This window comes from Natator depressus, chromosome 1, assembly GCF_965152275.1.
Source record: "Natator depressus isolate rNatDep1 chromosome 1, rNatDep2.hap1, whole genome shotgun sequence".
Lineage (NCBI taxonomy): Eukaryota > Metazoa > Chordata > Testudines > Cheloniidae > Natator > Natator depressus.
Window position 1 is genome coordinate 20,113,666 of NC_134234.1, and position 72,089 is coordinate 20,185,754.

A 72,089-nucleotide genomic window follows, 5' to 3' on the forward strand; every position below is an offset into this window, starting at 1 on the left:
TGTCAAGGTCCTTTGTGAGTGAAATGTATTCTTTTAGGATCTTAAGTAAAAAGTTCCTTTTTATAGATAGTTACAGTGGACTTCTGCATTCTATGTGCCCTTCCTCTTCTCATGCTTTCTACAAGGCTAAGTCCATGGTCCAACTTTTCCACTATACTTTTCTCTATACCTAAATGTACACAATGGGTTTGATACACAAAGGTATCTGAGCATACCTCTTTTTCATTTAGTGAGAATAAATGCTCACGACACTACACCTTTTTACTGTGGGGGACACGTTCCCCCTGGGGTGCCACCTAGAACTGGGGTACCACTGAGCCCTCTGACCCACTAGCCTGGGCTCCCTCGCTCCCTGTGCTGCTGCGGCAAGCTGAAGACGCGCTCCTGGTCCTACACTTCCACCAGCTTTCACACAGGTGGGGACACATCCAGCTGCAGTTACATGCAGGCTCTGTGACCAGCCACTGCATGAATCAACAATAGAAAGGCTACAGCCAAGGTAACTCTCAGCTCCCCAGGCACGCATCGCCTCTGGAGCATAAACCCAAAATTATACTGTCTTGTGCTGCATAGGGAACTGTACAGTGTAAAGCTCAGAGAGTTCACCTCCCTCCCTCCCCCGCCCCCCTCCCCAGTGTGGAGAGGAATATGCAACAGCCTTTGCCCCTTCGGCTACGATTTCCCATGCATTTCACTCGAACTCACTGGTTTAGATAAAAACATAAAATAAGTTTATTAATTACAAAGAGATAGAGTGTAAGTGATTATACATGACAGCAAACAGTTCAAAGCAGATTACCTAGTAAACAAACAAAAATGCAGACTAAGCTTAACACACTAGAAAGATACTATTTGAATTAATCTCTCACCCTGACTGATGATACAAGCAGGCTGCAGATTCTTAAGGCACAAGCTACATTTGCTTTGCAGCTTGGAATCCCCAGGTTTTAATACACAGGCTAGAAATCCCTTTAGCCTGGGTCCAGCACTTCTCCCAGTTCAGTCTTTGTTCCTCAGGTGTTTCCAGGAGTCCTCTTGTCTGGGGAGTGAAGAACAACAGATGATGTCACTCCCTGCCTTATATAGCTTTAGCATATGCCCCAAACCTCAGTTTGTGGAAAAACACTGACATCCCAAGATGGAGTCCAGAGTCATGTGGCCTGGTCACAAGCCCTTGCATAACTCATGTCATAGCAGCCATTACTTACAGGCTGTCTGGAACATTTTTAGGAAGGCTCACCAGGTGAAGGATAAGCTTCTCCTAAGACCTATTATTTTCCTTAATGGCTCATTACCCTGAATAGGCCCTATCCCACCCACTATCTAGACCAGGGATCGGCAACCTTTGGCAACCGGCCCATCAGGGAAATCCGCTGGCGGGCCAGGACGGTTTGTTTACCTTCAGCATTGGCAGGTGCGGCCGATCACAGCTCCCACTGGCCGCAGCTCGCCATTCCAGGAATATGAATAATCATATTCAGCAACTTTTCCAATGACACCTTACATGACCTGTCTTGCATAAAATGCATCATAATTATGCTCTAATCATATCATAATAATATCGCTATGAAGAACGTCTGAGTGTGCCTGTTTTTCATTTAGTGAGAATAAATACTCATGACATTACACCTTTTTACCGTGGGGGACACCACATTTTGGATTTGTTTGTGGTGTCTCCTTTTGCCACTAAAGAAACTTATGATAAGAAGGAATAAATGGTGTTTTATCTGGGTTTCTGGCAAATATTTCATAAAAGAAGAATTCACACCGAGTTAGGTGATGCAGTAGGTCAACGCACTAATCTTTCACCATATGCAGCCTATGTTCAAGTCCTAATTTAGGTGTCATTAAAATGGAGATTAGTGGCCTCATGAGAGAGTACACTCCATTTCTTCAAAGGGAGTCACGTTCAGCTGAGCACTGCAGAATTTGGCCCCATAAAATTTGGTGGTATTTGCAGTCCACTCCCAAGGCAAGCCCCATACTGGACTAGCAAGTATTGCTAAATCAGGATTTAGATGCATTGAGAAAGTCTGTGGAATGCATATCCAATGGGGCAGCCCAGAGAGAAGGGGGCAGAATCTGACCCACTCTGGGCCTGAGTCAAGACAATACCATTAGCAACTTATTCTAAAGCTGTAAACTTAACACACGACATTTGAAACAGAAATCTCCATGATAAATATTCTCCCCTTGATACGACTGTCAAGTCCTATTAACACTACACATAGACATACACACACCTGAATTATTCAGACTTCAAATAAACGGCTGATCATTGGCTCTCCAATCACATTCTTCCAACACACAATTTTAATGGCAAGCACTCAAGATTTCTGAAGGAGAGGACACATATTCAAAACTCAGGGTGTTTTATGGTATTTTCCTTCCTGAAAATAAAGAAGCTGCTGTAGCAATGAAATTACACAGCAAATCTTCACGGGTTTGCGCTCCTCCTGTAACCCCATTAAGGGAAATGGAAATCTGAAACGTTATTCCTAAAGTCATCAGTCATTCAATAATGTAAATAAACCCTACCTAGCATAGTTAAAAAACTATTGTGTGCTTAGACAAAGCATAGTTACGTTCAGGGAAAGAAAATTAACATGACTGCTCTATGCAGTAGAAATGTGCTAGTGAACTGGAACAGGTACAGAGAAGGGCTACTAGGATGAGCTGAGGAATGGAAAACCTGTCTTATGAAAGGAGACTCAAGGAGCTTGGCTTGTTTAGCCTAACCAAAAGAAGGCTGAGGGGAGATATGATTGCTCTCTATAAATATATCAGAGGGATAAATACCGGAGAGGGAAAGGAATTATTTAAGCTCATACCAATGTGGCCACAAGAACAAATGGATATATTGGCCATTGGGAAATTTAGACTTGAAATTAGACGAAGGTTTCTAACCATCAGAGGAGTGAAGTTCTGGAATAGCCTTCCAAGGGAAGCAGTGGGGGCGAAAGACCTATCTGGCTTCAAGACTAAGCTTGATAAGTTTATGCAGGGGATGGTATGATGGGATAGCCTAATTTTGGCAATTAATTGATCTTTAAATATTCATGGTAAATAGGCCCAATGGCCTGTGATGGGATGTTAGATGGGGTGGGATCTGAGTTACTGCAGAGAATTCTTTCCTGGGTATCTGGCTGGTGAATCTTGCCTATATGCTCAGGGTTCAGCTGATCGCCATATTTGGGGTCGGGAAGGAATTTTCCTCCAGGGCAGATTGGAAGAGGCCCTGGGGGTTTTTTGCCTTCCTCTGTAGCATGGGGCATGGGTCACTTGCTGGAGGATTCTCTGCACCTTGAAGTCTTTAAACCATGATTTGAGGACTTCAATAGCTCAGACATAGGTGAGAGGTTTATCGCAGGAGTGGGTGGGTGAGATTCTGTGGCCTGCATTGTGCAGGAGGTCAGACTAGATGATCATGATGGTCCCTTCTGACCTTGATATCCATGAATCTAGTGAGCCCTTCCAGGAAATGACATGGCTAGAAAAAGGAGAGTTATTAAACAAATAACTCTGAAAATAATGACATTTACCGGCAGAGCAATTAAGCTGATAACCTTCATAAAAATACCACTTTAAATCGGGGTGCAGGGCCAAACCACACGCTCTTTTGCCATTTTTGATTTTTTGAAAGGAAAATCTGTTTCATTATCAAAACTTTCCCTGTAAGAGATATTTACAAAAACTAGATCTGACAAAAATATTCATGTTAAAAACATTTTATGAGTAAGCCCCCATCCTGCAAGCATCATGCCTAACTTTAAACAGATGAGTGTTTAAATGTTTGTAGAATCTGGGCTGAAATTTGCCTGTTTTCACATTTGCAAAACTGCAGCATGTTCTGATGAATGTGTGTTAACGTGTCCCCTGGAGACAGCATGCTCTAGTGAACCAAGCACAGGAGTGAGAGATATTAGGTCCTGAAGTCTCTTTCCGATTCTGCTACAAACTAGCTTTCATACAACTTTGCATTTCTTTATGCCTCACAAATGCCACCGTGACTTAGATAAATATAATTACAGATGGAGAAACTGAGACTCTGAAAGAAAAAGCACCAGATTCTTGTGATCTTTCAGAAATACTAGTTTTCTACCAGCATATCTCAACTGGAGTTATTCCTGATTCGTCCTTGTGCAAGAGCAATACTGAGCGCAAAGTGATTTATTTAAGATCATATAGATCAAATTAGTGCCTTCATCAGAATTAGAACTCCTAACACAGAGAATGCTGCCTGATCTGCTAGAGCACACACGTTCAACTGGCCCATACTGTGAGAGAGACCTAGGCCCACCCCCTCAAATGTATTCAGGCCCCTACCTCACATTGATTTCAATGGGGATTAGGCACCTAAATACCTCTAGGTCTATGACCCCATCTACACTACAATAAATAAGAAACACGTGCTAGGCAGGACACAGTACAGACACACCCTTCCTATCAGTAACAGATTAAGCAGCAAGCAGAACCAAAGAAACCTCCACTCTGTATCCTGGATAGGACTCTACTCTGCATCACCTGGGGGGGAGAAGCAAGGTGGAGTCTAACTTTGGTATTTGGACCGAGAGCAACTGGTCAGCCCCTCTGTTAGCACCTGTGCAACAAACAGCACATAGTCTGTGGGGCTCGGCCACGGCACACGCACAATGGCAGCTGGATGCGGCTCTAGGGCTGACCCTCATTCCCCCAGCCGACGATCTCGCCCCCACAGCTGACCTCACTAACATACACACTCAGCAGCAACAGAACTGAGGAGGGTGTTTCAGTGCTACCCACACTGACAGAGCACAGGGACGAGAGGAGTACTTAGGGGTAGACATGAACAGCCACCGCTCATTTAAAACCCATGTGCCTCTTCCAAAAAACCACTGCTTTCAAAAAAGCCTTTCGCTTTGCCAAACCGTTTTTGTAAGTCTATCTCTGTTCTCTAATAAAAGATACACCTGCATAACTGAACCTTGTCTGTGTTTCCTTCCTAGAGGTTCATCAGCAGGAGCATTGTGCTCGGGTCGCCCCCTCCCGCAGCGACTGAGCCATAAATTGGCAACTCACCCAATGAGAGAACACAGTGTAATTGCACATAACTGACAGGACACCAGAGCAAGCAACTATTCCAGGAGGGGAAACGTTAATGCCTGCAGTGTATAAATGTGGCAGCAGTCATTTTTTGACTAGGGATGAGATTTGGAGGGGTTTTAATTGCCAGATTGAAGTGTGATACCTGCAATGCTATATTTAAAACTTATTTGAAAGTCTGTGTGCTGCTGGTTAGTCATTAGAAAAAAAATCATAAATTGATGTTGTATGCTGTTCCATTTAAAGACAGTGGGTCATTCTCATCTTTGACTGCTCTTTACAAATCCATGTAATTTAGTTTTCAGTGGTAATAGTGTTGCTTTTATTAATTTTTTTTTCCAATACGTGGGAAAAGGTTACACAGTAATTTGTTTTAGGAGTCATCTCAAGGATTTGTGAAGTTTTCAGGTTTCCTGTTAATTATAGAGAAACTGTCGGCAGCAGTTTGTCTAACCTTTAAGACAGAGTAAGATGTGTCTAGAAAACATCTTTGCATAGAACACTTTAGAGATCACATATTTACTTCATTTATTTATAATGGGCAGATATTCCTGGTTATACCTGCAATGGTCTGTCACTAAGGTAAGGCAACTGGGGCCTACATTTTGAAATGTGGGTGTCTAAAGGGCTGAATTGCACATTTATAAAAATCAGGCCCCAGGTTGGGCACCCAGAAAGCTGAGGCACCAAAATTACATGGGAAATCCCAGCCTCAAAAGGTAACTGCATAAGGGTGGGACTTGGTTCTCTTTTTATGTGTTTTAAATGTAAAATGCTACATAAATATTGAAACATTGCACATCATGTGGCATAGTGAAGCTTTATAGTCAAGTCTAGTAAGGGAATTAGGGCCTGGACATGAGGCAATGTCCATCATACTCAGGCTGTTTTTATCACCAGGGTACTAGCCATTGGGCAAACTCAAAGGTATTTTGAACAATCAGGGCACCCATAGAGTCATTATTACATGGCTCCTTCTCAGCCTATAATTTTTTGAGGGGCATAATTCCTTGGCCCCACTCTCTATATAACCTGTTCCACTTTCATGCTCATACTCCTTCATCTGAGGAGCAATTTAGTACTTAAGTGTTGAAGTCATTGTTTCTTCTTTCACTCTCTTCCCTTTATGCAAGCTATTATCAAATGCGCTTTTATATGAATTAACAGAGGCCAATTAGCAAGAGCTTCAGATAAGCTTTTATGCGCTTGATTGCAAAGATATTAAATGCCTGTGTTTTATCTTAAAGTTACAAAACCAAAATAACTAGCTGGTATAATTGAAGTCTAGAAGTATCCTCACAGGAGCTACATAGTCAGAAAATGATTCTAATTTATGTTTAAATGGATGGAAATTAAGGAAAAGAAATTGCATAGCAGTGAACTTCTATTGCAGCCGTCCTTTGAAGACAATTGTCTAATAGACACATTATGAATGCAAAATAAATGTGATTATTTGGCTGTGCATAAATAGAGTAACAATACTATAGGAACTGTTGCAAGCATTTCCAATTTGTTTCTAATCCAAACTAAACACATTAGCTAGTCAATGGCATATTATTCAAGGTCTTGTGTTTGTGTAACTCAGGTTGCACTGATGAGCATATTTAGGTATGCTTGCAAAACCAACACACAATGGGTTACCACCAGAGTCTCAGTACGAGAAGGCTAAAATCTAAAAGGCTTAAAAACACACGCAGAACATCAGAGAAACGCATAGGTTCTATGGCACAATTAATCCTGCTGTGTGTTTTTTACTAGACTCTGCTGTCTCCTACCAGAGTAGAGCAAACATTGCACTTATTGCTTATGTAAATCCATGGATAAACTGAAATTTATAATTTCTGAACATTGGCTATAGTCATGTTTTGACTTTCAGGGATGGTTCAGAGAAAAGCTTAGAGGGCCTGATATTTCACTCACCCATGCTGATGTAAACTCATCTGATTTCTGTGGATCCCAGGACATTTATAAGAGGCCAGGGGTGAAGTCAATGAGAGTTTGTCATTGACTTCAGCAGGGTCAAGATTTCACCTCAAACGTCGTAGGGAGAGGGAGTGGAGACAGTGCTCTAAAAGCATCTGATTCATTATTCCATGCAATGCGGGGTTGATCCATGCAGTCTTTTTGTGGACAATTCATGACCAAGGAAAGTGGGTTAAGTCTGACAAATAATTGGTTTGTAATGAACCATTCAGCCAGCCGTAGTGCTACAATTCATTATGCACACACACAAATCTAACTGGTAAGCAGAATGACAACAGCAAGTGTCAGATGTACAAGAAGAACAATCTAGGATTAAGAATTGATAAAACAGAATTTCACAGTAATTACTAGGTGGATGGAAAGCTAAACTATGCAAGCACAAATCCTAATAAATTAAATTATTTTTAGACATAATCCTAGCAGATAATAGACAGTCCTGATGGAAACTCCCGTAACAAAATAAATTGAGTGAATTGGGATGAGGAAAGAAGACAGACAAGGAAGCCTCATTGACACCTGCCACATTCCAGAATAATTCCCAGTTCAGTCACTCTAGATTTATCACAGTGCAAGGAAGAGCAGAATCCGGCCCTAGATTTGCACCAGAAGATTCAGCATAGCATGAGAGAAAAGTAACAGTGAGGGCGGAATTGTGGCTGCTAGCGGAACATGGAACATTGGGGGGAGAAGGTGTGTACTGTCCAAATTGTGGTGGCTGGAGCCATGTATTAGGTTTGGATAATGTCTCCCAGAGTAATGGGGAGCACAGAATTTTAGAAGTGTAGGGCTGGAAGGGACCTCAAGAAGTCATCAAGTCCAACCCCATGTGCTGAGGCAGGACCAAGTCAACCCAGACAAGTGTCTGTCCAACCTGTTCATAAAACCCTCCAGTGATGGGGACTCCACAACCTCCCTTAGAAGCCTGTTCTCAGTGTCCCAGGTATGTCAGTCAAGAGGTCAGCTGTCACATCGATGGGGACTTGGCTGGGATTTCAACTGCTGAAAGCCTCAGACACTTGGGATGAGCTTCCTTTGTCCAGAGGAAATATGTACCCACTGGTAAGTTTGTATGATAGGTCCTGCGTCATGTTCCCCCTTCACAGAGCAGGTGAGCTGTTACAGTCTTAGCTATAGAACCTCAAGCCTGAGGCTCATGTTTTTAGCTCAGGAGGTGCCCCTGGTTCAAGCCTCGGTGTGCCAGCTAAAATGGCAGCTGTCACGCTAGCTGGTACTCAGGGTGGCAGGGTCCTGGCTTTGTTCCCAATGTTCCCTGACATACTCCCCTCATGGGTGTGCAGTTCTGTGGGAAGCAGCAGCTGGATCTTGCCTTTGCATTCCAGGAGGGTGAGAAGCTGCATTATGCGTGTCTGCTGTGCTGTAGGAGGGAGGGAAGGAGCATCATATACTTTCTTAGGAATTCAGAATCCAGCCTGAATGACTGATTTTTTTACCACAGGCAAGATCAAAAGCTAAGTGTGAGAGCACAGCGTGTATAGGCCGCACCAGCCAGCTGACTCAACATCGGCAGTGGAGCCACTATCCAAAGGTTGTTACAAGGGAAAGGGATAAAAATTGTTCTTCTTAACCTCTGAGGATAGGACAAGAAGCAATGGGCTTAAATTGCAACAAGGGTGGTTTAGGTTGGATATTAGGAAAAACTTCCTAACTGTCAGAGTGGTTAAGCACTGGAATAAATCGCCTAGGGGGGGTTCTGGAATCTCCATCACTGGGGATTTTTAAGAGCAAGTTGGACAAACACCTGTCAGGGATGGTTTAGATAATACTTAGTCCTGCCTTGAGTGCAGGGAAGTGGACTAGATGACTTCTCAAGGTCCCTTCCAGTTCTATGAATTACCTATATAGGTATCCGCAGTGCTTATATGCCCCCCTGCCATTCCCACAATATCAGAGCACCTCAGTCTTTAGCGTATTTCCCCTCCCAACATTCTGTAAGTTATTGAGTGTTATCACCTCCATTTTACAGAGGGGGAGCTGAGACACAAAGAAATTTACCCAGGGGATTCTGTGGCAGACCAGGAAATTGAACCCAGGTCTCCAACATCCGACATGCTAGCACCCCAACCATTTTCAACCATCCTCGCATGAAATAAACAAAGCCAGCTGACCTATTTTCCACCCTGTTTTCTGGTAGGCAAGCACCCACAACACAAAAGCCACCCCCACACCTGCCACCCTTGTTGACGGCCTCAGCACCATTGCACAGGAGGCATGGAGACTGAACAACCCTCTCAGACCTATAACTCATGGGTCCCTCCAGTTCTGGGCTGAAGAAGGCTGGCTGAGAAAAATTCATTACTGCTGTGCATACAATATGCCTGCTCCGTGCTGTAAACAAAGGGCTTCAATCTCCATCTGTACCTGCTGCATACCTTTCATGGAGCAGTGGAAGGTGCTGTACTTTGTGTTCAAGTAGTTCTAAGTTCAAAGCCTGTCGAATCTGTCACACAAATGGTGACTATCCTTTTTCCATACCTTTCATGAACACTACACAGAAAGAAGGGAGAGGGAAAAAAAAGATACAAATAGTACAAGGCAAAAATTCTGTAGTCAAAGACCCCATGCAGCAATGTCTAGTAAGAAATCAGTCTTTATTCCGATGGAATTGTTTTGTGTTATTCAGAGGGACCATGCCTGTTTCACTGTATAGATGACAGATTATAAGGGGCTTTTATAATGCAAAGCCTTAGAGCATTTTCTGAATTTACTTGATACAGCTCTGAATCCACACTACCTACTGTTCCTCTTCATCTCAAATAGAAGAGCGCTGGGCAGCAGGTTGAGGGAAATTGGTACTTGGGTGATTATTCATAAAGATGACTTTTACTGTTAGCATTGGGGTATTCAGAATGCTATATTTATGAGTGAGTGCCATTTTCATTAAAACTCTTTTTTAAAAAGGATTGAAAACTTGGCTGTTGAACTGAAGGTACAAGCTGTGGCATCCCAGCTGGTGGTGGTTTGGTTTTGTTTTCCTTAGCTTGAGGCAGAGGATTATACTGAGTATAATGTACTGGCTAGTGGCTGCATGTGTATTTGATTGAAGAGTCTAGAGTGGGGACCTGACTTTAGTTCTGTATCTGATAGCACGGTACTTATCAAATCACAATGCATGTATTTTAATAATTAGCTGCTGTATCTTTGAAATTGCGTAAGTATTCAGTGAAACCTACTGTAAATTAATTGTTTCATCGAATGTATTTAGGACACTTTAAATTCAGTGCTAACAAAACCTCTCTAGCTTTCAACTCTGAAACATTAGCCTTATACAATTTCACATTGCTGTAAATTTCCAAATGACAAGCAGATGAAGATAGATACCTTATTATATGCAATAGCTATAAAAGATGGAGAAACTGAACGCGACTTGGGTTTATCTCTTTGGTGAAGTCATGAGTAAACTGAGTGAATTTGGCAAGCAATTCATCAAAATATAAACCACACAGTAAAACAAATTTATATACTCTTTAAAAGCTTCATCTAAAGCCCATTGGAGGTTTTCTATTGACTTCAATAGGGTTTGGATCTGGAATTAAATGAAGATTTGAAGCCAGAGGTGAGGTGTAAAGTGGTTTGAGTGAACCTAGTTATCTTAGGTGCATGTACACAAATGGAAGAAGCCTGGGAAACAAGCAGGAAATCCTGGCACAATGAAGGAACTATGACGTGATTGGAATAACAGAAACTTGGTGGGACAGTTCATATGACTGGAGCACTGTCATGGATGGGTATAAACTGTTCAGAAAGGACAGGTACGGGAGGAAAGGTGGAGGAGTTGCACTGTATGTAAGAGAGTGGTATGATTGCTCAGAGCTCCAGATTGAAACTGGAGAAAAGCCTGTTGAGAGTCTGTGGGTTAAGTTTAGAGGTGAGAACAACAAGGGTGATGTCGTGGTGGGCGTGTGCTATAGATGACCGGATCAGTAGGATGAGGTAGACGAGGCTTTCTTCGGACAACTAACTGAAGTTTCCAGATCACAGGTCCTGGTACTAATAGGGGACTTCAATCACCCTGACATCCACTGGGAGAGCAATACAGCAGTGCACAGACAATCCAGGAAGTTTTTGGAGAGTGTTGGGGACAACTTCCTGGTACAAGTGCTGGAGCAACCAACTAGGGGCCATGCTCCTCTTGACCTGCTGCTTACAAACAGGGAAGAATTGGTAGGGGAAGTAGAAGTGGGTGGCAACATAGGCAGCAGTGACTATGAGATGGTTGAGTTCAGGATCCTCACAAAAGAAAGAAAGGAGAGTAGCAAAATACGGACCCTGGACTTCAGAAAAGTACACTTAGACTCCCTTAGGGAACTGATGGGCAGGATCCCCTGGGAAGCTAATATGAGAGGGCAAGGAGTCCAGGAAAGCTGGCTGTATTTTAAAGAAGCCTTATTGAGGGTGCATGAACAAACCATCCTGAAGTGCAGAAAGAATAGCAAATATGGCAGGCGACCAGCTTGGCTTAACAGTAAAATCTTAAGTGAGCTTAAACTCAAAGAGGATGGAGCTAGGCTGTTCTCAGTGGTGGCAGATGACAGAACAAGGAGCAATGGTCTCAAGTTGCAGTGGGGGAGGTCTAGGTTTGATATTAGGAAACACTATTTCACTACGGGGGTGGTGAAGCACTGGAATGGGTTACCTAGGAAGGAGATGGAATCTCCATCCTTAGAGGTTTTTAAGGCCCAGCTTGACAAACCTTGGCTGGGATGATTTAGTGGGTGTTGGTCCTGCTTTGAGCAGGGGGTTGGACTAGATGACCTCTTGAGGTCTCATCCAACCCTGATATTCTATGATTCTAAGGTGGGGTAATTTACACGTTCATCCCTTACCTTTAAAAGCACTTACCAGAGTGTAACTGAACGCCACTTACATATTTCCTCTCCATTTGCCTCTTTGACCTGTTGTAGATTGAATAAGACAAAGGTAATTTTCTTTTAAAATACAAACACACATTCACATATCATTTCTTTTAACTGTAGGTCTCTATGCCTCTTTGCTGTACCCTTGCATCAGCGCCTATAGCGTCCACTGCTGTAATGTTGTGCCTTCGCGACTGTAATGTGCTTCCCCAAGAACTCATCTGTAATATATGATGAACATAAGTTGTTTAACTGGCCAAGTGTTGTCCTACAGACTTGGACCTAGCAACTCAGTCAGCTGTAAGCAGAGAGAGAAACTGCTTATGTCACCTTGTTAATTGCCATGTTCTTCACATGTTGATTCATGTCACTTTAACACTGCTAAGTCAAATGTATCCATCAATATTTTGAAGGCACCCTGCTGTCCACAAGAATAGGGTACATACAGCTGTAGAAGAGAAAGAGGATTTTTTCATATACCAGTAGCCAAGATAATGACTGATATGAAAAGAGGTTTCTCCAACCTGTCTCAGAAAACTTAGTAGGAACGCCCACTAATGGCTGCCCGCTGTAAACGTCTCTCAAGAATAGTGTTTCCCGTGTGTTTACAAAACCAGAGCGAGTTCTATGTACTGGACTTAGGGGTGCGTTGACATTAAACCCAAACTGAAGCATTGTGCTGCATACCCTTTATTTACTTAAGAGGGTCGGGGGGGAAATTCTAGGGCCTTTCACAGCTCAGAACTGTACAGGTCTGTAAAACATAGGACAACATTCATAACTGCAACACAGAGCTTGGTGAAGTGAACTTTGCTGGAAGCTTTGGGGACTGAAATCTCCCTGCTCTCCATCGAACAGCTGCCCCATACTGCCTTGCCAACATGCCTCACATCTGTGCCAGGGGCTGTGACACAGAGGCTCCTGGGCAAAGCGCCTCCTGTTCTTTGCAAACAACTCTCACCTCGGTCCTGTCAAACTCACTACACCCAACACATGTCTTACAGGAGATGTATCTATAAAGATTAACATGTAAGGTCTCTTTAGAAAGCTCATAATTTAGCAAGACTCATAACCATTGTGAGATGTATGTACACGTAATATTTAAGGAGTAGTGTATTTACACGGAAAATGAGCTGTATGGTCTTGGAGTAAAAGTTAGCCACCAGGACATAATATGTCTCAGTGAAGGCCCATCCCTAACAGGAGGCAGGGTCATCATGCCCTAATTAGCCAGTGATGTAATGCAAGGCTCAGTTGTCTAGCCTTGCTCCATCCCAGGACTTTCAATTGTTTGCAGTTGTCTCTGATGGTTTTCCATTGAAATCACTTGGAGGTAAAAAAGGAACATTACAACAGCCAGAGTATCATCCTCTCTATGAACAAAGACAAAAGACTGTTTCAGAATAACACAGAGTGGGAAAAGGTGCTCTGTATCCTTTCACTGAGGAGATATTTTGGGGACCAGGGATGTTCTCATGAAAGATTGGATCCTGGTTCCCGTGAAGCCAACAGACTGAACTTAGGTGGGGAAACCTACTAAATTAGATAGGAAAGGTAACTATTAATGAGTGTAGACCCAGGTTCACATTTTATGATTTTGTTTTGTGTTGTAACCATTTGTTTCCATCCCTCTCTCTTGTTTCTAGTGGAACCTCCATTCTTTCTTAAATAAAACTTCTTTTGGTCTGTTATAAATGTTCACAAGTACTATGTAGTTTACAGGAGTGGTGGCTTACAGTAAAACTGATAAACTGGGGTACACTTCTCCTCTGGGGGCAGAGGATCTGGGATTTCTGTGAGCAGCCAGTGTCAGGGTCTGGGTATCACGAGGGAAGAATTCAAAGGGACTCAGGGATTGGGATGTACTATTGTTAACCTGCAAGGTGAAGACAGGACGGGTATAGCCCAAAGGGGAGTGCTTGAGTGACTGACAGGCTGGTGGACTTAGGGAAATGATACCCAGCCACGCACAGGAAGGACTCCCTCCTGTTGGAGGGAGGGGGTAATACGGTTACTCACAGTCCTGGGTACCCCAAGAACCATCACAGGCATGACAGTGTAGGTCTGTTTCCATGGGCTCACTGCTGCTTTCACCTACCAATGTTACCACCTGCCAATAATCATGAAGGGGTGATTTGTGATATGACCACTTGTCCACTACGACCTCAACTGAGCTCAGTTCATTCCACGTACACCACTAAACCACTATCAGATGGCAATGACTGAGCGTTAGGCTGACTTCAAACCAGCAGCCCAGATGGGAGAGTATATCCCTCTGCCAGACTCCTGAGCCAGCCAATCTTCCCACTTGTACTCTTTTAAGAAAGCCTTCTTTCTATCTGAGTTTGCCATGTGAGGAAACAGAAGACATCAAACCACATAAACGAGACAATCTCAGGAGCAAACAGACTGACAATAGTGAATATTGTCACAGGATTGTTTTGAGATATGCCACAAGGCAAGGGTGACCAGATACCAAGTGTGAAATATTGGGACACTTTTTTTTCCCCCGAGGGGAGGAGGAGTGTGTAGTTGCATATATAAGACAAAGACCCTAATATCAGGACAGTCACCCTACACAAGCTGGACAGGTCAAAGGGTAGGGACCATACAAAAAGCAGCCCACTGCTCCTCCAGATGTGGGGGTTCAACACTCAGTCAACAACCCATCCTCATGAAAAAGTGAAGCTATAGAAACACAAGGGAGCCATTCCACACACAGTATGATAGGAACGGCAGAGCCCTGGGTATGCCCTAAGCGCCATCTGACAGTGCGGGAAAGAAAAGTTCTGATTCAGAATTTTGTGATTTGGCTACACAAGGCCAAAAAAGTTTCACACAAAACACAGGTGCATTTGTTTCCATTTTGAATCCCCAGCCCAGTTTCGTGTGATAGCTCTGATGGAGTTACTCTGATTTTAACAGGAGGAGGATCGGTCCCTCTGTCTGTTATGGTTTCATTATGCAAAATGAAACCATACACAGCCCAAGGAACTTATTTCAGACTAAGGAAAGCAACAAAAAAGGACAAATATAAAGTCTGTATGAGAAAAGGCAATGCAAAGCAACTCTAGGAACAAAGTGGCTGCCGTCTCTACATACATGTGGAATTCTCTGAAATCTTAAAGATACAGCACATGCGAAATGAACACGTCATAGCTGCATACGTCAAACCTGTGAAATCCATTCTTGTAGTTATCTGAAAAATGGCAAAGTAGATCTCTCCATCCTTAGAGGTTTTTAAGGCCCAGCTTGACAAACCTTGGCTGCACAAATGAATAGCAGAACTGACCTCGGTATATTGAATGTTTGTCATCAGGCTCCCTACATGTTTTGTTATACGTTGTTATTACCTGCAAGATGCTTTTTAAAATTAATGGTTTACTCTTCTCCATGTTAATTTATTCATCATTATTATTATGGTAGCACCGAGGTCAAGATCCCAGGCTGCTAGGCACTGACCAAACACAGTACTAGGTTGCAGTCCTTGCCCCACAGAGCTTCCAGGCTAAACAGTCGGAACCACAGGCCCTGACTTTCCTTTTTCCGGGTGGGTGCTCCACCCCCACTCCGCCCCTTCCCCCAAGACCCCACCCCCACCCCGCCTCTTCCTGCCCCCACTTTGCCCCGCCCCCAACCGCACCCTGCCCTCCCTCCACCTCTTCCCGCCCTCCCCACTCTTCCCCTCCCCCAACGGTGCCCTGCCCTTGCTCCGCTTCTTCTTGCCCCCACTGCGCCCCCCTCCCCCCAGCTCCTCCCGCCCACCGCCGAACAGCTGCTCAGCGGGGCCCACCATACAGCTGGTTGGCGGGGCCTGCCAAGTAATTGATCAGCGGATGGCTGATTTATTTTATTTTTATACTATTTCATTTTCCCATGGGTGCTCCAGCCCTATAGTCAGAACAGACAAAGATGAGGGGAAAGGGTATAATATATAAGCAGAGGGAATAATACAATGACTAGCAAAGGGTATGCTCGTACCGTGGTTTTTTGTTGGGTTTAGTGGGAAGGGGATACGTTAAACAGAAGGACAAGGGAAGGGAAGGGGATGCTGACCAGAGGTGGGGAGGACGGGGGGGAAGAAGGACTGAGCCAGGGGCAGGAGTGAAATGAGGCTGAAACGAAGAGGCTGGGCAGGAGGAGCTGGAACAAACAGCCCGTTAGCAAAGGGGAGAGAACATATAGTCAAGACTATCGCAAGTACTCTGATAGTATCGGTCCCTGCCTCTGCAGTGAGGAGAAACATTAATCTGAGAGTCTTTCACACGGCATTGCGTGTTTTCTTTTAGCAGTCTAACTATGATTAACAGATCAGAACTCCCCTGTCAAGGTTCCTTCCCCCCTCTGAACTCTAGGGTACAGATGTGGGGACCTGCATGAAAAACCTTCTAAGCTTACTTTTACCAGCTTAGGTTAAAACTTTCCCAAGGTACAAACTATTTTATCCTTTGCCCTTGGACTTCCACTGCCACCACCAAACGTTTATCTGGGTTTATTTTTATTAGGAAAGCATTGTTTGGAAACGTCTTTCCCCCCAAAATCCTCCCAACCCTTGCACCCCACTTCCTGGGCCCCTAAATAGGGTACTTTAGTATGGGTAGCTTGTATTTCTAGGGCTAGACTGACCCTTTGGCTCACCAATGAAGGGCAGTGCACAGCTGCTCCGCCCGGGAGCCGCCCAAGGATGGAATGGTGACGCAGAGAATCACAATTCTGCTCATACGTCCGTGTTGCTCTGGAGAGGAGGGAGGATTGATTACTACAGCCCATAAAAGGGTGCAACTTATTTGACCTCTGTCCGTGCCCACTCTCGCGTGTTGGGTGGTGTGACGGGGTTTGACTCACCACCGCTGGCACCTCCTGCCAGTCGCTCTGGGAATTAGCTCTTGACCGCTGCGGAGTGCCCTCGATGCATGGTGTCAGGCCCATCATTTGCTCTGCTGCCCTGGGACCTGCGTTGCTCCCTGCTTGGTGGCGTCCTCTTCAGGACAGTCCTTGTCTGCTTTAGGATACTGCCCTCCGCTTCAGTCTTGTCCCTTTTTGGGGGGGTGTTGTTAACTGCAGTCCTTCTGTCTGCACCTGCCTCAGTGGCCAACCACAAGCTTGTAGCCTAGCCCCTTATCTCAGGGGCCAGTTGCAGTCTGTCTCGACGCCTCTCCTCAATGGCCAGGTGCATTGCAAACGGGAAAAGGGGGGACCCAGGCCCGCCCGCTACTCTGGGCCCCGACCGAGGGACCCTCTAGCGGCAGCCTCTCTCTGCCCTTTTCCTTCCCCTCTTGCCTGCTTAGTCTCCCTGGGCCACTTCCCCTTTGGCCCTGTGAACCTTCCTGACCCTTTGCAGCAGGGCCACAGCCTGGCAGGTAATGGGCTGGAGCCCCTATCTGCTCCCCCAAGCCTGCCCAGCACTGCTCTGTCCAAGGTGCTGCTCCTTTCATCAGTCCTTCTCCCTAGCTGGACAGCCTTTATATAGGACCTAGCCCGGTCCTGATTGGCTGCCCCTTCCCCCACCCTGATTGGCTCTCCCAGGCCTTCACTGATTGGCTGCTGGTTCATGCAGCCTCTCTGGTCTGGCTCAGCCCGTTTTCTCTGGGGGTGGGAATATCCAGAGATCCAGGGCTGTAAGATAGATCCAAGCTGGACCCACGTCCAGGTAGGCCAAGTGTAACCCTTCTGCCAGCCTGTAGCAGGGGTCAGGTTCAGTATCTTGGGGTTCCTCTTAACATTTACAAAACAGAGCCAGATCAAATCTCCACCCCTATAAATCTGGTAAAACTAAATACCAACCCTGGGCAGCTCTAAGAAATGATATCTCCACACTTGCAAGCCCTGAATCTGTGTATAACAAAGGAAAACTTTTATTTAAAGGGGGAGAGAGCTCAGCATTAATGTGGGAAACACTGCAACAATGATTAAAAAGTATGTAAACAATGAGTAAACACCCACCCCATAATATGTTGAGCAGTCATCCTTTGCCTCAGTTTCCCACCTCCTCTTGTGACTGTCTGATGGATGAACACTCCTTTAACACACCATTCCCCTTTTCGCTCTGCTGCACACCGCTCACAGTTGGTTGTCCAGAGTTAGCGAAGTCCCAGAATCCAGGGGTGGGTTCACATGGGTTCATCTCTCACCCCTGACCTCTGTCACCCCTGCCTCTGCTTTCTACTGCCACTTCTACCATTAGCTGCCATGCCAGTCTGAGGTTCCACTACTTAGCCCAGTTCTGAGTGATTTCAGCTCTTTGCAATTTCACTGCATAATGGGGAACTCTCTGCTATTGCATTCTCTGCATTACTTTTCACTATAACACTATCCCCATACTAAGTTTAAAATTCAGGTACTACACTAACTTATCAGTAGTTTCAGCGCTAATGATCACTGAACAAATATGAGGACTCTCAATAGAATTTATGCATCTATATCTTTAAGCCCCAGAGAAAGAAGGTCAGACAATATCTAGACCTCTTTAAATAAAGTCCCCACCTGCTCTGAACTTCATTTGGATTTAGCATCACGAATCCCTCCCCCTGCTTAGTGAGTGAAGTTAAAGTTACGGTGATCCTCTCAGTTAGGGTCTATATTACATACAATTCCGCTGCCCTTTAGTCATACAATCATGATAATAACATTTCATTACTCCTGCCTCTAGGACTAAAGTGAATTTTAACCCAAAACAGCCAAAAGTAATCCCTTTGGCAAAGCAGGTCTGTCTGCTGATCACTAGGCAAAGTATGTGTGTCTATGCAAATACAGTCCACTCCTGAGGTCTTTACCCCCAAGTTCATCAACAAATGGCAAAGGAGAGTTCCTTCAGACCCTGGCTTACACAAGCAAGGTCTTGGAAGAGGCCTCATTCTCTCCTGATGCATTCCTTGTCTGAGTAAACCAGGACATAATTTAGCCCTTTGTAATCTTCAGGACTGACAGTTGTTTATTGAAATGAATTCCTAAGTGACTGCAGAGTTTTAGCTGGCTAAAGGTCAAGCAGCTTTCAAACAATGTTTATTTATTATTAATTATTATTATTATTATTGAGAGGTAGAAATTTGAGCTTGATGCAAAAATCTGCTTCTGGGAGTTCATTTTAATAAGTTGTTTTTTCCCCTTGTTTTGATGTGCATAGTAGTTCTGAATGAATTTTTTCCCCTTGTACAGATTGGATTTCTACTGCTTTTCATTGTAAAGGAGAATTCAATTTCGTGTATTTCGTGTATTTTCGTGTATTTCAAAAATACATAGATTAGGCTCTTGTCAAAGGAGAAAAAAAGAAAGGCAAAGAGGCATGAGTGAAAAGTACCACAACCAAATATTTTCCTCTAATCTATAATCTTTAGCTACAGACAAAGTGAACTCAGACAAGTTAATGGGTTTGAACAGAGACTGGGAGTGGCTGGGTCATTATACACATTGAATCTATTTCCCCATCCTCACACCTTCTTGTCACACCTTAAGTATCCTCACACCTTCTTGTCAATTGTCTAAATGGGCCATCTTGATTATCACTACAGAAGTTTTTTTCTCCTGCTGATAATAGCTCATCTTAATTAATTAGCCTCTTACTCCACCTTTTCATGTTCTATGTATATATATATATATATATCTTCTTACTATGTGTTCCATTCTATGCATCCAATGAAGTGAGCTGTAGCCCACGAAAGCTTATGCTCAAATAAATTTGTTCTTCTCTAAGGTACCACAAGTACTCCTGTTCTTTTTGCGGATACAGACTAACACGGCTGTTACTCTGAAACCTGTCATCATGTAAGAAGATGTTTAACTTCAAGCATATATTTCAATGCATTCCTGAATTGTGGTCTAAGTGCCTGGGATGCATTGCTCACTATATCACAGCCCAAAGCTAGTTTGACCTGAATATATTTTCCTGTCTCTCCTGCTTGTGTGTAAGAGCCAAAACTTTCAAACCTGGGTACCTAAAGTTAGGCTCCTAAGTCCATATTTAGGTACCTAACTGGTTGGGAACTGTCAGGCATCTAGCCCAAGGGTCAGCATGGGTGCAGGATCCAAGCATTGGAAACTAGGGGCTAGGGTCAAAACCAGAGTCAGTAGTCAGAGCCAAGAGCCAAGCCAGAGGCAGGAACCAAAGATCAGAGCTGAGCTGGAATCACAAGGAGCAAGCAAGTTAACAGGTAAGGGGAAAGGTCTGAGGCAAGGACAGGGCTGGGGCAGCAGGAACAAAACAACACAGGAATAGCTACAGTAGCAGGCATGCACATTAAGCAGCCAGCAAATTGCTACTGCTGGATTAAGAGCTGGTCTGCTGGCCCTTCCATCCACTCTGGTGGTATTGCCAATCGGGCAGCCCGCCGCAGGCCAGCTGCTCTCGTCAGGCCCTGATTCCTGACAGGGACAGGGATTTCCTATAATTCCATTTCCTATAATACTGACTTCACAATATTCCTTAATTAAACCACTAGAAAGGAAAGGAAACAATAGAATAATAACAGTAAAAAGGACATTGTTGCTGGAATGTCCCTTGATGACAAGATGTCATTCAGATTATGAAAATTTATATGTAATACTTTAAAACTTTAGACAAAAACATTTGGCTGCAAAAGTTGAATATATGTTACCATGTACATCTTCCTGTTAATTATATTTCTTTCTTATTAAGAACATGAGAACAGACATAGCGAGTCAGAGCAATGGTCCATCTAGCCCAGTATCCTGTCTTACAACTGTGGCCGGTGCCAGATGCTTCAGAGGGAATTAGAACAGTGCAAATTATCAAGTGATCCATCACTGGTGTCCAGTCCCAGCTTCTGGCAGTCAGAGGTTTAGGGACACCCAGAGCACGGGTTGCATCCCGACCCATCTTGGCTAGTAGCCATTGATGGACCTATCCTCCATGAACTTATCTAATTCTTTTTAGAACCCAGTTACAGTTTTGGCCTTCACAACATCCTCTGGAAATGAGTTCCACAGGTTAACAGTGTGTTGTGTGACAAAATACTTCCTTGTGTTTGTTTTAAACCTACTGCCTATTAATTTTAGTGGGTCACCTCTAGTTCTTGTGTTATGTGAAGGGGTAAATAACACTTCCTAATTCACTTTCTCCACACCACTCTTGATTTTATAGACCTTGATCATATCCCCCGTTAATCATCTCTTTTTTAAGCTAAAGAGTCCTATTCTGTTTAATAACTCCTCATGTGGAAGCTGTTCCATACCCCTAATAATTTGTGTTGCCCTTCTCTGTACTTTCTCAAATGCTAACATCTCTTTTTTGAGACATGGTGACCACAACAGCACGCAGTATTCAAGGCATGGAAGAAGCATGGATTTATACAGTGGCATTATGATATTTTCTATTTTAGGGTGAATCTACACTTGCACTGCTTCAGCGAAGATGCTACCTACTCCTATGGAAGATGCTACCTATTCCTGTCACCTTAGCATTGTCTACACCAGGGGCTAGGTCAATTTTACTGGGCTGCACAGGGGAATGGGTTTTTCACATCCCTGATCAACGTAGTTATACTGACCTAATATCCTAGTGTAGACCTGGCCTTATTATATCCATGATATCCCTTCCTAGTGATTCCTAACATTCTGATAGATTTTTTGACTTTCACTGCACACTGGGCAAATGTTTTCAGAGAGCTATCCATGATGACTCTGAGATCTCTTTCTTGTGTGATAACGGCTAATTTAGACCCCGTCATTTTGTATGTATAGTTGAGATCATGTTTTTCATTGAACACTGAATTTCATCTGCTGTTGTGTTGCCCAGTTACCCAGTTTTGTGAGATCCATTTGTAACTCTTTGCAGTCTGCTTTGGACTTAACTCTCTTGAGTAATTTTGTATCGTCTGCAAACTTTGCCACCTCACTTTTCAAAGTCATGCCGGTGTCAATTTATTTCACTCAACTACATTCTTCTAGTAATGTTATTCTTTAGTTTTATTTTTCAGTCTGGCTCTGACTGATAACATTTTCTGATCAAAGAAAAAACAGAGGTTGTTACCAAAAGTAATGGTATGTAATAAAGTTGTTCCACTCCAACAATTAAAGACATTTTATTATGTAATAAAAGCAGTGCTATTTTTTGAGCTTGAGATGAGCAACATTAATTCATACACTAATTTGCACATGATATATTATTGATGGGATACAAAAGCATTTATTATTAACGATCTTAAAAAGAAATATATATTTTAACATATTAATAACCAGAGTCCTCAGCAGGTTGTAATATGATCTTTCTTAATTGAGACAAAATGTGAGAGTGGCTATTGATTAAATTCAACTGCATGGACTAGCCTTTCCTGTGTTAAATGATCTACCGAGATGCACTAACATGAAAGGGAGGGGAGAGACAACATTCTATGCTGCTGAGGTCCTTATATCTCGCTTATCATCATAGTATCTGAGCATGTTCCAATAGTGCATTTAACAACATGACTAAAAACTGTCACATGTGTTTGTTCTCTCATCCTCTCCCCAGGAGAAGAATTATGTGTGCAGTGGAGAGTTTTGTGTTGGCAGAGTTTCTCTTGTTGTTGTTATTAATGTGCACGTTGCTATGTGCTCATATTAGGGAAGGTAGGTGGAAAAGGTGTGCTTTGCACTTGGAGTGGAGGGTGGTGAAGTTTGGGATGGTCCTTAATTCCTGTAGCAGTTCATTCCACTGTCTCAGACCAGCCTGGAAGAAAGTTTTGTCTCTTGCACAGACAAACTTTACCCTTTAGGGGGGATATCCTGGGTCCAGCCAATGGACCACCTTGAAGATAAAGACTGAGACCTTGAACTTGATTGGATATTCTATGGGAAGCCAATGTCGAGACCACAGGATAGATGTGATGTATTCAAGGTAGCTTGTGTTGCTGAGAGGCACTGCACTGTTCTGTACTAGTTGGAGTTTCCTAAGCACGATATATAACATTGCTGGCATCCAGAAGGGACGTAACAGAGGTGTGAATAACTGAGGCCACACCGTTGTCTACCAGGATGGGCTAGGGGTGGTACAGCCGCCAGAGGAACTGCTGGCATTCTGCTCCTTTCCCTGCTGTGGTTCCTGGGAGAGCCCTGCGGTTCAGGGCTCTCCTGCAAACCTCAGCAGGGAAAGGAGCATAACATAGGGCCACTGGGCAGCCGCACACCGGCAACTCCTCTGGTGCAGCTGCTGTACCACTCCCAGCCCGGCCCCCAGCCCTTCCATGCAGCTGCGTCTCCTGAGTCCTTCTGCCTGGGGTCTGGACAGCAAAAGTCTCCAGTGCAGTGGGGGGAGGACAACGGTAACACGGGATGGATGTGGATCATGGGAAGGGGATGGGAAGAGCACGGGGCCCCAGGCTGGGGGAAAGATGGGGAGGAATCATGTGGGGGGTCACGTGGGGAGGTCATGTGCCCCACCCCCACTGTGTCCCTCCCATGAGTTCAGTGTGCCGGCAAGAAATGATTTCTACTGGCACCACGGCCTGTAAGATACAGGATACCAGTCTAGATGGACCACTAGTCTGATTCCTCTGTTTCAAAATTTTTAAGGATCCGCAGCTCATTACGCGGTTATTTGCCCTTCTAAAAGGAAAGTCCTGTAGTTAAGGCAAATGTCTAAGAGCAAGACCTAACTTCTATTCTTAGCTCATTTGTTCAAGTCACTTAACTGTGAATCAGTTTGCCCCTCTGTACAATGGGGATAAAACCACTTACTTATTTCACAGGATTGCTATGAAGCTTTCATATAATAATATCTGCAGAACACTTTGAGTTCCGTAGATTAAAATCACTACAGAAATGCAAAGTATCAAGGGGACATATTTAAAATTCAACCTGATGGGTCAAAAGAAAAGATTAATTAGGAAACAAATTTGCATTGGTTTCCAAGGGTATGGACAAGGTGATCTACCAGGCATTTTCATCTCAATTTTTTATTAGAATGGGTTTGGCTAACAGTGATTTATAGAAGCCAAAACAATGAAGTATCGCTGTGATTTGCGGAATATATAAAGTTTGGTGGTGCTGTCTAGGTCTCAGATATACAGTGCTAGTGATGTGATATGAACTGTTGCTGTTCTTTGCATCACTTTTCACTTATATTACAACATTACCATGTAGTTGTTAATAACTGCCTGATGTTATGGTACCCTCCGACAGAAGACTGTACATACTGCAATATCATAGGCACAATGGAATGAATTCTGGGTGAAGGGGGTAGCGTTAGGTCAGAATTCCCTTGCACTGGTTGGCTTGCATATGTGTTTCTTGCTTAAATAGTACCTTGGTTCCATAAGTTAGTTTTAAAAGTGGTTAAGATTTTTAAATGTATTTAATTAATTACTTAATTAAACGGGCAGAGACCTGCCTATGTTCTTGTGGGCAGGGAGTAAACTCCCAGCTTTGCTAAAGGGAAAATAGCTGAAGCAGCAGTTAATAGGACAAACCTAGGAGATTTCATAAAGAAGGTTCCCAAGGAATCAGACACACAGAAGTCAAATGAGGGTGGTAGGAAGGGGAAGTTAATCAAGGCATATGTTAGACAGTTAATCTCCAGACAGGGGCTTGACCCTGTAACCCTTTCTCCTGCGTGTAACAGGGGTGTGACAAACAGAAGCACTGCTAAGAAACTGCTTGAGACAAGCAGCTGCCAACAGTGCAGACAGAGCCTGGGAGGAATTAAACTGAAACTGCCTAGCTAGCCTGTGTTTGAAACCTGGACCAGCTCTTGGCACTGACACAGAGAAGAGGAGTTACAAGGCCAAAGGCCTGACTAACAACAGTGGGTCCTGGATAGCCTTCATGTGGCTGGGACCACCTAGACATGTGCACTGAGATCGAAGAGATGCCGCATTTGGGGGAAAGGAGCAGCTTGCAGGTTGCAAGCAGTGGGCTTCCAGCATTAGCAGAAGCATAGCCCCAGAGTTGTTCTCTGCTTGGTTGGAGAGAGCTCTTGGCCAGAGGCTTCAGCCAACCAGAAGCTCCCCGCTTCACAGGGAGCATCGCACTCTCCCCCTTCAGCTTGCTGTCCCTGAAACGCCACGTGGAGAGAGAAGCCGGTCCCCCCTGCCCAAACGCTCACAAGCCAAGGAAAGGCCAGTGATGGAGAAACCCAGAGACCTGTTCTTTCCAACGACAGATATGCCTTGTAGTGGGATAGCTGAACACTGAGTACTGGGGACCCTTCACCTAGTTTGGAAGGGGTTTGGGGATGGGGAAGTCCTGGCCTGAGGGCATTCAGCCTGAGGAAGGCTCACCCCATCCTAGGGGTGCGTTGGCACCACACTGCACCCGAGCGACGGTCAGGCCTACCCCATTTATTTCATTATTTTATTGCATAATTTTTCCTCCATTCAGGCATCTGTACTGAGTTCCTGCACAAAGAACGGTGATGCACACCAACCACACATGATCTGTGGGCTGCACCCAGGTCCATTTATATCCTATGTTAGGATTCCGATTACAACTAGTTATTAGAGGGGATATTATTTATTTGAGGGAGGGTCTGACTATTGTTGTGGGTGTAGTTTGTGCATTCGTTTATTGATCCCCTATGATTCCCCAACTCTTCCTTTTACCCCAGTTGCTAGCCTTACACCTTCTTATAATTCAGTCCCATCCTTTCCCCTAATAAAGTACTTGTTCCTTTTAAATATTGGCTGGGCCTTCATTTCTTTTAATACTGAATGTCATGAAGGTCCTAAGGGCTGCATTATTAGTTTACACACCTAACCATTTAAATGGTGGCACTGTACACTGAGAATCCAGTTTAGCGCCAGCAAACTAAGGGTTGAGGCTTACCTTGAGCACAAAGAACCCAGGGTTCATTTGTTCTAAGGTGGAGCATAAAGCCACTTACGAGGGAGGCACAAGCAGATTTTACCTCACTTGGGCACAGGGGGGAGGGGTGTTCCGTGATGGGCTACCATTGCATTCTGAAGATCAACGTACATGGGCTCTGTCAGCCCAATAGAGGAAACAAATTCAAAATGGAGAGCTCTCCAATGGAAATGCCTCCATACATTCCAATCTAATGACAGTGCAGCTGCTGATTCAGCTCCACTGAGGAGGGACAGGGGCAGAGACAGTCTTCTAAACAGCTATGGTCTGGCTGAAGTAAGCCTTTAAAGAGAACAGCCTGAATTAAATTTAGGAGCAAATAAAGAGCCAACTATAAAATATGGATAATTATACTGACATCCTTTGCAACCTATTTCAAGATCTATGGAGCTGGATACTATGGGGGTGGTTATTTTATTTATTTATGTTATTACTAGGGACTTTTTCATGAAGACAGGTTCTTTGTTTCTTCTGTTCATTTATTCTTGCTGCTTCTTCCCACCTTAAGGCCCAGTCATGCAAGGTGCTGAGTACCCCACAAATTTATTCACTGATCAGCCCCAGCATTATATATACAAAATACACCCTGGATGACCACTTTAAAAGCTGTGCTCCGTGCAGTCACGCTAGAAAATTCACTACTGGGGAAAACCCAGAGTGCCTGAGGCCAATCTATATTGCTAGATTACTCAGCAATTCAGTGCAATTCATTCTGCACTCAGATCAGAAATGCCACTGGGGAGTAAGAAAATTGGTGGAAATTGCATCTGCCTTCACTAAGTGACTGAGCGACAAACATTTCAGCCTAATCCACTTAAATCATAATTAAACTTCCTAGACAATGGCCCCTCTATTTTCAATGCTGTTTTCACAGGCAGCAAGATAATCCACTTCCTTTAGCCCTTTTCCTGAGTCAACGTCTTACTTCAGCATATGCAATTGTGTAGTACAGGAAGGAATACTCCTGAGGTGCATCTTCACTAGCAAAAAGGTGCTTTCTTGCCGTGTGTTAGCAACACATAACCTGAGGTAAAATCCTAGTGATGATGAGACAGATTGCAGTTTTAACACAAGTCAGCAGGTCAAGGTACACCCACAGCTCCTCCATAGTCTTTACCTCAACCTGTTAATGTAACAGGCATGGGGAAAGCCCCAGTCAAATGTTAAGTATAATATTGTCCCCTTTTCTGTACCTCAGCTGCAGTGGTACAGAGCAGAGTTTAGATTTTTTTAGAACATATATATACAGTAGAACCTCAGAGTTACAAATACCTCGGAAATGGAGGTTGTTCGTAACTCTGAAATGTTCGGCACTCTGAACAAAACGTTGTGGTGGTTCTTTCAAAAGTTTACAACTGAACATTGACTTAATACAGCTTTGAAATTTTACAATGAAGAAGGAAAATGCTGCATTTAACCATCTTAATTTAAACGATACAAGCACAGAAACAGTTTCCTTCCCTTGTCAAATCTTTTCTTACAAATTTCCCTTTATTCTTTTAGTAGTTTACATTTAACACAGGACTCTACTGTATTTGCTTCTCTCTTTTTTTGGTCTCCGCTGCTGCCTGATTGCATAATTCCAGTTCTAAATGGGGTGTGTGGTTGACCGGTCAGTTCGTAACTCTGGTGTTCATAACTCTGAGGCGCTACTGTATGCAGTGATAGGGTGCTTACCTCACACAGATTGTGAAAGCATTAATAGGAGCCTGAGAGACCAGTTTACTAGCCTGGGTAGGCCTGGACTAATTAGAAATAAAGGTCTGTGATGCTGGCATAACGGGTACCAGCTCATGCCAAGGACCCCAGGCCTCCATGGAATACTGACAAATGCGTAGCTGGAATCCATCTGGCACACCTGTGTATTCATCTTGTTAAAATAGGTATTAGAATTATCAGAATGTGTTTAGTGTTTAGACTTTATGGAATGCTGGTAAATTGCTGCCTGCATTAATCTCACTTACAACACCTGTATACCATATTGTAAGGTAATATTCGAGCATGTGCACTGTATGCCTCTGTAACCATGTAAATCCCTTAGACAGGAGAGAGACATTTAATCCACTTAAACCATAATTAAACTTTCTAGTCAACGGCCCTTCTATTTGCAATGCTGTTTTCACAGGCAGCACGCGTGAAATGCTGGTCTTCAGCAGAAGGTGTTTGCAGCTCAGAGCAGAAGGAAGGAAAGGAATAAAAACCCCTAACAAGAAGGAACTGTGGCCATGTCTACACTAGAGAACTGTACCGATGCAGCTGCGCTGCTGTAAGATCTCCCGTGTAACCTCTCAATGCTGATGGGAGAGAGCAGTCCTGTCAACGTAATTAAACCACTCCTTGCAAGCAGGGGTAGCTATGTTGGCGGGAGAGCGTCTCCCACCAACATAGCGTTGTCCATGCTGGTGCTTCTGTCGGTGTAACTTATGTCACCCAGGAGGGTGTTTTTTCACACCCCTGATTGACATAAGTTATACTAACAAAAGTGCTAGTGTAGGGCAGGGTTTCTAGGCATAAGCAAGAGAACCCCAGTGCTTAGTCTTGGTGAGCCCTAAAGTACATATAGAACTTGCTTATTATAGAACCTTCTATTACCTTTTGACACTTAAAATTGTAATTGTGTATATGTTCTCCTACTTTAATCTTCTAATTAACTTGTTTCCTTTTGCTATATAGTAAATCTTTAGATACTTTATTATAGGATTGGTTACAAGAGTTGTCTTTGGGGTGAAATCTAAAGTGCAATTGACGGGGGGTAAGTGACTGGTCCTTTGGGCTTGGGAGTAACCTGAATATTATTGTGATGCTTGGTTTAAAGGAATCATCGATCGCAAAAGTAGGCCTACCAAGGGGAATGACTGTGGTTCCATGCTAAGGTTGTTATAGTGCCTGATAACTGATTGGTGAAATCTAAGTACAGAACTCACAAACAAGTTCGGGTTTATGCTCTGGTTTTTAATAGTCTGTCCTGAGGTGTGTACATATGCCCATGAGCCACCGCGGGACAGCTTGACAAGCCCATCTTGGGGGAGAGTAGTATTTGTCTCGACCAAGAGTTGGGTGAACCAAGATGGAGAGAGGAGACCAGGTAGGAACTGCCCTTTCTCTGGGAAGGAGCCAGAACAGAAAAATGAGAGAGAGAGAAAGGGAACCAGATCGGCTTCTCCTGGGGCAAGCTGGAAGCCTGACTGAGGCAGGGGACCTGATGAGCCGAAACCTGCTGGAAAACCCTGAGTAAGGGGAGATGCATGCCAGCACCTAGATTGGAGGTGATCAAACCAGAGAGCAGCAGCAACAGAGAAAGCACTGGGCTGAAGGTTTGGGTCATATACTTTTTTTGTTGGGCTTTCATAAAAGATCCTGTGGCCACAAAAGGGACAGGACTCTAAAGTGCTCTGGCCAGAAGGCCGGGAGACCTGTATGGCTGGAATAGGCCAAAAGAAGGTGGGGAAAACTGAAGTGGAGGGTGTTGGGACAGCAACTTTTCCATATATATAAACATTATAAAGAGTTAAATCTCTGAGAACACAAGTGACAATCTCTAGAGAAAAAATGTTTACTAAATATATAGCCATATAAAAATGCACAAGTTTATCTATAATTTTGTGACACACCTGTGTGTATTGTCTAACAACTTTAAAAGATAACACTTGCAGAGACTTTTCCACAAGTTTTCGTACTTGTTGCTACCATGAGTGTAATGCAAATTGTAATTACGCACACACACCTACATACACTTTCCTCAGGCTCTTCTTTAAGTGGATTGACCCTGCTCAGTCTCTGTGCAATGGTGTCCAACCCTTCTATATGCATGGCAGCTCTTTGAACTTGGGAAATAAGACAGAGTCCCACAGTATCCTTCAAATTTCCCTTGAGTCTTTGCAGTGTCAGTCTGCAGCAAATTCTAGTCCTTTTCTCTAGTGGGGTAAGGGAACCTGCAGTCCAACCCAACAAAACTGGCAAAGTCCTGGCAACACAATCCTTACAGCAGACCTTCTGGTCCATGCTCTGGCCCACCAGTGAGTCCTCCAGTCTGTTTTCTTCTCCTTCAACTTATAAAATCTTCCCCCTCCCCTTGAGCTCCCATTGCTTCAATGCTCAGAATGACTCTGAGCATGCTTTGCCAGGCGGCTTGCCCACAATGAAAATCACCCTGTAGTTTCACACAGCTAATGAGTACCACTAGTGTCTGACACACCCAATTTCTGGATGATTCCAGACCATCCAGCAGAGTCACTCACTCACCCCTGACAAGTCTGCTGATACAGAGTCCCCAAAACCAGAACTACGTATCCTCCCCATATTTACCCCACCAAAGGGGTTTCTCTAGGCTTTTACCTTGTGCTGCTTACCACATATTAACTAGCGCAAGGCAAGTACACACCATTCTTCTTAGTGAAGACAAGGCCCTTAAAACCTGATCCTGCAACTAGCTCCTCACAGAGCTTTGTGGACACCATTGAGGCTCCACACAGAGCCACTTACAAACACAGGGCCTGAGTGAGAAAACATAACACAAATAGGAGCATCACTTTGTTTGTTTCTATTAGACCAACTCAGAAAACTACCACTGGTTTTTCTATTGTCCTTAGTCAACCTAGTAAAGAGCAGGAGACTACATTTTGTCCCTAGGCTGGCAAATGGTTGCTATAGATCTTTCCCAGGCTGAGATGTAGACTCTGGGCTAGAGTCTGGATAATGCATACAGTGACAGGCGTTATAGAGGCACACCATCTTGAGGGGAGCTTCTTCGAGCATCCTGGTGTGCTCTTCCTATAACCCTTCAGGATTTCAGCATCTCTCCATCCCCTCCTCCCACCAACAAGCCAGTCCCGCTTTGCAGGACAGGGCCAAGTGGGGACCATAGCCCAGTTCTCTCCGTACCCCTCTCACAACCCCTTTGGGGTAGATTGCACCCCAAGGGGTGCGGAAGGAGCACATGGGCTGTAATTTTGGCTGGCTGTCACACATACAGAAGGCAAGACTCTTTGTGCCCTAACCTCTACCAGCACCAACACATAAGGGCCCCTACTTAGTTTTGACAGGGTAAAACAGCCAGGAAAGGGCTAAGGGCTACCTGCCTGTCACATGATCCAGATGGTGATTCAATGCAATGGTGCAGCTGCCTTTCTGGTGGCTGAGAAGCAAGAGAAAGGCCTCTGGGGACTGTCCCCCCTGTTGCGTTGTGTTAATAAATCTGAGGCAAGGGCTTGAACAGATTTGGGTGTGTCGCTGGTTTGTTCCTGGGCTGGTAAGAGCCCAGCAGGATGTAGCAAGATACCTTACAGTGAAGAGGTGAACTAAAAATTGATGGGTATGTGTGTTATCTAAACAAATGTACTATCTCCAAATAGATGACCGGTCACAGACTAGTTGGACTTTTATAAACAACCCGTAGCATCTTGAAACAACTGCCTGTGATTCCACAGAATCCAGGGGCAGGTCTACACTTAAAATGCTGCATTGCCGCTGTAACGCCTAAGTGAAGATGCTCCTAGGGCATGATCTTGCAGAGCATGTATTGTGGATATGCAGGGAAGCACACCCACTGTCGTAAGGCTGCTGAACCACACTCCATGCCCCGTGCACCTACAGGTACCCCCTTGCTTGAACAAATGCTTAGTCCACAGGCTCTGAGATGAAGCCCAGCATATTGCCCTGTTGGAGAGCTCTTTTACCTTCTGGTTAAAACCTCGGGAGCGCATGACTTCCAGAAAACCATGTGCCCCGCTACCCCTACTCATGCCAACGAGGACATTGAAATCCACAAGAATGAAGATGTCCTCAAGTCTGTTCTGCTTGCTCTGTCTTTTTTCAGTTGTTATATTCCTATGGGATTAAGCTTTCCCAGCCCAAGAACAAGAAACGTTCTCCACTGTGGTAGGTTGAAAGAGGATTTTTAATGACCTCTCGGGGATTAAATGAATAATTTAAGATTTACAACGGCTTTAAATGAGTTTTGCTTCTTGCTCAATGTAAAGCATGCTATGAAGGGGGATTTGCTCTCTCTTCCGCGTCTGTTTACGATGGAGTGACACAAAATCCTGCAACCTATTTTTATTTGTGTTAATTGGGCATTTACTGTTGTTTCATTTGTTTACGGCGACATGCATCAAAGACCTTCAAAGCCACTGTGATTGTGCTAAATGGATTGGGTAGATTGTAAAGGTATTTTTCAATTAATTAACATACACAAGTCAAAACAGTGCTGTATGTAAAATACAGCTAGTCATTTGTCTTTCTGTTCTATAATATGCATGTTACAAATATACAGGCCTTCAATAACGGGTGTGAATGTTAGGCAAATGCACTGTGTCTCACTTTTGCAGCCATAGTGGCATACCGTATTACCTCATTCATGTACCCAGTTGTGACCCAGTGGCTTGAATGGTGAGACAGCAGGGCTTTTGTTCAAAGGAAACCCACATATGGGGCTGCTCAGAAGTTCTACTGACAGGATGATTTCAACATTTTAGGGTGCAATTTTCAAAAGCAGTGGGAATTATATGAACATGAACTTCAATGGGACCAGAGTTTGGCCAACATGGAGAACTTCTGAAAATCCCATCCTTATGACTCATTTCTAGTCTGGAGTAGTAACATATCAATTTTTGGTCCCAAATTCCAGAGGTGTTATCAGAGTGTTACTACCTTGGGTTATGGCTCTACCTGACCGGATCTCAGCAGTCTTCGCTATACCCTCACAGTCAAAAGTGTCCAGAGTGAGTATTTATCAAGATGGGTGGTGCCCTGGAAACTTCTCCTCCTACTATGTTGTTTTTCTTGTCCATGTGTCCCTATATTATTTTTTGCTAATTTCTTTTTTCTCCTTCTCTTCTCTCTCCTGACAACACACCAATATGGCCCAAGATGGGTGCCATGGCAGTTTCTTGAAGTTCACAAAGAAAATGTAGGTCCCAGTGGATGGAAAAGTGCAGGATAGGAATTGGTGTCATTGCAAACATCTTCCCACCAATTTCATCCAGTTCTAGCCTGAGGCACTCAAGTGATATGACTACATTGCCTTCTAGTGGCTGATTCACACTGGATATGAATTTTAAATAATGATTTATGGCAAGGTCCTTGAAGAGAAAAAAATTGTGACAAATAGCAGGTGTCACTAATTATTTTTTTATTATTAATTATATCCTTTAGTCCTTGGTAATTGATTTGCTCTATGCAAATCGGCTTCTATACTATCTAAAGTCCTTCCAAAATTAAAACCTACACTAAGCTTGTTAACAAAGATCAGTTTAGAAAAGTGAAAAACTTCTCTCTTCCAAACATACCACCGGCAGGATCTTGGGTACAACAGTTATAGAGCTTGAGAGACTTTGATGGCCAGACACAAATCTCTCACATGCTGGCCTGTAGAGCCCCGTGGGAAAGCCACAGAGCACCCAGATTATCTATTCAGAGGTACAAGAAGGCAGCAGACAGCCCCTGGCACTCAGCACTGGACACTGTTTGAGAGGATGGAATGTTGGGAGAACATTGGGAAATTTAGGGAGAGGAGGTTTTGGAGAGTGACTAACCTCTCACAGGGAGTGAGGAACTGGGACCTTTATGGGGATGGTGTGAGTGTGTGTTGGGCAGAAGAATCAATGAGGACAAGTGGTGTTGGTGTCCTAATTGCGGGCAGCGTGGCAGATCGCTTGTTTGGGGTATTGCAGAGAGGGAGCATAACTGGGAACCAGGCATCTGTTAAGGGAGAGAGAGGATCTGGGAGCTAATTCTGTGGGAGGAGCTTTGTGAAGGGGAAACGGATGTTTGTAGCTGGAATACCGTTAGTCTGTCCAATGGGCTGTCAGGTACTAAACTCCAGATAGGGATTGGGGGAGATTGTGTGGTGCTAGGAGTCAATGTGAGGGAGCAGGGATGGAGAAGCATGGTCATAATATCATTTATCAAGTAGATCCCAGTCTGGAGTCTGGGTCAGCCTGCAGAGATGACCCTGCCTCCTGCTAAGGTTAACCCCTCAGGAAGAAACAATATTGTCCCCAAGAGCAGATTGTGCAGACTGGGCCTTTGATAGTTGGATTCTAGTTTCAGAGTAACCCTGACAACACAGCTAACTAATGCAAGAGAACATCATTTGCATCCTGGCAGCAAAGGGTAAGCAAATCGTGACTCTGGGAAAGAGGTTTTGGTCTCTGTATAAACTCATAGAGTGCCTTCTCCCATACAGATAGACTCGGCAATTTGGAAGGCACTACTCTTCAGTGACTCATAACTCCCCCATTCTGATTCTGAGCAGAGCTGATTTCTAGTCCGATTTGCAGACGTGCTGCATGCCTGCAACTGTTACTAAAGCCAATGGGTGATGTGAGTGCTCAGCTAGGCCAGGTGGGGTCTTGGTTTTGCTTGGATTCTTGCAGGACTTGTTACTACACAGCTCCAACTCCAGAGGCAGCTGGACTCTAGCAAAATTAATCAAGTTGGCAATTTGCCTAAGAATATGCAAAACCAATGAGATAGAGATAATTGTTTTCTTAGTAGGAACTGCCATGCACACAAACCCCTTTCTAGTTCTCTCGTATTTTTAAATAGGTTTATTTAAAATGGTTTTAGTGCTGGTGAACAGTCTTGATAGGCAGTTCTGGAGACTACAGTCTTGCATTCATCCATGTAATAGATAGATGTTGGGCCGTGACAGTGCACAACAATGCTGCACAATGGTTTAAGATAAGAATTGCAGAGGGATTCTGTCTCCAATTGAAACTGCAGGAGGAACGGTTGTTAGGCAGACTGTAGTTACCCAAGAATCCATGAACCTGAGAGTTTTTGTAAGGTTCACAAGTAGTTGACATCCTTACTCAACAACTCTAACCAAACAGGTTGGATGGTCCCAAATGTTCCTCAAAGTACTCCTGTAAACGTGGTATCTTTCATGACAATTCTAATTGAAGGCATGATGTTCCTCAACAAATAGGGCATTTAATACCTCCTCCTCCCACCACGCCTGGCCACTGATGTCCTCTATGTGTTTACATAAAAGATATAATCATAATACCAACTAGACCACAGCAATCCAGATGCCTTAACCCCAACCAGGAGAGATCACCTCTTGAGATTAAAGGATAGCTTAATCTCTATACCATTTCAATCCTTGTCCTCTCTGCTGAGACTGCCAGGATGATACCAATTCGTGCCACCTTTCCTTTTTTTTTTTTCTTTTTTCTTTTGTACACTTGGATCAGAGCTCTGACCAGTGAAAAGATGTCAAATGATAACTTTTGGAATCTAGAGACATGGGGTAGATATTAAACAGTAACTATATCTCATTACTAATCCTCAGAACCATCCATTCCCTGCTAATCTTTAGAGACATTTTAAAACCACATTAATGCACTACAGAGCAAACATTATCCTTATGATCTTGAAAATACTCAACTTTAAATCTTATCTAGCAAATGAATTAAATGTATAAAATGATCACACTACAACACTTCCTTATATGTCTTAGCAATTAAGAGCTTGCAAGTTCTTTTGCTAGAATTGTTATATGAAGTAAATGTTTATATAGTACATAAAATGCTATTTGATTACACAGACATCCAGCAAAAAAAAAAAAATATGACATAGTCTTCAAAACATCGGAAAGATGGAAAAAGAGAGAACCATATCTAGATTGGGATGATATTTCTCAGGACACGTTCAGCATTACTCAAGGCTATTGATATAATGTATAGTTCATTTGACTGACAGCAGTCCAGATAGCAAAACCAGAGTCTGCAGACATCTTTGTTCTCAATGTAATGTGGAACCGGTACCGCATTTTAAACTTCACTTTGTCAGAGAACTGTGGCAGAACTAGCAACTGACATAATTCCACTGACTTTAGTGGGGATTCAACAATGAATTTGGCCCACTTAGTAGAAAAACATAAATCAGATTATAATTACCAAATTTTCTTTCCTTTTGTTTTAGGAAGAGTGAATTTATTAAATAAATGAATGCATGTGAATTCCTTTTAGTCCCAAATACACAGAGCCAACAAGCCTTCTTTTATTCACAAAAAGAGCAGTAAAACCCTTCCATATTTCTCATAAAAATAGTATATATCTCAGTTTCTAAAAGCTATGTTTTCTCTAATGTTGAAAGATGTAGGCAAGCACAAGTCTGAATTCTACACCCTTCTTTGCATTAGCTGCAGGACTTATATCCTGATCTATTTCCCAGTGCAAAACATTACCCTTTGCCAAGTACATTATACGGTAATTAAAAAGAGATCTAGAACCTTTATCAATCAAGATTTCCAAGACATTATAATGGACAGATGCTACTTCAAGATAAGATGAAAGCTTCACATTATCATGATCACAATTTATGCACTATATGGTTCTATAATCAGAGCTAAACTCAGGGAAGATTTAAAAATTGTGGCTTTGTTTGAAAAAGGAGAATGAGTTCCCTGCTTGCAATTAGTAGGAGAAAACCCAGCAGAAGAATTTCACGGATACATGCCTCTTTGAAAAGGGATCTCACATGTGTACTTCATATGCTGAAAGTGGACCAAGGAGTCTCCAGAGAAAATGAATGAATAGTGGTTGTAGCTGAAAAATGATCATAATATCTCTAGGGAATGAATCATTCCAAGGATGACCAATAGGCTACAGCAGCCAGGATTACAGCTTTTTGAAAAATTCGGGCTTTTAAATTTGGGCTTATATTTCAAATTAAACCACAAATAAGGAGAAGAGGAAGAGTGCCCTTCAACTCCGGAAAGCAACCTAAACAAACGATAGTGAATGCAGCTCAATAGGTTATACTAAGTTCTTTGAAATGAATACATTTCTGATGATTGTGCTTATGAATGATGCATCTAAATGCTAGCATTACAGCCAAAGCTAATCCATCCATGATATGTTCATTTAATTAGCAGATCTTCTGATGATTTCACTTACTGATGAGAACCCTCAGAGTTGTAATGCTGATTGGCTGAGCTGGGGGCTAAAGTGTGCCCCTTTTTACTCCATCATTTTCCGTGACCGCTTAGAGTGTTTAACGGGCTGTAACTCTCCTTCTCCTGCAGCAACAAGAGCACCTCCTTGCAACTGAGTCCTGATGGCCTTTGATCAGGTCCAGGTGCTTGACAGACAATCAGCTGCCTACATGGGCTCTTTCCTTTTAAATTAGCTCCCCATAAGAGCCTGGGCCCAGACTCCCCTTAAAGAGACCAGCAACCCCATGTCTCTGTGCTGACATTCATTACCCAACATGGAATACAGAAGCTATTTATCTAGGTTTGCAGTTGGTCCCCATCACCACAGTATCTGAGGGCCAAGTATCTGAGTGTCATTTTTCCTGTGGGGAGCCAATCTCTCTTCCTTCTTAACAAGAGCCTGGCTTTTTTTTTGTGTTAATTCAACATAGAGGTGCATGAGGGTTGGTGAGCAGGGGCTTGTTTCCAATAGAAAGTTACACTGCTCGAGCTGTACAAGTAGAGTTAAAGTGGTACACTCCTCCTAATATAGACACTGTCGTATCAGTGTGAAGGTGTTTTCTACCAATATAGCTATTCCAGTGTAACTAGGGGAATAAGCTATATCGGTGTAAGCACCTTTATGAAGATATAACTGTGTCCACATTAGGAGTTGTGTCTGGACAAGTATTTAGGTAAAAATAAATAAATCCCTAACCAAAATAGTTGTATACGTCCAAGAACTGTGTGTAGACCAGGCCTTTACACGTTAGGAAACACCAGAATTAAGGTTGCTTGTACCACCTTACTGCAGTTCCATTGTGCATATTATTATGATACAGACTCACAAGTGTGGCCATGGGTCAATTCCCTTCCCCTCACTGCATCAGTTTCCTCCAAACTACCAAGGGAAGTAATGGTTTCTCCAAGTCTTGATGTCTTCCAATGAAGACTAAATGCCTTTCTGGAGTGTGTTTTGCTCAAAAACTAGCTCCTGGGCTATACAGGAGGCCTGAGATATGCAGGGAGGCAGATTAGATGAACTAACGGTCTCCTCTGGCCTTAAAGTCTAAAAATCTCTGAAAAACTGAGTATGTCACATTGAGCAGCCTCTGGTGTTTTCATGTGCAGCCTGCTTGATCCCCAGAACTAACAGCGAGTGAGTGGGGTGATACAGGGGGAGCAGCTCAAACATCCAAAGGGGCTGGTTAGGGGCAGGACATGAGCCCTGCAGGGCAGGGTGCATGTGGCGGTGACATCACAAGGGCCTTTTGCAGAAGCTCAGCTTATTGGTCAAAAGAGCATGAGAGGTGGTGACCAGACAGAGAGACTCTGACAACAGTCAAGCAAGACAGGCTGCAGAGTAGGGGCAATCTCAGAGACCACCATGGCTTTGCTGCAGCGCATCTCCTTCCTGAGGTCTCTGCTTGAGGACTGAGAGAGATTTCAGGTTTACATATGTGAACGCGAGGAGGAGCCCCTTCGGATTTTTCTCTTTCTCCACTACCACCTTTGCTACAAAAAAAGATGTCCCTGCTGAGAAGGTAAGAGCCTCAGAGAGGTTTGGAACCTATTCCCCTAGTCTACCTGGTGCTAGCCAAATTCTAGGCATGGAGAACGCAAGGATAAGGTGGGAGAATTTTTTTCCCACCTAGGCCTTTGTCCCTTATAATCACTGGGGACACTAGGGTTTGTCTTTTTTGGTTTCCCTTTTGCAAAAAAGCCACAATCAATCAGATGCTTGATGAATGTTGCTGCTTCTCTCCATTAATTGTCTCTGAGCAGTTCATGATTCTCTCTAATATTCTAGTTCCTTTAAAATACTTGCTGAATAATAATAATAATACTGCTGTGAACAGATGTTGGTCTGTAGCTCATTTGAGATCACTTTATTCTGATCATTCAGTTTATGAAATTCAAGATTGATGGTTAGTTTGAAAGTCAGGACTCCTGGGTCCTATTCCCAGCTCTGCCACTGACTGGCTGTGTGATGTAAGACAAAACCCTTCACCTTTCTCAGCCTTAGTTTCTCCCTCTGTCAGTTAGAACAATCCTCTCATACTACCTCATGGTGGGTGGAGGATGGGGATTTGTGAAGCTACATTTGAGAGTGTCACTAGTAGCAGTGTATAATATGAGGTGTCCTATCACATTGAGTCATGGAGGATTATGACATAATGCAGTAGAACCCCATTTATCCAACCCTCCATTATCCGGCTCTCCATATTGAACAACGAGCACACACAGGTCCAGAAGCAGCCGATTTCTCCTGTGGTTGTTAGATGTTAGGTGTTGCAGCCTCTCACTTTCCCATTCTCCGGATTATCCAAATTTTTGATTAGCCGCTCTGGCCCCAGTCCAAATTAGATTGGATAAATGGGGTTCTGCTGTATAATAGCTGAAATATTCTATTTTATTTGTACTTTATTATTTTAAAATCTTTAAGAGGAGCAACTACTTAGCCCAGACTGAATCATCTTACCTAGTTTTCTAAATCAGAACTGTCTGTTCTTTGTGTGCGATGAGAATTTAATAGTATGTGACAAACAGGAGATGCTTTTGTTTTGCCAAAAAATATTTTTTGCAAAGAATTTTCATCCGAATTGATTTATTGATTTTTATGTAGTGAGTCTGGGTGAGATAATGGGCACTAAAGCACTTTGTGGAGGAGAAAGGGTTGTTTCAAGGTGTTGAGCGCCAAGGCATTCTAAAATTTGCTAAAATGTCTTGTCAAAAGAAACAAGAAATTGTCGGGGACAAATTTTAACCACTGGTTCCTGGCTCAGTGTTTGTTGCCTTAACAAACCAAGTGCTGTACACCAGTTCTCTTCTGAGATCCTAGAAAAAGAATATCGTCACGTCCATTAACAAGATGGTACCTATGTCTAAAAAGGGGAACAAAGAAGACCCGAGAACTTACTAGTCGGACTCACTTTGATACCTGGAAAGATACTGGAACAAATTATTAAAACAATCAGTTTGTAAAGCACCTAGGGTTATAAGGACTAGTAAACATGGATTTGTCAAGAAGAAATTCCAAACCAACCCCCATTTCCTTCTTTGTCAGGGTAACTGGCCTAGTGGATGTGGGGAACCAATAGACAAGATATTATTTTGGTGTTAATAAGGGTTTTGACACAGTCCCACATGACAGTCTGATAAGCAAACTGAGGAAATGTGGCCAAGATGAAGATACTATAATGTGGGTGCAGAACTGGTTCAAAGACCATACTCAAAGAGTACGTTTACCAATGTTTGGCTGTCAAAATGAAAGAGCGTATCTAGTGGGGTTCTGCAGGGGTCAGTCTGGGTCCAGCACTATTTGATATTTTCATTAATGATTTGGATAATGGAGTGGAGAGTATGTTTATAAAATTTGAAGATGACACCAAGCACTTTGGAGCACAGGATTAGAATTCAAAATGCCCTTGACAAACTGGACAATTGGTCTGAAATCAACAAGATTCAGTGATTATAGAACTTTAGAAGGGGATTGTTGCACCCAGGACAATGCTTGTATCCTGCAGGTCACAATTTGCCATTGTCTCTCCAGATTGGGACAATGTTCAGTGCTGGGACAGGTCCCATCTTCTCTGAACTCCTGATTCATGAACAGTTCATCAGGAAGGAGACAAACCCCTTGCCCCCTCCCCAGCTCTGAAGTCCTTGGTGGGATGAAGTGAGTGTCTGTGAGGACAATCCCCCCAGTTATCTCAGTGCCCTTAGGAGATACGGGCTAATTCCCTGAAGATACTCCTGTTTCTCAAGGAAGGAGCCAGTGACAGCACAAAGTCTCAGCACCTGTCCATTGACCTGGACCTGCCTCCTTCCCCCACAGCATATCAACTTCTGGAGCAGGTCCAGAGTGTCCCAGGAGAGAGCCAGGGCCCTAAGGAGCAGCACAGCCCTGCTCCAATTCACCGTAACCCTGAATTTGACGTAAGTGACCTCTGACCCCAGCTTCCTGACTTTAGGTGTAAGTGGGCTGGCTCTGACAGACTAGGATCTGTCAGAGGTCACTTACGTCAAATTCAGTGTTCCCCTGGGGCAGGCAGAGTCAGATCAGGGAATGAGCTAGGTTTGAAGCAAGTTCTTTTCCTGTTTAAGTGGTGAGCCTGGACCTTCAAGGAGACCATGCTCCAGCTCCTGCTCCTGCCAGGTTTGGGCCTGGCCTTGGGTCCCTTCTTGTCATCTTGGAGCAGCTGGGGCAGCAAGTCCTCATGGAGGGCTCTGCCCACATCCCTTTGCTCCAGGCTCCCTTTAGGGCAGAGAGAATTAAGAGTCTAGCTCTAGCTCCTCTCCCACAGCATCTTGTGGGAGAGAGACTCCTGGCCCAGGGGAGACTGGGAGCTGACGGTAGGAGGCTAATGGAGCCCACTCTCCTCTTCCTTCCATTAGAACTCAGCAGCCAGTGGCCACTGCTATCCGGCCGCCCAGCTCTGAAGGCAGCACTGCCTCCACCAGCAGCGCAGAAGTGAGGGTGGCAATACCGTACCCTGCCACCCTTACTTCTGAGCTGCTGCTGGCGGTGCCGCTGCCTTCAGAGCTGAGCAGCCGTGCAGTGGTCACCACTCTCCAGCCACCCAGCTTGAAGGCAGCGCACAGATAAGGGTGGCATGGCCCACCCTTATTTCTTCACTGCGGCCCCTGGTGGCGGCGCGGCATTCAGAACTAGGCAGCCAGAGAGCAGAGGCTGCTGGCCAGGGCATTCTTGTTGTTTGTGCTGTGGGAGGACTATTCTTTTAATCTCATTTCTGTCCCCTGGGGTGGGAAAGAGGGATTAAAAAATAGACCCGTGCAGGGCTCTAGTAGGAGCGCAAATATGCTTGCTCGTCCTGGGTGCTAAAATGCCTAGTTACGGCACTGTTTGTTGGCACACGGTCTGATGGAGCCGGTAAAAGACCATACTGTGGTCTTGATGCCATGGCCATGGGTCAAGGTGGCCATCTTCACATCTTTGACATCACAGCCAAAACCCAAGAGTGCTTTTGCTGGGAGAAAGACCCATTGAGGACCTGATCTTGAGCAGCAGCTCAGACCCTTCTGAAATGTTGATGACTCTGACTTGAACCTGAAAGGTGATCTGGGTAGCAAGTGGCTGAAAATATTGTACTGGAGCAGTTCACACAGATTCTCCTAGCGGCTGGACCAGAATGGTTGTTGCGACCTAGACCCAAGATATTGGCTGATGTGGTGAACCCAATGGAGAATTATAAGGCAACCACTGAATCTCTGAGGCCTGAAGCCACCTATCTTAGAGGACTGCTTCCTGCAGAAATATGGGCCAGATGAGGAGGATGGCCTCTGGAAAACTATATATCTTGCCCAAATCCACAGGCAACCAGCAGCTGTGGCAAGATTCTGGAAATCTGGCCTTGTGTAGACTATAAGGCCATGGAAAAGCCTGATCCCAAATGAGGGCCTTCCATGGGCATCCATCTTCCCTTAGATGAGCGGGGGGATGAGGGCAGTACCTCGATGAGAAGCTGTTTTGTTTGTGGACAGCATGGTCATTTCCACTGTGACTGCCCCTTCATGGCCTGCAAGTATATTGGCAGCCATGGACAGCTAACACCAGGTCTGGGAAAAGAGGCCCAGCTAAGACATTAATCCCAGTATAGGTTAATGGGATAGAGGTACCAGGACTGCAGCCAAACATTAGTTAGGAAATAGCTAGCAGGGCTTGGAGACACTCTTGGAGACACCATCTATTTCCAGTCCATACATGGTGATATATGTCTATATCCCAGTGTGTAGAGGAGTCCCATTGTACTTATGCCAAATCTGAACAGATCAACCCATTTTTTCCATTGATTTCCAGAAAATAAATGTGCTATCGGCATTGGGCACATGTGCTATGTTTAGAGTGGACGAGTTGCTGGAGAGTTTAGGGGCCACCAAATATATCTCCCTTTGTCAGGTCAAGAGTGGTATTGGCAGATTCCTTTGGCACCCAAATCACAAGAAAAGGCCTTATTCTCCTTCCCATTCAGCCAATATCAATTCAAGACCATACTATTTTGGTGTTCATGTATCCATGTCGTTCCGATACCTGATGAATTGGGTACTCCAGTCTCCTGGGCAACATACCACAGTATACATCAATGGTATTGTCATTTACAGCTACAGTTGAAATGACCATCTAGATCAACCAATTAATCCCCTTTCAAGGGCAATAAATAGGTCCCCAACAGACAACTGGTTGCTATGGACATTATATGAAAATATAGGACTGTGGGCCAAGCTCATCCATATTCATTGGCTTCCTAAAGACTTCTTGGACCAGGTGAGCATGTGGAGAAATAAACAGTAGAAATAAATGCTTGAAGCCTAACTTAAGAGACTGCTTTTATTAAATGTCTGAAAAAATAGGGAAATGGAAATACATAGTATATTGCTATATTTTGCAACCAGAACTAGCTGTTAATATAACAGTTTCCAAAGTTTTCAACATGCTGTCAGCCAGTCTCTTATGAATGATAGCTACTGTTAGAGCATAACACATTCTAGGGATGGTTTTTGTGCATCTTGGATGCATGAGAAGAAATAAGATCAAAAGCCAAATGACTACAACCATCCCAATGTATGAAATCGTCCCTCCTGGAAATATGGAGCTAAATTTTCAAAAATGAAGTTTGAGTACATCAGATTTTGGCTGCCTGATTTATGACACCAGAAGATGATTTTCAGTGTGCATGAAACTGCTTCTGGTGCTCAGCCCTTTCTGAAAATCAGGCCCGAGTAAAGGTGTCTAAAGAAGTGAGATAACTATGTTTGCTGACCTTGGTATCTGTACCTTACTAGAATCTGCCATAATACCTGGGGTTTACAAACCCTAAATAACTCAATTTGAAATGTCATGGGAGCACAATGTTACTGAGCACAAATAGTCAGGCCCTTCATTTATTTGGTCACAGCTAAAAGGAACACCAGCCCTTTAAAGAATGCAGACCAGGGACCAAAGCATAGACGGGGACTTTGACAATGGACTACTAAGTGAGTTAACATTTAATTATAAAGCTCACACGATTGGACAAATTCAGGCTTGTTGTATGTGGCTGGAATTCCACAGAGGTCAGTGGGTCTGAATAGGATCCTAGGGGCCCAAGTCCCCTCTGTGTTACTGCAACTGATTTCAATGGAGTTACGCTACTGTAACACCAGACTAATGCAATGGGGCTTGGGCTCCATCTTTTTATTCTTCCCTTTGATAACTGTTTCCATAAATACTCTTCTCATTCTAAAGTAAAAAATTTTAAGAAACAGTGTAGTCCTTTCCTGCTGCTTTATAAAGCATAACGATAGCTTCATAAAGGTTATTTTAGACACTTTGTTTGCTCGTACAATATTTTACATTAAGAATCAGATCCTTATTTGCCTCTTTTTGCGGAGGATACAGTGTCCTTACAAACCCCAGTAGTAGAGCGCTTTACCTTTTTACAGCCACGTCAGAGTTTGCTCACAGTAAATACGCTATCGCTTGTGTTAGGTTCTTAGTGCAGTTGAATTAGTAAAGTTGTTGGCTGAATGCTCTCCCTACACCAGCAGAGCGAATGGGTTCCTGCTTTTGGCAGTACGTATTTACAGCATGACAAAGCTAAGGAGGCTCCTTGAAGACTTTGTCTGGTGACATGAAAGGATGCTGAAACCTGAGCTGTTGCTCTTCCAGCCTGTAGTATATGGGGACATGTGCAATGCAACTGTGAGGTGTAATTCTCAGCTAGGGTAGACATACATGCACTAGCTTTGATTGAGCTAGTGTGCTAAAAATAGCAGTGTGGTCCTGGAGGCATGAGCAGCGGCTGTCCTGTCTGAGATCCTAGGTACTGTGAAAGTGGCTAGCCTGAACCACTGTCCATGGTGCTGCAGCCATACTGCTATTGTTTTAGAGTGCTCCTCAATTACAGCTAGTGCTTGTATATCTGCCTTAGCTAGACATTACCTCTCCAAGCTCCAGTGTAGATGTAACCTCTAAGAATAGAATACACCTATACACCACACAGCCCCGAGCCTCTGCCTACTGCTTCATCCTGTCAGTTGGGTGCTGGGGCAGCTGCAACTCCGGTTTCAGCCTCCTGGGATGTTCCCAGCACGGTCCTCCCAAAGATCTTGCCAAACCCCTACAACAACAGAAAGGGAAGCCGAGGCCTGATATTTCCAAAATAAAATGCAAGCAGAGAGAGTCTCAACAAAACTTTGCAAAGCCAGTTTCATATAGCTTAAAGGAGCAGCGAAGGGCACAAGCAGACCAAAAACAATGTGTGTGTGTTTGTAATTCACCAAGAAAACCCTAATATTCAAAAAGTAATGAGCATGATGTGGCTCTGTGAAGAATACGCCGTAGCTATGAGCCACAGTCCACCTCTCACAAGGATAGAGGTGCTGAGTGTCCCTGAGTCTGTTCATCCCTGCTCCACCTGTCAATATTATTCTGAATGCTGGTAGAGAGCAAAAGCAGTCAATGTTTAAAGTCTATCCTGTAGCTGCTTCTGCAAAGTAAACAGCATTTTTTATGTAGGCAAAAAGAGTGAGAACAAAACAAGCCTTTCATCTCCTCCCATAAAAGCCATATTATAACTTCTTTTTCAAGTCCTTTTTCTTTCCCCCCTCTGCGGTCCCTCAAGGATTGAGACAGTGTTTTCTTCATAAACAGATCTCTCCACAGACTTGAAAATGTCACCGTTAACAGTGAATTATCCCAGCTGTACAGAGAGCACAGGGGTCATCAGTAGTCCTTTCTGTAAGCCCTCAAGGCTCTGAACCACCTGGAAAAAGGAAAGGGATTATTCAGGAAATAAATTTGGCTAGTATTAAGAATTTAACATGGTGGCTGGCACAATCAACTGACTAAAGCAATACATCAAACATGGAACAGTGTGCTGTACATTTCAGTTATACTGTACTGCATGCTCTGACAGCAGCTAACCGTGGCAAAAGTATTAAATTGTAAGTGGCAGTTTCTGACGGATTTGTCAAATTGAACAGATTTGCTTTATAGCTGAAAGTACTAGTCCCAGTGTATTTTGGAATACAGAAGTTTTCACAATTTTGAGTGTCACCTTTATTCCATCCAGTGTGGCAAATTGCGAGCACTACTATGACGGGTCCCGCACTTTCTCTTCTTGTGGGGAGGGTTCAGGGTGCCGTTTCTTGGCCCTGATCTGGGGTATCAATTGTCCCACTAGTATCCCAGAGAAGGCGAGTGGAGAGGTAGGGACCCGGGCCCGCCCTCTACTCTGGGTCCCAGCCCAGGGGCCCTAGGGATAGCAGCAAACCACTTGAACTAGCGATTCCTTCCCCTGAGCTACTTCCCCTTCCGGCCCTTCAGCTTGTGGGGCTTCCTGCCACAAGTGTCGTACGGCCTGATTGTGTACAGAACACATCTTGGTTCCGTTGGATCATATCAATGACCTCTGTTCGTTGTTCTAGGGTTAATTCGGGGGATATCCTCACCTGCCCCTGTGGGTCGTCTGTCTGGGGTGGAGCTCCCTGAATGACCAGGCACGACTCTCGGTCACGCCAAGGCTTCAGTAAGTTGACGTGGTAGATCTGCTCTGGCCTTCGGCAGTCTGGTTGTCTGACCTTATAGTCCACCTCCCCAGTGGCTTCCACTATCTCATACGTCCCATGCCAGCTGGCCAGGCGTTTGCGTTCTGCTGTCGGCACTAGCACCATCACCCATTCTCCCAGCTGAAATCTCCGTACTTTCATCTGGTGGTTGTAATATGTCCGCTGGGCCTCTTGTGTTTTTTTCCAAATGTTCTCACACTATGGGGGTTACTCAAGCTATTCACTCTCTCATCTGTGTCACGTGCTCAATGATGTTCTTTCCTGGGCTGGGTGGTTCTTCCCAATCCTCCTTGGCGATATCTAATATTCCGCATGGGTGGCGTCCGTATAGTAGCTCAAAGGGAGAGAAACCAGTGGACACCTTGGGGACTTCCCATATTGCAAACATCAAGTACTGGAGAAGGGTATCCCAGTCTTTTCCATCCTCTGCTGCCACCTTCCGGATCATACTTTTAAGGGTATGGTTAAACTGCTCAACCAGGCCATCTGTTAGTGGATGGTAGACTGAGGTCCATATGGCTTGGATGCAGAGCAGGGTACATAAGTCCTTCATTAACTTCGACATGAAGGGGGTTCCTTGGTCAGTCAGGATCTCCTTAGGGATGCCCACACTGACAAAAACCTGGAGTAGTTCTTTTGCTATTGCCTTGGATGTGGGGTTTCTTAAAGGAATGGCTTCTGGATACCGTGTGGCATAGTCAAGGATGACTAGTACATTTTGGTGGCCCCATGCTGATCTTACTAGCGGGCCCACTAGGTCCATGGATATCCTCTCGAAATGGACTTCAATAATAGGCAAAGGTACTAATGGGGCCCACAAGTGAGGTCAGGGGCTATGCAACTGGCATTCTGGGCAGGAGGCACAATAGCGTTGGACCTCTGCGCGTATCCCTGGCCAATAAAACCTTCTTAGGACTCTATCCAGTGTCTTGTCTACTCCTAGATGTCCCCCAAATAAATGACTGTGAGCTAACTCTAGTATTGCCCTTGTGTGTTTCCGTGGGACTAAGAGCTGCTCTACTTCTTCCCCTCGTATTTGCGCTATCTGGTACAAAAGATCGCGTTTGAACACATAATATGGCCTTGGGCCTTTGGTCTTTCCTTCCACGAGTACGCCATTTACTTCCACTACCTCCTCCCTCACATTCGCATATAGCAGGTCATTGGCTTGGTCCTGCCCGAAATTTTCACGTGCGGTACCGATCTGACCTAATTCCAGGGGACCTATTTCTTCTCTGCCCCTTGGGTTGCCCCTACTTGGGCTAGGAATTGCCTCCGAGTCCTCACTGGCCTGAATTGTCTCCTGGCCTCCTGAATGGGTTCACCTACCAACAAGGGAGGCTTTCTGGTTCTCTGCTAGAATCCTGGTCCCTAATCTTTTATCTGCCCTCCTTTCCCGTCTAGACTTCTGGGGTTTCCCAGGGGATGAAAATAACTCTGGGGAAAATCCGACAAAAATTGGGGTGAGGCTATCTGTAGGTGCCTCCGTCTCAGCCCGGGGGTTGCTACCCTCCTGTGACTCTATGGGGGGGAGTAAGCTCTCAAACCCAGGGAAGTCCCTACCAATTAAGACCGGGTAGGGGAGCCTGTGGACCACCCCTGCAGTTACCCTGGTAGTGTTCCCCTGGATCTCAATCCATACTGGGATTGTAGGGTAGAAATTTATAGTGCCATGAACGCACGTTACCTCTGTGTTTTTGGCCCGGGTTAGTTGGTCTTGCCCTACCAACTTGCCTGAGACCAGCGTGACAGCACTCCTTGAATCCACTAATGCTATGGTCTCAATACCATTTATTTTTACCGACGTTGTATACCCATGCGGGGTCATTGTGATCTCTACCAGGCCGACTAGGCCACATTGCTCCCCGTGATCCCCCAGATTGCACTGCGTAGGCTCTTCCCTGTTGGGGCATTGGGCTGCTATCCGACCCAATTCCCCACACTCGTAACACTGACCCCTTACTCCGGTTGCTGCCCTCTGCCTGGGGCTATTTGGCCGGCCTCCCCGAGCCCTCTCTTCCCAAACCCCCATGTCCCTTCTTGGCCTCGGGCCATTCCTCAGTGTCTTTCCTCCCAGTTATGGTTCTCCTGGAGTTCTCAACAGTCTGGGGCCTTGGGTTTGGGACTGGTTCCTGGTTTGCCATGTCTCACCCCCTGGGGTCTGGAACAGTTCACGGGCTGCCAGCTCATCATAGGTGGAGGGGTCATTCTGGCCAACCCAAACCCAGAGGCCTGGTGGTAGCCCCCTCATATACCAGTCTAGTACCAGGAGCTCCATCATTTTCTCAGAGCTGAGGGCCTCAGGACGCAGCCATTTCCAGGTCAGGTGGATCAGGTCAAACAATTGGAACGGGGTGCCTTGTCCTCTGTATACTACCACTCATAGAACCTCTGGGCTTGCAACGCCGTTGTTACTCTGGATCTGGCCAGGTTCTCTGCCTTCAGCTGGGGGTAATTTGCCAGAGTCTCTGCAGCCATATCGTAGTAGACCTTCTGGGCCTCCCCACACAGGAATGGTGCGAGGATACAAGACCACTGATCTCGGGGCCAGGCCTCCCGCCTGGCTGCTCTCTCAAAAGCCAGGAGGTATGCATCCACATCATCCTCCTATGCCATTTTCTGTAGGCAATGGCTGGCCCACATGGTCCGGGTCCCATCGCAGTTGTGATTCAGCTCCATAAGGGCCTTCATCTGGTTCATCAGCTCCTGCAGTAGGGCTCAGTCCTGGGCAGCCTGACTCATCAACAGATGATTAGTCTCCTGCTGCACCTGAGTCGCCTCCTGTTGGGCGGTTGCTTGGACCCAGGTAACCTCCTGCTGGGCCACGATGGCTTGTATTAGGGCCTTGACCAAATCATCCATCTTAGGGATGGGATGGTTTTGGCTCACCCTGGTTTAAGTCCACAGCGCGGTAATCTCACTGCTAACACCACGTGTGGCAAATTGCCGGCACTACTATGATGGGTCCTGCGCTTTCTCTTCTGTGGGGGGGGGGTTCAGGGCACCATTTCTTGCCCCTGATCTGGAGCATCAATTGTCCCACTAGTATCCCAGAGAAGGGGAGTGAAGAGGGAGGGACCCGAGCCAGCCCTCTACTCCGATTCCCAGCCCAGGGGCCCTAGGGATAGCAGCAAACCACTTGAACTAGCGATTCCTTCCTCTGGGCTACTTCTCTCTCCGGCCCTTCAGCTTGTGGGGCTTCCTGCCCTCTCTCTGCACAAGCTGGGTTTCCCTTTACCTAGGGTCTTGGTCTTCTAGCCCACCACAGCACTTCTCCAAACTCTCCTCTGCTTCCCTCCAAACTGCTCTCCTCCTCAAACTGCTCTCTGCTCCAACACCAAACCACTCCGCATCAACTCCTCCCCTGTCTGATTGAAGCAGGGGTTTTTTATCAGGTGACTGGCTTCAGGTGCTCTAATTGGCTTCAGGTACTATAATTAATCTATAGCAACCTCTCTTCCCTCTACAGGGAATAAGACTCTCCTCATCCTGGGGCTTACATATCTCCCCTCTATCACTCTCCTGCTGCCCTCTGGCCATGCTGTATCACACCAGCTAATTATTAACAAATATTTTTTCTGTTTAAAGAAAAATATAATTGAGACAGTATTAATAATGAAAAATAATTTGGACATAGGATTACAGTACTAAATTGAAAGCACTACAGGGGGTCAAAGGGCATTTTAAAAATAAAAATCTTATACACACAGATTTCTTTTTTTCCTAAATAATCCTCTCATTTCATAGAACTAAACATCAAAGCAGCAGTATTTTAAGTCAGAGTTAACACAAATAGTATTTTGCATTTTACAGCACTTTTCCTTCAGAGGCTCTTGAAGCATTTCGCAAACACTGTTAATTAATAATACCCAGCTATTCTGTTCTATTCAGGTTCTTGTACCACACTCATCACCCTAATATGTGAGTGCTGTCTGGAAGTGCATTAAGCAATGTGACTACACATCTGGAATGTGTTTTTTGTTCTCTCATCCTCTCCCCAGAGAGTTGCACTGTGACTGCAGTAGAGTGTCTTGGTTTGGTAGGATGTGTGGTTTTGTTTTGTTTTGTTTTGTTTTGTTTTTCCGGGGGGTGGGGAGAGGCGGTTAATATAAATATACCTGTTGCTAGGTGTTTATATTAGAGGAGGATATGTCAACAAAATGCACCTTGTACTTGAAGCAGAGGTGGGAGGGGGCTTGTGATTGTCCTTACTTCTTGGGAGGTGGTTCGTCCCATTGGAATGACTTCTCAAGGGTCATGGTGGAGTCTCCATTACTGCCAACTTGTAAATCAAGATCTGCTCTAGGAATTATTTTGGGGCAGTTTTACGGCCTGTGTTATACAGGAGGTCAAACCAGATGATCACAACGGTTCCTTCTGGCATTGGAAGCTATGGTTTTTAGCTGTGAATGCCTCTGTGTGCATGTTTACCACTACTAGGGAATGAGCCAGCAAAAAGAAAAATGGAGCTCCAAGGATATCATGTGTGGAACAGAAATACAATTTACCTTGACGTTACTTGGCTTGTATGAACTACTCTAATATGAAACACTCATATTTTTCAGTCCACATGCTCGTGTAACATGTATTTAAAATATGATCTATTACCACATTTACAGAATACACATTCCTTCAACATGGGTAGTGGCATATATTCTGCAGCAGCTGAGCAGCTAAGCAGAGGGGCCTCATCCTGTGAGATGGCTAAGCACCCTCAACTTCCATCAATTGCAGGAGGAGTTCAGAGCACTCCAAACAGCATTTCCTCCACATCTTCATGGAATCAAGCCTGTGGTGTGGATACATGTTCTCAGTGGAAAGTAATGTGAGCAACCCGTTACTGCCCTGTTGAGGAGGAGGAAATATGGCAATGAACTGGGGAAACAGGGCATGGAGTGCAAACCAGTGAATGTAAAGGATGTGTGTAGAGGCCATTTTTAGGATTTTTCACTAGCTGTTACCACCCACTGGTAACTCACTCAGGTGTGTGTAAGAACTGCACCCATACCCTGATGATGGGAGATGAGTTCCTATACCAGATGCTGATCACCTTCAGCCCCTTGTAGAATCAGGGATCTAGCAGAAAGTGAGATCAGGCATGAAGGCCAGCCACTGTCAGGAATGCTGCAGAGGTTTCTGTAAACACCACCTCTCACAGCTGGCTGTTGAATTATACATGGCTCATTCTGGATCCGTTGTCTTTGCTAGTCACCAAGCTGTCCAGCAGCATCTCCACAGCCCGAAGCCAGGCTCATGCAGACTTTACCACTTTTGACTAGGTTACACAGAGGGGGGGGACATTTTATTGGAAATTACAAGCAATTAGCTTCCCTCACCATCACTCTGACATGTCACAGCAGCTACAAAATAGCCACACCTTTAAACTGTAACCTATCCACATTGGATTAGATACCACATGGTATTAGATACCATGGCGCTGGGCACAGCGTAACAGCCTGCATGCTATAAAACAGAATACCTGTTATCCAGTAGCTTCCTTTCTAATCACAGAACCACAGAATCATAAAAATTAAACATCAAAAGGGCCATTAGGGCATCTAACTCCATTGTCCTACCACTGGTGGGATTATTTTCGACAATAGATTTTCTATAGTGCTTTGTCCAGTCTAGTTTTTAATGTTCTAAGCAAAGGGGATTTATCACATCCCTTGGAAGATGATTATAGAATCAAACAGCTCATCCTACCCTTGTATTCCTCCCAGTGCTCCTAGCTATAACTCCTCCACCCCCACACCCACACCCACCCCACCCCCGCTCTTATCATAGTTAAACTCTCTTTGGTATTTACAACCTTCAAATGCTTATGAATGGTCATCACACTCTCCTTTATTCATTGTTCAGCGAAATGATTCATATTTCCTTTGGTCACCAGTAAAGTCTTTATAGTTTTGCCATTTGCCCAATAAACACTACTGTGGTATTCCATTTGCTTAAATACCACTAATACCACTAATTTAAAAAAAACATTATTTTTTTTCTCTGAGTAACTGTAAAGATTTGAATAGAAAGTAGTACAGGGCTTTAATCTTTCCTCTGAAGTCATACATTCCAGCCCCTTCATCACTACCATGGTCCTTCTTTGAACTCCAAATCTAGCTACATCCTCATGGTATTGAGGTGCTCAGAAATGAGTCAAATATTCCAGGTGTGGCTAAATGGGCCCAGTCCTATGCTCAATAAAGTCAATATAATCCTAGAATCATAGAAGATTAGGATTGGAAGAGACCTCAGGAGGTCATCTAGTCCAACCCCCTGCTCAAAGCAGGACCAATCCCCAACTAAATCATCCCAGCCAGGGCTTTGTCAAGCCAAGCCTTAAAAACCTCTAAGGATGGAGATTCCATCACCTCCCTAGGTAACCCAGTCCAGTGCTTCACCACCCTCCTAGTGAAATAGTGTTTCCTAATATCCAACCTAGACCTCCCCCACTGCAACTTGAGACCATAGATCCTTGTTATGTCATCTGCCACCACTGAGAACAACCAAGCTCCATCCTCTTTGAAACCCCCCTTCAGATAGTTGAAGGCTGCTATCAAATCCCCCCCTCTCCCTGCCACTATTCTTTTCTGCAGACTAAATAAATCCAGTTCCCTCAGCCTCTCCTAATAAATCATGTTCCCCAGCCCCCAATTGCTTTCATTGCCCTCTGCTGGATTCTCTCCAATTTGTCCACATCCTTTCTGTAGTGGGGTGCCCAAAACTAGATTCAATACTCCAGATGTGGCCTCACCAGTGCTGAATAGAGGGGAATAATCACTTCCTTCAATCTGCTGGCAATGCTCCTGAGGGAATGAAAGTCTGCTTTTCTGAAGTCCAGGTTCCATATTCTGCTGCTCTCCTTTCTTCCTTGTGTCAGGATCCTGATCTCGACCATCTCATGGTCACTGCTGCCCTGGTCCCCCACCAATTTTTCCCTGTTTGTGAGCAGCAGGCCAAGAGGAGCATGGCCCCTAGTTGGTTCCTCCAGCACTTGCACCAGGAAGTAATCCCCAACACTCTCCAAAAACTTCCTGGATTGTCTGTGCACTGCTGTATTGCTCTCCCAGCAGATGTCAGGGTGATTGAAGTCCCCCATGAGAACCAGGGACTGTGATCTGGAAACTTCAGTTAGTTGTCCAAAGAAAGCCTCGTCTACCTCATCCTCCTGGTCTGGACGCCCACCATGACATCACCCTTGTTGCTCTCGCCTCTAAACTTAACCCAAAGACCCTCAGCAGGCTTTTCTCCAGTTTCATACTGGTGCTCTGAGCAATCATACCGCTCTCTTACATACAGTGCAACTCCCCCACCTTTTCTCCCCAGCCTGTCCTTCCTGAGCAGTTTATACCCATCCATGACAGTGCTCCAGTCATGTGAGTTACCCCACCAAGTGTCTGTTATTGCAATCATATCATAGTTCCTTGACTGTGCCAGGACTTCTGATTCTTCCTGCTTGTTTCCCAGGCTTCTGTGTTCATGTACAGGAACGTAAGATAACTAGCCGATTGCCCTACTTTCTCACTATTGATCAGGAGGCCTCCCCTGTTACACTCTCCTCCTTGTGTTTCCTCCCAGTATCCCACTTCCCCACTTACCTCAGAGCTTAGGTCTCTATCCCCCAGCAAAGCTAATTTAAAGCCCTCCTCACTAGATTAGCAAGCCTGCCTGCAAAGATGCTCTTCCCTCTCTTCGTTAGGTGGATCCCATCTCTTCCTAGCAATCCATCTTCCTGGAACAACACCCCATGGTCAAAGATTCCAAAGCCCTCTCTCCGACACCACCTGTGTAACCATGCATTTACCTTTGATGGTCCCTACCTGGGCCTTTTCCTTCCACAGGGAGGATGGACAAGAACATGATGAAAACAGACTCCCTCTGATTTCAATGGATATTGGATTAGCCCATATGGAAGGTGGTATTGCATCCCTGTTTTCTAAATGAAGTGCTTGCAGCCCTAAATCACCTTAACCTTTTTTACACGTCTATCGCATTGAAACTCTATCCAATTTGCTGTCCACTGTCACCTCTTTGGTTTCTTTTGGCATTGCTGCATTCTGATTTTCAATATCTTCATTAATGATCTGGAGGATGGTGTGGATTGCACCCTCAGCAAGTTTGCGGATGACACTAAACTGGGAGGAGTGGTAGATACGCTGGAGGGTAGGGATAGGATACAGAGGGACCTAGACAAATTGGAGGATTGGGCCAAAAGAAATCTGATGAGGTTCAACAAGGACAAGTGCAGAGTCCTGCACTTAGGACGGAAGAATCCCATGCACCACTACAGACTAGGGACCGAATGGCTAGGCAGGAGTTCTGCAGAGAAGGACCTAGGGGTGACAGTGGACGAGAAGCTGGATATGAGTCAACAGTGTGCCCTTGTTGCCAAGAAGGCCAATGGCATTTTGGGGTGTATAAGGAGGGGCATTGCCAGCAAATTGAGGGACGTGGTCGTTCCCCTCTATTCGACATTGGTGAGGCCTCATCTGGAGTATTGTGTCCAGTTTTGGGCCCCACACTACAAGAAGGATGTGGAAAAATTGGAGAGAGTCCAGCGAAGGGCAACAAAAATGATTCGGGGTCTGGAACACATGACTTATGAGGAGAGGCTGAGGGAACTGGGATTGTTTAGTCTACGGAAGAGAAGAATGGAGGGGGATTTGCTAGCTGCTTTTAACTACCTGAAAGGTGGATCCAAAGAGGATGGATCTAGACTATTCTCAGTGATAGCAGATGACAGGACAAGGAGTAATGGTCTCAAGTTGCAGTGGTGGAGATTTAGCTTGGATATTAGGAAAAACTTTTTCACTAGGAGGGTGGTGAAACACTGGAATGCGTTACCTAGGGAGGTGGTGGAATCACCTTCCTTAGAAGTTTTTACGGACAGGCTTGACAAAGCCCTGGCTGGGATAATTTAGTTGGGATTGGTCCTGCTCTGGGCAGGGGGTTGGACTAGATGACCTCCAGAGGTCCCTTCCAACTCTGATATTCTATTATTCTATGATTTTCATCCTGTATATAAGCATGTATGTAATTGCCCTTATTCACATGGAGCCTGGCATTTGCCCCAGAAGAATGTAATTTTGTTATTTTTCTGACCATATTCCAGGCTCTCTAAGGTCTCTTCAGAGTCTGTCTCCGGCTTGCTGGAATTTTTTCTGCAATTTAGTGTCAGAGTTTATTACTAGTTGCTCATTGTTCTCCAAGTTTATGGTTCAACATCTACATGTACTTTGAACAGTGTTGACACATGTTTGGCTGCATGTGTGTGTTCTCCCTGTGTGCTGTCCCAGCTCTGTGCAGACAGTTGGCACAGCAGACCTCAAGTGACCCGCCCAATGACCACAAGATCCGTTAAGGTATGAAGGCACCCAGCCAGGTTTATTGTCAACGAAGCATGGTAGTAGTATTCCGCAGACTCTACTGGACCACTAATACATGTATGCCTGCAACAATGGACTACCTCAGTGAATGGCAGGACTTTCCGTTCCTCCCTTGGCCAGACAAAAACACTCCCTTTAAAGCTTCATTTTGTACATCAATACAAACAAGTTACATAATTGCTGCCCATTACCCTGTAGATGTTGGTTTATTTAAATATTTTTATTTATTACACTGTCATCCTGACCTCATCTCATTACTTTTGAGGGGTGTGTTTGTACCATACTTGGTATCGGGGTGTTTTGGTACCATCCTTTGGTGCCTAGCACCGCTTAGAAATGTGCGTTTTTGCAATATTAGCCCTGTTCTTGCCTTGTGTAGCTCACAGCCTGATTTTACTTTATATCTGCAAAGTTTTGACCGCTACTTTAGCCCAGGCCTCAGGCCTCATACCAGGCCTCTCATACAAGGGCTTATGTCTCAGGTGCTCTTCCTACTACAAACAGTATTAAGAATAAGCATTTAGCCACTGAAGAAAAGACTTAATAGAAAAACCGAGCTACAGGATATATTACCAGGAAGGCCAGAAAGCTGGGAAATTGGCCACAGATGACAGAGAGAAATTTATGGCCTATTTGGAGGCTTATTATGCTGATATATTTCAGGCTTAATAGAACTGTTGGTGTCACTGAGTTTTTCATGACCCACACTGTGAGAAAGGTTGCTACCATCTGGTTGTCAGCTGGTGCTTTGGGCTCAAATGAGAGGAACATCATATTTGTTGGCTTGCTCTTGAGTCTTCAGGGAATACAAAGCTGCAGGACAGAACACCTGAGACCAATGGTAACACTCAGGCCACATATGAAAACAAACAAACAAACAAATAAAAAGCAGTAATAGGCCAAAAATATCAGAAAAGCAATATTTTGAGATAACATAGGTCAGAAGAAGATGACTATCTAGATGGTCAATTAGACAGAATAAAGACCATGATATAGGTCAACTGTTGGTTGGCACAGCAATGAAATGTGGAAAGTGTCGGAGGCTCAGCGTTTGAAATGACTTCTTGTCAGCCTTTGTGCCGATTCCTGGGGAGTACAGAAGCATTTGGCCTCATTTCTTTGAGTCAACAAACTGTTAGTCCTGACTGTTACCCGGGGTTCTTTCAACCCAAAGCTCTTGGTAACTTTTACTCTGTGTGAGGTGGTGTCAAGAAATAAATCAGGGGAGACACGGCCATCCAACGAATAGATGGCTGGCACAGACAGGACAACGCAAAAGTGCTTTCACTTAAAGCTAAACTTTACTTCGTCTCAAGCACTTACACACGTCCACAAAAGGTTAGTAAAACACCCCCAACCCTTGATAATTACCAAAGCTGAGTATGGCTCTCCAGCAGCACAGTGGCAGGCTTCCGGTGGCCAAATCTTCCGTCTGCCGGTGGGGACTGCAAGATGTATCCAGAAGGAGAGTCCAAAAAGAGTCCAACTACCTCAAACGTTTTCCCCTTATTTATATATTAGACATGTCCCTTAAAGAAAACTTGTACAAGCAGTTTCAGTGGTCCAGCAAAAGTTTCCTTCTGATTATTGATTAACCAGGTGTGGGTTTTCCAGTGTTTGTAGCTTTGAGGCCCCCAACAGACATTCCTGGGGCACATCCCACTCTTCGAAAATGCATGTATCAGCTACTTCAACACAATTCTTCTCAGGAAGGACGTGAGGTCAAGCCACCCTCTCTGTGGCACCCAAAGACCCCCCCTCCCCTCCTGCCTTGGTTAAGCTAAGCCTGCTGACTTGGCTAATTTACAGCCTGCTGACTTGGCTGCTTTTAGCAATAAGCCAGAGTGGTTTCAGGCACTTTACTGGTTTGCCAAAGTCTCCCTGTACAGTGACAACGGTTAATGTGTCTGCTATTCCTGAGTAAAGCATGTAACACACTACTGCAGTGGTAGAATAACTAAGTAAGGGAGCCATTGTGATTTCGAGATGACTGATAAGCTTGTGAGTTAAAGAGTCTTTTTATATATATAGAGAGAGAGAGAGAGAGAAAAAGAGAGAGAGAGAAAAGTGCCTGTTTTGTTAGATTTAAGCTAATAATTTTTGGGCCTGATTCTTCACTGCCTATCACCTTGTACAGTTGTTTACACCTGCGCATAGCATGTGAAAAGCATGTCGCATGGGTATAAATGACTGTTCTGGATAGTAGACAATTGGTCTTTATATCTGTAGCACCACATCTTGAAATATCTTTCGCAAGCCAATTGAAAAGCATTGTTCTAGTTCAGTTACTGTGGCACCTATGGCTAGAATTCTTCCGAGTGCTACAATTACATTATTTACAAGTTATCCTATGGCTTTGTTTGAATTGTGGATCTTAGGCCGTTCCCTTAGTGTGGTTTTGGATAGATGTACTGTACCCTACAGCTGTTCATTAGACTAATAACACTCTTCACTCTGAAACCATTAATACTTAGTGAAGAAAAACACAAGTGCTGTGGAAATGGGGCCTATTTTGTAATTATAAAAATGATCAAGTGACTAATACCTTATTGGGGAAATATTTAATGATGCAGTTTTTATTTACGGCTTTACACTAAGTGTCCCTGCTCTCCAGATTTCTCAGCATTTCCATTATACCTTATTTTGAAGGGGTTAAGTTTTATCTGATCCTCAAATTGTTAGCCCAAGTTGAGTATTTTCCCTTTATGTTTATCTAAATGCCTTTAATTTTAAGGTGAGGAAAACATTATCTTTTTTGTGGTTGTAAGTTTTGGAGAGAGGGTTGTTGTTGTTTTTAATTTTTTCCTCCAGCTTTTACAGAAATATTATTGATCATTTGTCTATTGTGGTAGGGCCTAGAGATCCCAACAGAAATAGGGGTCCCATTGTGCTAGGAGTTGAACACAGAGTTAGTCCTTGCTCTGAAGAACATATAGTCTAGATAGACATGTCACAAAAGTATGCATTGTTCTCCCCATTTTATAGATGGGGAAGTGAGGCACTAGCCCATTAAGTGGCTTATCTAGTCACACCAGAAGCCAAAAACTGAACCCATAACTCATCCATTTCAGTCTAGTGCCTTAACGTCAAGATTTTCCTTCCTCTCCTATAGTTCCGGAACTTTGAAATCAATAGGGCTCCATATAGACACAGGAGCCTGCCTCCACAAATCCAGTTGCAGGGTCAAATTATAACTTCCGTCAATAGCCATCTGTCTCAGCATGCACTTTAAGCCATGAAAGCATCCCCACTCAAATAAATATATTTATAGATTCCTAATGCTTGGTGATGGATGACTCAGTAGTCCAGGTTGCATGCTCTGGACAGTTAAGCTGGATTTGTGGCTGCTGTGCCTCAGTGGAGCAGCACAAGGCAGCCAAAACATAATGGTGAACCTGGCCTTGAAATTCAGAGCACTAAAAATCAGTAGTGTTGGTAGATTTTTTTTCCTTGCTCTATCACATGTAGGGTTTCTTTATGTTATTTCCCCTGCTTTTTCCCATGGCCAAATCTTGAATCAACCTAGTTTTTCCCCAGTCCTTGAAATGACTTCAGTCAAACTCGAGCATGTGCTCACTGTTAAGCTTCACTGAATCCAGGCCTTTACTATGACTTCCAAGGAAACTGGAAACCAGACTACTATTCTGAAATGAATTTCAAGTCCTGGAAATAGAACTTGATTGCTTCATTAGCCACCCACCTAACTCCCACTGTGAAATATGCTGCCCTGCTCTGGAAATCTCAAAACATCACTGTAGAATACTGCAAAATTTTCTAAAGATGTAGTGAATAAACTATATATTAAGTATTTTCACAGATCTAGGGCAATCAGTTATCATATCCTTGTAATAGATATTGTTCAGCAGAGCTGATCAAATTAGTCATTGCAAATAATTAATCTAAATTAATAATTTACCCTTATTTTCCATTGGCAAATTAATCTTCTACAGATTTTTCTTTTTATGAATGCATTCATTAGTCACAATTGTTAGAACAGTTTATGTGCACAAGTTTTATCTGATGGGTTGTGTTCACAAATAGTTCACTGCATCTGTTCTTTATTCATTATGGGTGAAATTCATACCTATGCAGCACAACCCCTATCCACTTCTCAAATTCCAGTTAAATCCAGAGAGCTGTGTGGTGTGCGACTGGTCACCTAAATCACGTGACATTTTTTCTGGTCCACAGCTGAATGATTGCAACTTTTTAAACAGGGAAATAATGAATAGGAAACACTAGATGTTCAATTTCACAAACAAATGCCTTATTCACATACAAATATGGGTACACATATCAAGGACAGCCATTCCCCAAATATACAAACAGACGCTCATTTCCACAAACTTGAATTTAAAAAGTGTACAAACATGGTTTAACAGCTGTTCAGAATTCAAAGGAATGTTAAATACCATTTTGCAGTATTCATCCAAGCCTATACAGAATAGCTGAAAGACTATTAATAATGAGGATTTTTGAGAGCATGCACATATCCCCTGAATCTCATCATTGAAAAACTCTTATAATTATAGTATAGTCTGACCAGAATTAATACGCATTCTCTTTTCATGCATCTCATAATTCAGACATTTTTGTGTCTATTAATTGAATTATTTACATGGTATTTTATCATCATTATTATTATTATTTGAACTACTGTAATGCCTAGGCACCCTAGTCATCGACTAGGCCCTCACTGTGTTAGGTGCTGTACAAACGCAGAACAAAAACATAGTCCCCTGGCTCACAATCTGAATATGAGACAAGAGATGGGTACAGAAAGATGGGGGAGGATAAGGCAACAATGACACCATATTGGTGGTCACAGCACACCAGTACCCTAATTGTTGTTGTGTAGGTTTCACAGCAAAGGAGAGGTTTAAGGAAGGATTTGAAGGTTGATAACAGGATAGCTTTGTAGATGTTTACGGGAAGTGCCTCCCAAGGTTGAGGGACAACACGGAGAAAGGATGAAGATGCTTGTTTGAAATGTTACAATGCAGTTAATAACATGTTGTTATTACTTATTTGGTAAAGAAAATACCATATTTGATCGTTAATTGTGTCCAAGAATTTATAATTCTGTTATTTTCCTCTTTCATTTGCATATAAAACTGAGTTGTAACTAGAATTGCAGTGGAGCTCAGCATATGTAAATTATCAGGTTGATCTTGAAAGATGAGGGTGAAAAGCTGACTATGTCAAACTTTCCCTATGTCAGAGATATTGACAAAGTTAATTTTATGGGGCAAATGGAGGATTGGACTTGAACTAGGACCTAGAAGGACCTAGACAAATTGGAGGATTGGGCCAAAAGAAATCTGATGAGGTTCAATAAGGATAAGTGCAGGGTCCTACACTTAGGATGGAAGAATCCAATGCACCGCTACAGACTAGGGACCGAATGGCTAGGCAGCAGTTCTGCGGAAAAGGACCTAGGGGTGACAGTGGACGAGAAGCTGGATATGAGTCAGCAGTGTGCCCTTGTTGCCAAGAAGGCCAATGGCATTTTGGGATGTATAAGTAGGGGCATAGCGAGCAGATCGAGGGATGTGATCGTTCCCCTCTATTCGACACTGGTGAGGCCTCATCTGGAGTACTGTGTCCAGTTTGAGGCCCCACACTACAAGAAGGATGTGGATAAATTGGAGAGAGTCCAGCGAAGGGCAACAAAAATGATTAGGGGTCTAGAGCACATGATTTATGAGGAGAGGCTGAGGGAGCTGGGATTGTTTAGTCTGCAGAAGAGAAGAATGAGGGGGGATTTGATAGCTGCTTTCAACTACCTGAAAGGGGGTTCCAAAGAGGATGGCTCTAGACTGTTCTCAATGGTAGCAGATGACAGAACGAGGAGTAATGGTCTCAAGTTGCAATGGGGGAGGTTTAGATTGGATATTAGGAAAAACTTTTTCACTAAGAGGGTGGTGAAACACTGGAATGCGTTACCTAGGGAGGTGGTAGAATCTCCTTCCTTAGAGGTTTTTAAGGTCAGGCTTGACAAAGCCCTGGCTGGGATGATTTAACTGGGAATTGGTCCTGCTTCGAGCAGGGGGTTGGACTAGATGACCTTCTGGGGTCCCTTCCAACCCTGATATTCTATGATTCTATGATTCTATGAACTCAGGAGACCTGGGCTCTGTTGCCCGCTCTTCTGCTGGCCTGCTAGGTGACCCTGGGCAAGTTACTTCACCGCTCTGTGCCTCAGTTTCCCCATAAAATGGGTACAGTGATAACTACCTCCTTTGTAAAGTGCTTTGAGATGGGCAGATGAACAGCCCTATACAAGAGACAGGTTGTCATAAATATAAAGGGAAGGGTAAACACCTTTAAATCCCTCCTGGCCAGAGAAAAACCCTTTCACCTGTAAAGGGTTAAGAAGCTGGGATAACCTCTCTGGCACCTGACCAAAATGACCAATGAGGAGACAAGAGACTTTAAAAGCTGGAGGGGGGAGAAACAAAGGTTCTCTCTGGCTGTGTGTTGCCTTTGCGGGGACCAGAGCAGGAATGCAGGTCAGAACTCCTGTAAAGGGTTAATAAACAATCTAGTTAGATATGCGTTAGATTCTGTTTTGTTTAAATGGCTGATAAAATAAGTTGTGCTGAATGGAATGTATATTCCTGTTTTTGTGTCTTTTTGTAACTTAAGATTTTGCCTAGAGGGATTCTCTATGTTTTGAATCTGATTACCCTGTAAGGTATTTACCATCCTGATTTTACAGAGGTGATTCTTTTACTTTTTCTTCAATTAAAATTCTTCTTTTAAGAACCTGATTGCTTTTTCATTGTTCTTACGATTCAAGGGTTTGGGTCTGTGTTCACCTATGCAAATTGGTGAGGATTTTTCTCAAGCCTTCCCCAGGAAAGGGGGTGTAGGGTTTGGGAGGATTTTGGCGGGGAAAGACGTTTCCAAGTGCGCTCTTTCCCTGTTATATTTGTTAGACGCTTGGTGGTGGCAGCAATAAAGTCCAGGCGCAAAAGGTAAAATAGTTTGTACCTTGGGGAAGTTTTAACTTAAGCTGGTAAAAATAAGCTTAGGGGGTTTTTCATGCAGGTCCCCACCTCTGTACCCTAGAGTTCAGAGTGGGGAAGGAACCTTGACACAGGTATTAATAATAGTGTTTTTGTCTGTGTTGGAGATGGGCTTGGAGCTTTGGCTATTCCAGGTCTGAGGATGAGGCTCTGTCTGGGTCACACTTTTAACAAAAGCTGAGACATAACCAGGTCTTCAGCAGTGTCAGAGATGGGAATGAAGCTTGGCCTATATGAGTGGCTGTCATGCAGGTTTGCGTATGTCAGAGGGAGATGAATTTCAGTATATACCAAGAAGGGGGAAGGTACTCTGATTACATCAGTGGTTGTCATGAAGCTTTTCCTACATGGCAGATCTTGAAAATCCTCTGAGCAGGTCATGGACTATTGCCTGTCACTGAGCTGGATGGGATGGTATTTTTGCTATGTCAGAGTTGGTGATGGAATTCTAACTGTGTGAGAGGTGGGATGAAACGAGCACACCTGAGCTGGGCTTGGAGTTTTGGTGATGGCAGGGATGAGGGTGAAGCTAAGGCTGTTGTTTGCATTGTTAGAAATCAGACTGTGTCCCAGTTACGGCAATAATGTCAGTGAGTGTGATGGAGCATTGTCTCCACCAGGGTTGGGAAGGAAGTGCTGTCTCTATCACTGATTGTCATGGAGGCTGAGCTATGTGGAAAATGAAGATGGAGCCCTGGCTCTGTCTAATATTCTCATTTTGTCGAGAAGTCCCAACTGATCTAAGACCCTTCCCAGGTCTATCAGGAAGTGGCTCAGGGCCAACAGGCATATAAATCACTGACAGACCATTTTGAAACAGTCTTTAAGAACAGTGGGTAAGTTTATGTATGTTCTTCCCAGTAATGGAAAGGATTGTTAATTGAAATTTAGACACATGGTGTTATTCTAAAACCATTTATAAGAAAGGCTTTGCAGCATTGTATAAAGTGAGAGGAAAAATTGATGATCTGAAATGAAAATATCTGTAATGAATATTCAGGATCAAGGTTATTTAATTTCTGTACATCATTGTGTGTGTGTTGTGAGGGGAAAGCCGTCTGAGATATCAAAACTGTAGGGCTCATTTCTCAGTTACGCAAAAGTCCCTTTACACCTGTCTGGCAGCAGGAAAGGCCCCATGATGAACTCCCCCTGCTCAAAGGGTTTCCACAGCAGTGTAGCGTATATAAGGGGCCTACATCAACTCACAGCATAGAGAGTGAGCGGAGACATGTCAGAGGCATAGCCAGAACACCCTGCCCTACAGTTATTCTCTGACTCCCAGGAGCTATCAAAGTGGCACCTGCCAAACTCACTCAGTCAACCCACACGTCTAATAGGAAACAATACTTTGACAGGGAGCTGGTCAGAAAAGCTACAAAATTGACACAACCCCCTAAGCCTGTGTATGTTATCAGTTCAGTTGTGTTTCATTTCACAATTTGTTTTTATAGACTCTGATCCATTAGCACTACACATTGGCAGAGCACAGAAATTTGCCTCTGTGTCAGAACATACTTGGTGATGCAATATCTGGAGGCTGGTTCCCTGGCAAAGCACAATAGCCATGTGTGGATTTCAGGTTTTCCTGTTGCTGAATGGGTTGCGAGATTATAAACGCTCCGATTAACTGGCACCACTACTGAAACGTTATGGATTTTCCTTTGCACTCTTCAAACCGGCAGGAATGTTATTTTGTTTCATTGTGAATAACATTTTTATACTCTACTAGCATAATAAATAAACAGTACCAGTACCGAACACCTACACGTGTACTAAATAGGTAAACATATGCATCAGTGCACACTGGACTTGCCAATGGAGATTTTCTATGGTTGTTTTAAGATCACAAGGAAAGAATGAACTGATGAGAAGGGGGAGGAATCATACCAAGCATATGTCCTTGTGATTAGATTTCCATCTGTAGTCTCATACGGGGATGAGGGGATGGGACCCAGGGGGAGAAGGGGTGGTGGGGAAGGGAGTTAGCATCCCCACAATGGAAATATTGTGAGGGCGGATCTATATTTCTGCCCCTTCAGTTGTTCAATTGCATGTTGTGAGAACCAGTATTCCCTGTAAAGTGCACACATCAGGGAGGAGGGGTGCAGGGAGAAGGTGAGAACAGGACCCAGTGAGGCTGGAGAGGCCACCACAGTGCCCAGGATTGGGCGGGGAAGCAGGTAGGAAGCCAGGTGATCAGGCTAGGGCCGGGAGCAGCTAACCCAGGTGGCCAGCGAGAGAGATGCAAACGGCCAGGACCTCCCTTCCCAGCCTGGAGCCATTGTGCCCCCCTCCACTGAGTCTCAGAAGCGCCCCTCACACCCAACGCAGAGTGCCCACACCACTCCCCATCTTATGCCTCCAGTCCCCTCTCCCCCCGTTCACAGTGAGCTTCGGGTTTCATATCTGGCCAATATATGTGGCGGAGGTGTGGTTTATATGTGTAATAATAGTGTAAGTATAGCCTAGAGCTTGCGCTGAATCCACTTAGGTGAAATAATTCACTCTTCCATTTCTCGCACCTGAAAGGATACATTCAGAGAAATTCATTTGAGGACCCCAATCCTGTACAAACGCACGTGCGTTTGCAAATCTGGACCCTGAATGACGCCAGTCACAGATATCCACTGACAAACAAAACGTTCTTGCATTTGACTGTTTGAGCAGAAGCAGTAGCCAGAGCTTGGATTTCTTTCTTTGGTATTTTTGTTTGACTGTTTGGGGGCAGAGGGAGGTGGGAAGGAAAGAGGCTGGCAAACTCAGAGGGTTGGGTTTACGCAGCACACTCCTTCTGTGGGCACACGTGGGAGCAAGAAGGAGCAAGCCCCGCCCCCTTTCACTCCTGCTCAGCTCAGACTCCAGCTGCAGCATAGAAAGCAAAGGTTAATCACTAGACACTCCCTGCTATGAGCAAGTAGGTGGGGAGGGGAAGGAGCTCTCCTCTGTGGCCAGAATAGCTGGCCAAATGCACAGGGGGAGTAAGCTACTCCTGTAAGAGCAGTGAGATAGTTGATTCTTCCTCCAGAAAAATGGGGGAGCAGGGAAGCAATTCCGACTGAGTGAGAATCAGTTCTCTGGGCTCTTCCTCAGGCAACGTACCTGCACATCGCCCTCACTCAGAGCAGATTGTTATGTTGTAAACGTGTCCCCTGCAAGAAAGACACCTTATTTCCACATAGACCAACACATATTATCTTTGTGGCAGAGTAGGAAGAGCAAGTGGAGGAAACAAGTGGAGAGGGATTTGGGTTGTGGCTAATAGTGGCGCAAAGTGTTGTGGCCCCAACCTCCTCCAGCTTTAATGCACATCCAGGGACATTATACCAGGTCTACATTGTATTTTTCCAGGGCAGATGCAGGCTGTGACTGAAGTCCATTTAGTTAATTCAGTGTTCCAATAATTTGTTTGATTCTTCCCTCCTCCCACACACTTTATAAAATTAAAAACCCATCATACAGCTCCCTGAAAAACAGGGCTTAATTACAAGACATAATCAATTCAATACCGTTATTATTACTGCTTAAAATACCCTAACATGCATAATGGAGTACTTAAACTACAAATAAATAATTATCCAGCACAAGAGAGGAATGAGAAATGTTCAACATACGCGTTTTGTTTTCCTCTAGCAGGATGACTGAAATGGTACATTATGGGAGATTTGTTTTACTTTCTACTGATTACAGGATGTGTCACTGCAATACAGACGACACACTTAACTGGCCAGCCTTACAAATTGGGATAATAGAATGAGTTGATTGAGAGGCCCTGAAGTATACAAATAGATGTTGATATTTTTACTCTGCTGGGTTTGTGGCTGCTAATGAACTGAGCTGAATGTGGATAAAATATAAAACTAATGGAGTTTGGATTTTCAAAGCTCCTGACTATAAAGGAGTATTTATAAAGGAGATATTTTTAAAACATATAGATGGGTCTAACTTGAACCACTTTAATTGCAGCAGCTAATTTGCTATATCTGGTGCTCAAAGTGATCAGCGGCTCATACTGGCAAACCATGAATATTTTTTATTTTTTAAAGGATTTTTACATGGAATAGGAAAAATATTATGTCCAGAAAATAACAGGCCAGATCCTAATAGGTGGAACTCCAATGAGCTATGCCAATTTACATCAGTTGAGGATCCAGCCAAATAAAACAAAAAGGACCTGTACCTAAAACAAAATTACGTGAATGTAATGAACATAAGCAGTATTGGACAAATTCTCGCCCACTGAACTCTGCATCATGGAGCCCACTGAAGCTCTGTGGTACAACCTGCCATTGGGAACTGATCCAAAGCCAATCAATGGGATTATTTCCATTGACTTCAGTGGGCTTTGGATCAATCTGTTGGAGTGAAATAGCATCATGAGGGGGCTACTTTCTCTTTCCTCTTTGCCATCGCTGCAGAAGGTGAGAGCATGACTCCATCCAGTGCCTTTCGGGATTCTGTCCAAGAGGGCCACCAGACTGAAATGGAGCTGCCACCTGGGTAGAAGGCCCACCACGCACCCTTTGTTCCCACATGTCTTGCCCTGGCAGGTCCATGGGGGTTGCTGCAGCTCCAGGGTTACAGTAGCCTCAAAGGACAAAATACATGGGGGACCAATTTAGGATGTGACACTGAGCTCATAAGCATTAACTCCCCTCCCCCATCAGCAGCTCCACAGGACCTGTGGAGCAGCCATGCTGAGCCCCTTCCTCAGCTTCAGCAAGGCTGGAGCAGAGTTTCCCTATCTAACACTGCTGAGTCGGCAAACCTGTATGCAGCTGGGCCAGGAACTGGCCCTATGTGCCGAATGCCCCACTAATCAGACAGAGAAGGGCCTTTGTTCAACACACACAAATAAAAACAAAGCACAACACAACCTCACTGCGTGTAGTGTCTCAGAGACACATTGTCTCCCAAACAAGTAGGAAGAGTACAGGAACAGGAGAATCAATATTGCCAGCTGGGGTTTGTACAGAGATGTGTAAGGATGAAGCAGAGATGCAGGAAGGCTGGCTCTACACCTCCCATGCACCTCTCCTGACAACCCCTGTTCCCACTTGTCTTCATGCTGTCCTCTTTGCAGTACTGTCCTACTGTCCTTAAGACTGATAGTCCCTCCTTTGCTCTACCCATGAAGGGCCTGATACAAAGCCCGCTGAAGCCAATGAGAGCCTTTCCACTGACTTCAGCTGGCTTTGGATTCGGCTCTTCACAACCAATCAATCTTCCTGGGGTAAGATCCTTCCGCCTTAAAAGAACAATTAGACAGCAGATAACACAGTTTCTGTTTCTAATTGTTAATTATCGGACCATTATTGATATTATGTTTTTTCTCCTGCTCTACTAATGCTGTTAAATCAGTCAAATCTTTCTATAGCTAATTATACTGATATGTTTCTGGTTGATTAGAACACATCTCTGCAATTGAAAAGCATCCATGCTAATGTTGTAGAAGGAGAGAATATCTATTGCTTGTTACACTTTTTAATTATAGGCAGGGCTGGTACCACCACTTATTACTAAGGTTATCTGACATTTCCCATTATAAGAACCTGTTTTCAGTTGCTTATAACTTTGCCAAATTTAAACCATTTAGGCTGATATTTGACATGTTGGGTGTCTGCCTCAGGCTGAGTGGGGGAGGAGGGTTGTTTGTTTTGTGGGGGTTAAATAAGACAAGGCTCCTGTAGAAAAAAATAGCATGCAATCATGTAACTAAAGACTATCATTATGCATAGGCACAAGGGAGACAAATTAAGGTTGCACAAGAAACCTTAATTCTGACATTTCCTAACATTCAAGTGCTTGAATTTGCAACCTTAAGGTCCTTTTGGCCCAGGTCATGCCCCCTAGATCTGTGAGTGATGGGACTATCCACACATGGATCTTCCATCCTACCATACAGAAGCAAGAGTCTCAGCAACCTCAAGGGCACCATCCCTCTACCAAACCCTACAGAGCCCTCTTCTTTGGGTTAGGAGCCCACACTGAGAGGTGGGCGGTTAGAGATCAGAAACCAGGCCAGGGGATTCACATCACTCCTTCTTCCAAAGAGCTTAGGCAGAAAAGATAATATAACCTGAGGCTGTACTGTCTTTTCTGTCAAGTGTTCCCCATGCAGACAGAGTTCCTGGGGGCAACTGCAGGTGTCAGAAGTCCCAGATACCATAGCTCCAATTAAGCCTTTACCATGGAACCAGGGTTAAGGTGATGTGGGGTCCAGAGCAGTGCATAGGTTCTGGAACTAGGGGTGGAACAGGGTGTACAGTTTGGTTCAATGGCTTTCAGCACCCCCACTATACAAATTGTTCCAGCACCCCTGGAGCAGTGAGGAGGGTCTATAGCCTTGATGCTGTGGGGGGACCTCTGTGGGAGGATCTTCACTGATATTTCCTCTCCTACAGCCCCCTTCCACAGCTTTTACAGGAGCGGCTGAGCTGGGCCTTTACAGTCTTATCTCCCACAGTTAATATGGATAACTCATCTCTAATCAGCTACACATTTGTCACTGGAGACGTCTGGAATTAAGAAGAAAAGCCTGGTAAATGATTCTGCCTTTCTTTGTCTGCGTTAGCACCCCTTAAATAACAGAGGGGGAATCCCTGTATTTTAAAATAAATTGACATTTACTGCTGTTAATTTAGTCAGTCGTGATGACACCAAGGCATTTGTCATTAACGTTTCAGCTTCATTAATCTAAAGGACGATGGAACGTAATTACAACATGACTAAAAAACAAATGCCACAAATGATCACAATTACAGATCCATTTCAGATCTGTTTGGGGGGCTTAAAGTGATGAAAAGCAAGAGTGCTCTTTTCTGGTGCGGGTAGCGCACTCTGTGACTAGCTTAGGAAAATAAAGTAACAGTCTAAAACTACAATAGACTTCAGTCAACCTAAGGGAAATTCACCAGCTGGTGGACAGCCCACTCAGCACCTGTGTGAACAAGTCATGGTGCCTCTGCATTGGAGAGAAAGGGCTCCGGCATTCAGGGCTGAGGAGTCAGACACACCCACTGTGCATGAGGAGTTGGCCTCTCAGCTCATTCCAAATAGGCCATTGCAGTGGGAAGAATGGGGGCTGGCCAACAAAGAGGACACTTAAACAAACTTGTGTAGATTCGGTGGCCAGAAACCCCCGCATAGGAGAATAGAGTGGAAGCAACTGCTGCTTTAGCTTATTTAATTATTTATAGACAGTAGAACACCCCCACTAGAATATCCTATAGCCCAGTGGCTAGGGAACTCTCTTCCTATGTGGGGACCTCAAGTTCAAAACCCTTCCTCCTATCAGGCAGAAGTGAGAACTGAACCCAGGTCTCTGACAGCCCAGGGAGTGCCCTAACTGCTGGGCTAAAGCTTATAAGGGAAGCACCACCTCTTCCCTCCATTTTGTGAGTGATACCTCAGTCCCATAACACTTTTTTTTTTTGGAGGGTGGGGGGGGACTGTTCAACAAATTAATGTCAAATTCATGAATAGTTTCTGTGACCTGAAAAAAATGCATTTTTTGACAAATGTACTATTTGCTGAAAAGAATCACCCAGCTGTAATTTTGATTAATCAAGCCCCAGGTAAATGATTTTGGGTGGCACCAGAAAGGACGGGAGCAGAGATTAGTAAGGAAAATTAACCAAAAGCCACTCAAAAACATCAACGGCTATTAGCCAGGGTGGGCAGGGATGGTGTCCCTAGCCTCTGTTCGCCAGAAGCTGGGAATGGGCGACAGGGGATGGATCACTTGATCACTACCTGTTAGGTTCGCTCCTTCTGAGGCACCTGGCATTGGCCAGTGTCAGAAGACAGGATACTGGGCTAGATGGACCTTTGGTCTGATCCAGTATGGCCATTCTTATGTTATGTACTAACTCCTATCTAAAGCAAGGAGTTTCAGGTCCCATGGAGCAGCTAGCAGTAAATCTTGCGAAATCTGAGAATTTATAAGCAAAATGCATGGATTACTGAGGCTGTTGAGCAAGGCCCCTCTGTGGTGCTCCTCTGTTCCCTCTCCCAAACTTGCTAATGTTTGAGTCTCGTGATACATGTTGCTTTTCTTAAGGCTCCAGCTCCTGGATTCAGGTGAAGATGTGAGAATCTCAGCTTTCATATAAAAAAGAAGGACGTTTCTAAGCCTCAAGGCACCAGAGGGAAGCTTGAAATTGTGACCCAAATGTTCCCTAAAGCTTCATAAACCAGAGGAGAAATCAAAAGAAATCCCTTAGGTGTATTTTTTTTAATCTCATGGATATTGAACTGGTCTCATTATTTTGGGAGGAATGATTGGTGATTTTTTAATGCAAAGGATTGGCAATACTGCTTCTGTTTCACTGGCACTGCTCCTGCAGAGTCTCTGCTGTGTATGCATGGCACCAGCTCCATCCCCTCCCATTTCTGACTCCCCTCACTGCCACCTCAAAGCACTCAACTGCCCTGGGGCCTCCCTAGGCCCAGGGCAGGAGGGAGCATGCTACAAAGCAGTTGCTTCCCCACATCCATGCCCCAAATCCTGCCTAAGGATACTCAGATCTGAGTCTGGTTTCAATCCATCCTTAGTTTTTGTTATTATGACACAGTATTTACCTTGGGCTTCCACTTTAAGATAGTTTGTGGCTGCCCTTCCTCTCAAAGGTATTATTTCTGTTATGGTAGCAGTAGTACCTAGAGGTCCCAAGCAAGATCTGGGGTCCATTGTGCTAAGCACTATATAATACACATACTAAGAGACAGTCCCTGCTCCAAAAAGCTCAGAGTCTAACTACACAAGACAGAAGAAAGGGAGAACTGTATTGTAATCCCCATTTTACAGGTGGGGAAGTGAGATACAAAGAGATTAAATGACTTACTTGCCCAAGGTCATACAGGACAGCTGTGATAGAATTGGGATGTCACTCCAGATTCTCCACTCCCAGTCCAGGGCCTGGTCCACAAGGCTAATCTCCCTCTCTCAAGTGTGACAGACAAAACAGTGAGGAGCCTTCTAGGAGTAAGTTTCTTCTGCTGAGCATAAGGTAGGATGAGTCACCTTCCCTTTGTGTGATCAGGGATGCTTTTATGGAATTTCAGGGCTTTGCCAGTCTTCTTTACTTATTTATGGAACTGCTTGAAGTTTCTCTTGTGGGGCACCCACCAATTTGCGTTATTTGGAGTCCAGAGCAGTGCATGTTCAAACATAGCTTGCAAACTAATTCTATCACAACTAACAATGAATCCTCAACAGCCTTGCCTTCTCCGCTCCTCTTCTAGCCAACTACTGCACCTCTGCTTCCATTGACTGATCGCAGAAGTGTCCCTTTGTGACAAATCATTTCAAAGCGGTGTCTTCCTTGATCTATACAAAGAGAGCGTGTGACACTGCAGAACATTTGTGCTCTCTTGCTTTCTCTGGCATGGACATCATAACCTGATGCTATTTCTGTGTTGTAGTCCCAGCCTTAATTTTAACATCCTT

The 72,089-nt window shown here is 44.3% G+C and overlaps 1 long non-coding RNA gene across 1 annotated transcript; it reads right to left on the reverse strand.

Moving 5' to 3' along the window:
• Positions 1-831: 831 nt before the first annotated feature.
• On the reverse strand, positions 832-57,139 carry LOC141981415 (uncharacterized). Its single transcript, XR_012637769.1, has 4 exons — positions 56,979-57,139; positions 11,926-11,978; positions 1,400-1,513; positions 832-1,039 (listed from the first exon to the last, which is right to left on the reverse strand). It is a non-coding gene; the product is annotated as an uncharacterized LOC141981415 (long non-coding RNA).
• Between the last annotated feature and the right edge of the window lie 14,950 nt (positions 57,140-72,089).